Source organism: Linepithema humile, chromosome 7 (genome assembly GCF_040581485.1).
Source record: "Linepithema humile isolate Giens D197 chromosome 7, Lhum_UNIL_v1.0, whole genome shotgun sequence".
Lineage (NCBI taxonomy): Eukaryota > Metazoa > Arthropoda > Insecta > Hymenoptera > Formicidae > Linepithema > Linepithema humile.
The window spans coordinates 13,459,063-13,514,651 of NC_090134.1; the positions used below are offsets into that span (position 1 = coordinate 13,459,063).

The 55,589-nt window shown below is 44.9% G+C and overlaps 4 protein-coding genes across 5 annotated transcripts; 3 read left to right on the forward strand and 1 right to left on the reverse strand.

The window, feature by feature from the left end:
• The first annotated feature begins 25,093 nt into the window (after window positions 1-25,093).
• Window positions 25,094-26,767, forward strand: LOC137001207 (serine/arginine repetitive matrix protein 1-like). Its single transcript, XM_067359589.1, has one exon. The coding sequence runs from the start codon at window positions 25,094-25,096 to the stop codon at window positions 26,765-26,767; it is 1,674 nt and encodes a 557-aa protein (XP_067215690.1).
• Window positions 26,768-30,997: 4,230 nt separating this feature from the next.
• Window positions 30,998-31,381, forward strand: LOC105670416 (uncharacterized). The gene has a single exon (XM_012363936.1). The coding sequence runs from the start codon at window positions 30,998-31,000 to the stop codon at window positions 31,379-31,381; it is 384 nt and encodes a 127-aa protein (XP_012219359.1).
• A 12,348-nt stretch (window positions 31,382-43,729) lies between these two features.
• On the forward strand, window positions 43,730-49,070 carry LOC105680098 (uncharacterized). The gene is made up of 3 exons (XM_067358539.1): window positions 43,730-47,392; window positions 47,466-47,703; window positions 47,809-49,070. The coding sequence occupies exons 1-3, from the start codon at window positions 47,028-47,030 to the stop codon at window positions 48,517-48,519; spliced, it is 1,314 nt and encodes a 437-aa protein (XP_067214640.1). The 5' UTR covers window positions 43,730-47,027; the 3' UTR covers window positions 48,520-49,070.
• Window positions 48,604-50,914, reverse strand: LOC105680105 (uncharacterized). 2 transcript variants are annotated; one of them, XR_010891092.1, is made up of 7 exons: window positions 50,607-50,914; window positions 50,276-50,402; window positions 50,065-50,139; window positions 49,714-49,956; window positions 49,482-49,653; window positions 49,301-49,407; window positions 48,604-49,064 (listed from the first exon to the last, which is right to left on the reverse strand). XR_010891092.1 is itself a non-coding variant. In XM_067358538.1 (6 exons), the coding sequence occupies exons 1-6, from the start codon at window positions 50,619-50,621 to the stop codon at window positions 48,826-48,828; spliced, it is 735 nt and encodes a 244-aa protein (XP_067214639.1). In that variant the 5' UTR covers window positions 50,622-50,914; the 3' UTR covers window positions 48,604-48,825. The 2 variants fall into 2 exon arrangements, 1 of the variants encoding a protein (XP_067214639.1); XM_067358538.1 differs by lacking the exon at window positions 49,714-49,956.
• Between the last annotated feature and the right edge of the window lie 4,675 nt (window positions 50,915-55,589).

Below are 55,589 nucleotides of genomic sequence, written 5' to 3' on the forward strand. Positions count from 1 at the left end.
GTCATCGGAGTACTGAGGTTGAGTGTCCTCTTTATTTTTATTCTCATTTTGAGAATTTAGGAGTACTTTAGGCTCTTTCCCCTTTTTAATCGTAGAGACCCTTTTGTTTTGACTCGCCCTTTTCTCTTCGGCGGTTGTTTTAGCTTTTGCACCTTAGTGTTTTCGCTCCGTCTTAAATTTTACGTCGGGTTTTTTAGAGTCGTTATCGCTGTCGCTTGCGGGAAACTTCACTTTAGGGTTCTGAGTTGTCTTCCCCCTTCTGCTCTCCTCTAGGTTGGTGTGCCAAGGTAGAGCTTTCGGTTCGACTTTTGGCTTGTTGAATTTTGCGTATCTGTCTTGATAACGCGGTTTTTGCTCACGGCTTTTTCCAGAGTCCGCTCTCTTGGTTGTCGAGTTTGTTTGCGAGGCTCTTTTTTCACCGGTTTGCATTTTGGACGTTGTCTCCTTTTCGTCTTGGATTTCCTCCAATAGGTAGACTAGATCCATCAACGTTGTTGCCGTCGTTGACCTTATTTCTCTCGCGATATCTCTATCGAAGTGTCGTTTGATGCACCTGATGAGTTCTTTATCGTTCATTGGTGGGTTAAGAGTACGAGCCTGCTTTGCCATATTTAACGCGTAGTCGCTCATGCGCATGTTTTTTGCGGCTTTGTACCTTCCGGTATAGAGCTTTTCGCGGAAATGTGCTTGTTGGTCGTCTCCCCAATAGAATTTTACAAATTCTTCTTTTGCTTCACTTATGCTCGTGAAGTCTTGTAGCTCCCACCATGTAGAAGCTTGTTCTCGCATGCATTTTCCGAAGAAATGAAGTTGTTTAGATCTTTTGATCCCTTCATATTTTGCAGTGCTTTCGAACTTTTTGAGGAATCTTATTGGGTTTATCGCATCGGATTTTCCCGTAAATTTGATGTCCTCGAATGGATTTTTGAGCCAACCGCCTCGAGGTAGGCAAATTCCCGTTACCGCCGCTTCCTCGTCGGAGCTTGAGTCGGTCGTGTTGTTTTCGCCGCTTACTCGCCTTTTAGGTTTTCGCGGTTCACGCCGTTCACGAAACTCGTCGGAAGTTTTTATCGCTTTAATAACGTTCACAAGCGCGTCCTCTATTTGTTTAAAGCGTTCGTTAAATGACTCGTTTATCGTTTCTTCACGTGCGGTACTTGTTTCTGGCGATGTTTTGGTGGTTATTTGCTGTTTTTCCTGTCTAAGATCTTGAGCTTCGCGTGGAAATACGAGTGTTTTACCGCTTTTCAGGGTTCTTGTCGGCGAATGGATCACCTTTCCTCCTTTTCCGGCAATTTCCTCTTGATCCTTATCCATTTTGGATTGTTTTTGGACCGTTTAAATATTATCCGATTTAAACTTCTTGTCAGTACGCGTTTTATGGCTTGGAATCTCGTTGGACCCAATTGTTTTGCCCGGTATGAACTTCGCGAAGTCGAATTAATATTTTGATAATTAACCGATTTACACTTATGCTTGAAATATTAATTGGCAGTCTGAAATCGTGAAAGATCCAGTTTTTATCGCCTATTCGAGACTTATTAAGTTGAAGAATTATTTTGATTTAAAAAAAAATTTTTCGGTATTATTGACCACTCGCTCTTTTAAGATTCTTAATTTTGACAGTACTTTTATTATTTATTAAAATTTATCGATTACCAGAGGCATTTATCGACAATAGCTTTCCCTACCTACTAGTTATCGACCTAAGTTACCGACGTTACTACTTTACCGACTTTCGTCGTTGGCTTTTTAGACAATGTTTCAAAGGCTGAATGGGCTTGTTCGGCATTTCTTTGATACCGAGTTCGCCGCTTATTTCAATGGTCGTATTTACGAACCAGTCGCCGGCCGTGTTTATGTGCCGGTCGCCTTTTATATTTCTTATGCTATAGCCGTTGGCTTTCGTTCTTTGTGGTACGACGCCGCTATTTTAACATAAATATCATGTTGTTTTTTCGCTTTACTAACGCGCCGCATTGTACTTTGTTTTCTACCGCGACGGATAAACGAAATTTTATAACTACGTAGCGCTGCTAAATTATTAAGAATTATTGTCGCAACGGTTTTCTCTCTTATATTAATAATAATTTTACAGTTTATATCGCTCGCCATCTTATGGTTAATTACAATATACCGTTATTTTGTCTGTCATCGCCGTTTCCGCTTTGAGACTCTTTGTCTCTTTGCGTACTGATGACTTTTGATTGCTAACGCTCATTACGGCGTTGCAATTGTGTTTTTTCGCGCCGCGCACTATTGCTTTTAATTTATATTGCGACGAGTGTCTTAATCACGATTTTCTTTCGCGCGGATGATTATCACGCCGCGAAACGTGACGTTTTAGTCTTTTTTCGCGTGCTACTTGCTTATTACACCGCGCCGCGCACTAATTTTGTTTTATTTTGCGACGGGTAACCTATCACTGTCGCTGCTTTGCGTGTGTAACAGGATTTTCGCACAATTAATGTTTTAACAGTTTACCGCGCCGCGCACTTAATTTTGTTTTGTTCAAGCGACGGGTGTTTTGTAAAAAAAAAATTTTGCACTTTCCAGTGTTTATTTGCGAAATTTCGTACTTTAATACCACGCCGCGCACCATTTTATTTTATTAATGCGACGGGCATCCTAGTCACGGTACCTTTTCGTGGTGATTGTGACCGGAATATGTCTTTTCGCGATTTTATTTCGAAAATTCATTTTTGCACCACGCCGCGCACCTTATTTTATTTTATTTTATGCGACGGGCGTCCTAGCCACAGGATCGCTGATTCGCGCCTATGTGACTGGATGATTGTCTCTGATTCGCGTTAATTTAATCGGCAAAGTTCGTTTTTTGCACCGCGCCGCGCACTGATTTTATTTTTTATATGCGACGGGCGTCGTGTCACAGCCGCCATTTTGTATGGGTGCAACAGGAACTTTTCTTCGCGTGATTTTAATTTTACAAGTCCGTTTTTGCATCGCGCCGCGTAACTAATTTTATTTTCTATATGCGACGGACGTCCTGTCACGGTCGCCATTTTGCGGGTTTATCTTTGGCTCGCCCTGCGTTTCGACCTACGGGCGGCCCCGCTACAGACTCCCGTGAAAAACTATCGATGATAGTCGCTCTCTACTGTAACCGGACAAAGCAACTTCATGACAAAATATCACTCTATCACTCACCGGTGTAGAATAACGCTTCTCATTTCAACGGTCGCCAGCTAATTTAACCTTTAATTAGCAAGGTATCCGGTGTCCTTGGTCCTGTTGCCATCTATCTCGTCGGCGCCTGTTGGCAGCAACCCGTCCTGGCAGACATCCTTCCAGCACAGCATTCAGTTCTCTGAACTGCATGTGTCGGTGTTGCAAACCGCCGGAGATGATCTCTTGAGTAATCCAATTTGTGCACTCGCGCACTGGGTCTCAAGCAGTAACTAGGTTTACCGTAATGTGTCTCTTTTTTATTTTCAGGTGCTGTACTTCCACCCGCTTCTGGATCCGCTGCTGCTTCCACCAGGTAAGTATGATTATTAATCATTTAACTTATTAATGTTTATTTTTTATTGTACAGTCCCCTTCTCTCATCCCGCTCAAGGAGATTGAGAATTGTTTATAGGAGGGATGATAAATCACATACACTTTCCACATTTTTAATTAAATAGATTAAAAATGAAATTTATTAAAAAATAAATTAGAACACTTATTTGTGTATTGATTTATAACAATCCAGTCTGCGCTGGTTATGCCGCACATGATTATACAATGTAGCGCGCACTTAATATTAATCGCGATGACCCACTTGAGTCATGATCGCGTCGGATAAAAATGCGATACTCTCATTGAGAGCTTCAGCCACTCGGACTGGCTGAACTCAACTAACTTACTGGCTTATTCCGGCTTCCTTTTTATACTCGGGAAGCGTGCGCTCCCTTCTCTTACTTCGTCGACCAATCAGAGCTGGTCGCTATCAAAGCCAGAATCCTCCAATGAGAAAACGAGTTTCTCGATTACCGACTTCGGGCATATGTCGGTAACATTATTAATGCTATTTGTATTTTTTTATTTATTTTAGATTTAACTTATGTACTACGTTTATAATTATGTATTTAATGTACCGTAAATGCTAAAATAAAATAATCGTTGTCAGATCGCATTCTGACAATTCGCTGACTAACGCGTATAACAAAATAATTTGCTTATCAATGTAATTGATTGATTTTATATGGAATACATACAGTTATGCTTCCGATTTGTAATTATTACCTTTTTATTGTATTTTATAATACTTAACTTTAACGACTTACTTGTCGAGGCTTGCCGCTACTTGTTGCGATTTTACCTATTTTATATCTTATCTTGTAATCTTATTTCTAGGGTAATAATTAGGTTACAGAGGTCGTTTGACGTGTAAAAATATAATTTATTAGGATAAATATAACATTGTACATCTATTCTATCTTATGACTACTTTTATTGGGTTTGGGTTACTTGCGCCCGTTACCCGTTTGTCTGTGCCCGTTCTTCCATCTTCCGTTTCTCGGGCAGTGGTGATGCCGGCTGCAAGGTTAGGTTGTAACCGGACGCGCCCATGGAGAGATAATACTCAGGACTCACCGGTCGCAGGCAGCAATACGTTCGCCGTAGATTGGTCGCCACTCGCTTTAACCCTTCAAGCTAGAAGGTTAAGATCCTCGTCTCGTCCTTCCATGACCCTCGGGCTCGGATGTCACTTTCTTCAGCGTGGACGAAGACGCCTGATGAGATGTTGCAGCGTATCTCGTTCTAATCCTTTTTTATTTTGTTCACAGGTTCACCTCGCGCACGGACGACGGATCACCGGAATGCAGAACGGATAAGGTAAGTGCTAACAACTTTCTTTCCACAGGTTCGGACCGAAATAAGTCTTACACATTTTATTTTGATAATTAATTGAAATAAACAATATATTTAACATTAAACAAAATAAAAGTACACTGGTAATTAGCCATAATGGCTTACAACAGTTTTACGCACACCGATAACATTTCGGTGATTCGCGTTTTATGATTGGTCGACGCGATGTCGACCACTTCGCTGAGTGGTGGTACTCTCGCTTCCATTTCTCTGAGTCCCACACTGACTAACTAATTCTCCTGGCACGGGTTTATATACCCGTCTGCTGGCTCGGTATCCCTTCCGCTTGTCCTGCGGCCAATCACCGCTTTGGAAGGTCTCCGCCAATCGTGGAGCTCGTGCTGGCGGTCGTCAGTTGCCGCCATCTTGATTTGGTCCGTGTCTCAACTGCTGTGTAGCGGTTGAGTCTTTACGCGCTCAATTTAAAATCATCTTATTACTAATCTTAAATCAAGCGATTAAATAATTATTTGTCAGTCTATATACATTGTCCTGACCTTATTCTATGTTAACCTAGGCTAAGCTATTACTATTGATTAACATGAATTTCTATCTGTACTTTATTAACATATATTTTTTATTTTACAGGCTTACGCTACTGAGGTTCCTACAACTACTTTATCTATCTTCTAAGAAATGTAATTGTACTGATTTAATGCTAATAAAGTATTTATTAAGTATAGGTTATATTCGGGTGCTTACTTGCTATTCCTAAACCTAACTTATTTTTACAGGGAGGTTATATTTACGACGCATTATTCTAATTACGTGTATTTCTAAAGTTTTATAAGTTTTAACCTATGACTTTTATATTTATTGTCACGTAGCTGATCTGGGCCTTGGTCTCTGCTCAGCTACCCCTTATTGTTTCTCGGCAGGATGTCGGATTTCCCCTTATGGGTTTAGTCCTGTTTAACGGATGGCTCGTTCCGGCTGCATCCGCCTACCGGTTGTATTCCCCCTTCGTCGATAGTAGCGATTTTGTCGTCTGCTGTCGATTCTTTTGGATCGGAATGAGTCGTCTTCTTTTTCCTTTTAGCTTCGCGTCTCCAATAGTTGCGATTTTTATCGTCCTTGAAACGCATGCGCTGTTCGTCGGAATCATCTGACGATAATTCTTTGTACGAGACACTCGAGCTGTCTCTTCTCCTTTTCAGTTGCCCCTTTGGTGTAAGTGCATCTAGGAGTGCTCTCGTCTCTTTTGAGGTGCTGGGTAACACGCTCATCATGTTGATTCGTGGTATCCGTATTTGCGGTGTTGCTTCCACGATGTTTCTATCCTTTTGTTCCTTTGGTGAATCTTCGTCACTTTCCGGATCTGTAGGATTCGTTTGTTTTGTTTCCTCACAGGTTTCTTGTTCCTGTTGTTGAGTTTGCTCTTGAAGATTAGGTTCAAAATTTTTGACCTGGTTGTCTTCGTATGGATCTTCCAATGGTTTGGCGATGATCCTTGTAGCCCATTCTGCGTGGATGCTACGTTTGATGCGTTTGTTCTCGACTTCATAGATTACCTTGAACGGCTTGTGGTTGTTAAGCTCAGGTGAATCTTTCGCTTGTATTTTTAAACTCGCGAGAAGTGAGACTTTTACATCTTCCATTTCGTCGAAGATTTTGAACTCGTCCATTATTGAATACGGGTTACTCTTTATGTTTTGCAGGTGGTGAAAGATTTTTGTGGCTTCCTCTTCTCCATCACTGCTGTCATCGATAACCGGCGCTTCCTTTAATTCACGCACGATTTCTCGGAACTTTAGGATTCTTTCCTGTTTTCTTTTCAGAGCTTGGAGAGTTTTCGTACGAGTTTTCAGCAATTCGCTTACTTCTCTTTTCAACTTACGCTCTTCGCGATTGAGGTTGTCGATTTCTTCGCGTATCGTAGCCATTGCTTTTGCTTTGATAGCTCGATTGGTACTAAGCGGTCTGCGTTTGTTGTCACGCATGTAAGCTCGGTGGTGGGGTTGGTCTTCGTTCTCATTGGTCTGCGCTTGCTGGACTGTTTTATCCTTTTCTCGCGCGTATCGGATTATCGTAGAATAGCCATTTCTTAATTGTAGCTGTTCTTCCATACGTTCCAGAGGTTGAAGCCAAATATCTGTCCAATATGATGCGTTTGATACATCTGGATCAATATTTATCTCATATTTATACAGTTTACTTAATTTTGTAAAACTGCATTTATTAGAGTTTTTCAGATTTTTAAGATCGGTGTTCGAGGATTCGTGAGTTGTTGTATCGCTGTGGATCTCCTTTTCCCCTTCCGTATTGTCTTTACTAATCTTACTTTTCTCTTTTGCAGGTGCAGTTTCCAGAAGTTTATTTTTATTAACGCCCCCTTCTACTGTGACCTTTTTGCAAATAATGGATTCTCTTTCTTTTTCAGGTGCTGTTTCCAGGGATCTTGGAGTGTTGTACGTCCTTCGCTTCTGCTTCGGAGTCTCGGTTTCCCCTTCTACGTTTTCCTTACTGAGAAATCCGTTTACGACTACTTTTCTTTCTTTTTCAGGTACTGCTTCCAGGAGTCTTCGAGTGGTAAATATCCTTTGCTGCTGCTGTGGAATCTTGTTGCCCACCTTCTACTTTTCCCTTACTGATAATTTCGTCGGTTTTAATGCCTCTTTTTTCTGTTTCAGGTACTGCTTCCAGGAGTCTTCGAGTGGTAATTATCCTTTGTTGTTGCTATGGAATCTCGTTGCCCCCTTCTACTTTTCCCTTACTGAGAATTTTAGCTCGGCAATTTGCTTTTTCTATCTTCGTGGGTCTTCGCGCGTTGATGTCCCTCCAGGCTTCCGCGTTGTGGAACACGCTTCCCATGTGAAGTGTTTTTTCGAGATTTATCGCATCTCTTGTTATTTCCACGAACGGTTTTAATCTTTGTTCGGGAATAACTCTGATCATATTGATCATTTGTGGTTCAACTTGGTTTTCTTCTTCCGCTCCTTGATCTTCCTCGGTTGATTCTTTAAGCAAAGGCTCGCGATGTGGTCGCATTTGCCTCGCGTTGAACGCTTCAATTACGTCTCCGTCCAGACTTTCGATCAGGTATGCGTTTTTTCTAATAACTTCGCGTATCTGATACGGTCCGTCGTATACCAAGTGAATTTTTCGTGTAAGTCGTCTGCTTGCATCCGATCTTCGGTGTAGCTTGACCCAAACTTTGTCCCCAGGTTCGAATTCCTTCGCTGGTTCGTGTTTGTCCGTTTGTTTCTTCCGGTTTGCAGCTTTTCTGATTAGATGTTCCGTCATTCGTCTCTTTTCTTCGTCGAGATCGTTGACTTCGTTCCGCTCGGGATAGATCCTTGGGTCTATGTTAAGGCTGATTTGAACGTCAGGATATAAGATCGCAGGTATGCTTCCGGTGCTGAAATGCGCCGTACTGTTTACTATATTTTCGAATCTCGCGATGATTCGGTCCCATTGCGATTGCTTATTGTGGAAGTAGGCTTTTATGACTCTTCCGAGTTCTCGCATAACCCTTTCCACTGGGTTGGATTGCGGATTGTAAGGCGATGTGCGCCTTACCGCGAATCCGGTTTGTCCCGCATAATCTTTCCATTTGTTCGTTATAAATTGCCCCCCATTATCGGTCAATATTGTTTCCGGTATTCCCATTTTGGGTAGGTACTCGGTATCTAGCGTATCTATCAGTGTGTCAAGCTTTTGGTTCGCAATCGGATAGAATTTAACGTATTTGGAAAATTGATCCATTAGTACCAGAATGTATGTTTTGCGCACGTGTCGCGGGTAAAGGCCCGAAAATGTCCAGCGATATTACTTTATTCTTATCGTCAGGAAGCTCATAATATTCGACACCGCGTGTTGGACGCGTATAGTATTTCGTCGCGATACATGTTTCGCACGATGCTACGACGTCTCTGACTATTCGATCGAGATTTTTTATTTTGAAAAAACGCGCTGCGAATTCTCTCACTTTGTCCGTTCCGAAATGTACTAAGAATTTGTGAATCGACTCGACGAATGTCCATGCGATTTTATTCGGTACTATTATTCTTTCGTTTGTCCCTCTATTTACGCGTATAGGTCCGTTTCTCGTGTGATACTTTTGCACTCTGTTGCGCATTGCATTTTGCAAATCGATATCCTCGGTCTGTGCGTCAGTCAGCATTTCTATCCACTTGTCGGATTCGTTCGCGTCGTCAATGTTGCGAATCGGGCAAATCTTAAGACTTCCTTCTTCTTGACTAAGCTTAACGTCCTTCTCGTGTTGTCTCGACAGAATATCTGCGACATCGTTGAGCTTTCCCGGGATGTGTACGATTTCGAGGTTGAACTCGAGCATGAAAGATAACCATCTGGCTATTCTCTCGCTCGATGATGCACAAGAACTTACGAACTGTAGAGCTCTGTGATCTGTGTGAACTCTTACTTTTCTGCCCATTAGTAACACATGCCACTTTTTAAGTGCAAATACAAGTGCTAAGCATTCGAGTTCTGTTATTGTGTAGTTCAGTTCCGCGTTTTTCAAGCTTCTGCTCGCGTACGCTACTGTATATTTCGCATCATTGTCGTCGGTATATTGGTAGAGAGTCTCGCTCCTAAACCGGTTTTTGACGCGTCTACATATAGTCCAAAATTCATGTTCGGCCTAATGAGATATAATTGCGGAGCTTCTTCGAACGCTTCTTTGATCGCGTTGAATGCTTTTTGCTCGCTTTCCTCCCATCTGAATTTTATATTTTTTTTTAAAAGTAATTCGAGGGGTTTCGTCATTTTTGACAAATTTTTTATAAATCTTCGGTCCCAATTTATCAAACCAAGAAAAGCTTGCACGCCTTTTTTATTCGTTGGCTTGGGGAAATTTTTTATCGCGCATTTCGTATCATTGTTGATATCTGCGGATATTTCGTTGAACGTGTGTCCCAGAAACTTTATGTTCTTTTGCAGGAATTCACACTTGTCTCGGTTAAGTTTGAAACCAACCGCGTTTAGTTTGTTTAATACGAAATCTATGTGTTTTAGATGTTTGCTTATCGAGTTGGAAGCTATTAATATATCATCGAGATACACGATCACGAAGTCGAGATTTTCGTCTTGCAACGCTCGGTTCATCGCTCTCGTAAATGATGCTCCAGCTGTTTTTATTCCAAATGGTAGACGCTTGAACACGTAGGACTGATTATTGAATAAAAATCCCGTGTATTTTCTACTCTCGCGTTCCAAAGGAATTTGCCAGAATGCTTGTGTAACATCCAGTGTTGAGAAAATTCTACGATTTCCTATTTTGGAGAATACTTCGTCGATCGTAGGCGGTTGTGCGTAATCGTTTTTCATTCGCTTGTTTAATTCGCGCGCGTCCAGACAGATACGTAGATCGCCTGTTTTTTTCGACACGGCTACTAGCGGGTTTATGTATTGGGTGGATGCTTTCGCGATTATACCCTGTGTTTCCCAATTAGCGATTAATTCCTTAACCTTTTCCTTGTGTATTTCGGGAATCGGATAAGTTTTACGTTTGAATCCCGTTTCGGATATCATTTCGATTTTATGTTTGTAATGATTTACGCGACCTATGCCGTTGTTGAACATTTCCCCGTATTTGTTTAAAATTTCTTCGAGAATTACCCCCCCTTCATGTTTGGATATTATCGCGCTTACTAATCCGGGTTTATCGGGAATCTCTTTAAAATCTACGCAGAATTCGCGTTTGTTGAATTCCAATTGCGCTTTGTATCTTTTGAGCATATCGCTTCCTAGAATCATAGGATAAGCTAATTTTTCGACAACGAAAAATTCTTGTGTCAGCTCCTTGTCAGCTGCTCGTACAGCTAGCTGTATTTTGCACGCGATTGTGAGACTTTTTTCTCCGAACGCTCCCTTCAAGGTGTTTTTGCGGATCGGGATTTTGCTCATTTTTTCATTTGCTTTTGTAAGCTTGTTCAGCGTGTCTTTTGATATCACGGATATCTGTGCTCCTGTATCGACCAGGGCTATAAGCTTCGTCTTACCGATTTTAACCGTTATAATAGGTTCGGATTTATCGACTAACTTTTTGTTTTTACCGACCGAATTATCAGCTGTTGCCTTTCCGGATTTATCGGTTGTATTTTCGACAGATTCGTCTATGTCTTTTAGGATTTCGCGAGTTCGAATAATCGCTAACTCTTTCGCGTTCCTTTTTTCGACTTTCGACACGGCTTCGTCCTTTTTGCCTTTTCGCTCCGGAGTGTCTACGGGTTTTTTTCCCTCTTCACCTTTGCGTATTGCCGAGATAGCCTTTTTACGATCAGCTGTTTTACCGGTCCCCGTTTTTTTACTCGCGTCGTTCGATTTGAGTGCGGTTCGCGATTTGTTTGTTGCTTTTTTACGATCGTCTTCGCTTTCGCTCGATGGCATCTGAACAATCGGTTTTGGACTTTTGCCTTCCTGCCTGCTTCTCTCGAGATTGTCACGCCACGGAAGAGCTTTTAGTTGCGTTTTTCTCTCGTTCGGATTGTATTCCGCGTATCTATTCGCTTGCGTGGAATTTTTTACGGGTTCGACTCGTTTCTGAGACGAATTGTTTTGCGCCAAGGCTTTCCCTTCCGTACGCGTTTTCGCGAAGATTTCTTTCTCGTCCTGAATTTCTTCTAGGAGAGTCACGAGTTCCGTTATTGAGGATGCGGTTGTTGCTCGTATTTCACGTGCGATCTCTCGTTCGAAGTGTCTTTTTATGCATCGAATTAATTCGCGATCTTTCATCGGCGGTTCGAGCATTCTCGCTTGCTTCGCAAGATCTAGCGCGTAATCTGACATACGCGTATTTTTCACCGGTTTGTATTTTCCAGTGTATAGCTTTTCGCGGAATTTCGCTTGTTGATCCTCGCCCCAAAAATAGTTTATAAATTCTTTTTTCGCGTCTGCTATGTGTTCAAAGTCCTGTAATTCGTACTAGGTTGAAGCATTTTTGCGTAGGCATTTACCGAAGAAAAACAGCTGTTCCGGATTGCTTATTTGCTCGTATCTAGCTACATTTTCGAATTTCTTCAAAAATCGCATAGGGTTTAACGAGTCTTGCTTTCCCGTGAATTTAATTTCTTCAAACGGGTTTTTTAACCATCCGCCTCTCGGTAATCGTATCCCTTCCGTACCTCGCACTTTGCTCGGTCTCGGCTCGTTCGCATTTTTATCGTCGCTTGAGCTGGTGCTCGTCGGACTGCGTCGTCTGCGCGAAATCGGCAATTTTTTAAGCGTGTTTAGTATTTTGGTCAACGACTTCTCCAGCTTCAGGATTCTTTCGTCTTGTGACAGTACTTCCATTCTCGCGCTTGTTTCGGTATCTTCGGATTCTTTACCCGCGGTAGGATTGGTTACTATTTTGCCTGATCGCAACGTCCGGTGTGGAGTGTACGATGTATTTGGTACCTTAAATTCGATTCTTCCCTCGTCTTTATCCATTTTGGAATTATTAAAAGTTTACGAGAACATTCGCAACACGAAGAATTTAACTCGCGAGCAATTTTGTCGTTTTATGAGCTTCCCATGTAAGGATTTTATTAATTATTATTAAACGCACGCTTTATTACGGTTTTCACGTTACTTGTCTCGTCCGATTTGTTTATCCAGTCCGCGAGACGTTATTTCACCTTTTGAGCTACTTGACCCGCTGTGTCGGAATTTCGGCTTGTTAGAAGACGTTTCGCGTTACTAGACGTTCACGTATATCGCGATAATAATAAAAAAAAATTTTAAAATTTTTCGGCTTCTTTTCACCTATTGAAATCCTATTTCACCGCTTTGTGGATATATCCGTCTTTGTCGGAGTGTTTTTCTATCTCACTCGACTTGTTTACGACGCTCGGCTCGAGAACCAAGGTGTTCGCCGCTTTCAATAGATTATTCTCTATATTTTTCCCGTTGGACAAAACTTTCTCGCTTGAAAAGAATTGACCGGGACAAAACATTCACGTTTGAATAGAATTGACCGTACTTCACTTTTGACTTTGATATCGTCTACCGCGCCGCTATTACGCATTTTATTTTATTACGCGACGAGTATGTGATATTATTATTAACATTTATCACGGTCATTTTTACTTATTGACGCTACTGTGATTCTATGTTGTAAAATTGTATCGCGTCGCGTTTTTCGTTCTGCAACGGATATTTATTCGCTATTGCCGATTTAACGGTGATTAGCGATATTTCCTTGACTCGTGTTTGCTATTTCTTTCGCAACCTGCTGATTACGAATTTTCTCGCACCTCGCCGCGTTTTGATTTTAATCTTTAATACGACGGGTTTCCTGCTCGCTCTCGCCCTATCGTCGGTGATAAGCGACAGTCGATTTATTCTCATATTCGCAAAGTTTCTTTACACCGCGCCGCGCCTAACTTTATTTTCTAAAGCGACGGGTGTCCTGTCACGGTCGCCAGAGTTTTCACACTTTTTGGCATTTACGTACGTCAAGCTTGACACACGCGCGTACCATGGCTTCGTGAGACATACTAGTTATCGCCTTTGATACTGTAACCGAACGCGCCCCATGGAGAGATAATACTCAGGACTCACCGGTCGCAGGCAGCAATACGTTCGCCGTAGATTGGTCGCCACTCGCTTTAACCCTTCAAGCGAGAAGGTTAAGATCCTCGTCTCGTCCTTCCATGACCCTCGGGCTCGGATGTCACTTCCTTCAGCGTGGACGAAGACGCCTGATGAGATGTTGCAGCGTATCTCGTTCTAATCCTTTTTTATTTTGTTCACAGGTTCACCTCGCGCACGGACGACGGATCACCGAGATGCAGAACGGATAAGATAAGTGCTAACAACTTTCTTTCCACAGGTTCGGACCGAAATAAGTCTTACACATTTTATTTTGATAATTAATTGAAATAAACAATATATTTAACATTAAACAAAATAAAAGTACACTGGTAATTAGCCATAATGGCTTACAACAGTTTTACGCACGCCGATAACATTTCGGTGATTCGCGTTTTATGATTGGTCGACGCGATGCCGACCACTCCGCTGAGTGGTGGTACTCTCGCTTTCATTTCTCTGAGTCCCACACTGACTAACTAATTCTCCTGGCACGGGTTTATATACCCGTCTGCTGGCTCGGTATCCCTTCCGCTTGTCCTGCGGCCAATCACCGCTTTGAAAGGTCTCCGCCAATCGTGGAGCTCGTGCTGGCGGTCGTCAGTTGCCGCCATCTTGATTTGGTCCGTGTCTCAACTGCTGTGTAGCGGTTGAGTCTTTACGCGCTCAATTTAAAATTATCTTATTACTAATCTTAAATCAAGCGATTAAATAATTATTTGTCAGTCTATATACATTGTCCTGACCTTATTCTATGTTAACCTAGGCTAAGCTATTACTATTGATTAACATGAATTTCTATCTGTACTTTATTAACATATATTTTTTATTTTACAGGCTTACGCTACTGAGGTTCCTACAACTACTTTATCTATCTTCTAAGAAATGTAATTGTACTGATTTAATGCTAATAAAGTATTTATTAAGTATAGGTTATATTCGGGTGCTTACTTGCTATTCCTAAACCTAACTTATTTTTACAGGGAGGTTATATTTACGACGCATTATTCTAATTACGTGTATTTCTAAAGTTTTATAAGTTTTAACCTATGACTTTTATATTTATTGTCACGTAGCTGATCTGGGCCTTGGTCTCTGCTCAGCTACCCCTTATTGTTTCTCGGCAGGATGTCGGATTTCCCCTTATGGGTTTAGTCCTGTTTAACGGATGGCTCGTTCCGGCTGCATCCGCCTACCGGTTGCAAGGTTAGGTTGTAACCGGACGCGCCCTATGGAGAGATAATACTCAGGACTCACCGGTCGCAGGCAGCAATACGTTCGCCGTTGTTTTGGTCGCCACTCGCTTTAACCTTACAAGCGAGAAGGTTGCGATCCTCGTCTCGTCCTTCCTTGACCCTCGGGCTCGGATGTCGCTTCCTTCAGCGTGGACGAAGACGCCTGATGAGATGTTGCAGCGTATCTCGTTCTAATCCTTTTATTTTGTTCACAGGTTCACCTCGCGCACGGACGACGGATCACCAGGATGCAGAACGGATAAGGTAAGTGCTACCAACTATCTTTACACAGGTTCGGACCGAAATAAATTTTGCACATTTTATTTTAATGGTTAATTAAAATAAACAGTATATATTTAACACCAAATAAAATAAAAGTACACTTGTAATTAGCCATGATGGCTTACAAAGTTTTCACACGCACCGATAACATTTCGGTAACTCGCGCGTTACTATTGGTCGTCGCGTTACCGACCACTACGCTGAGTGGTGGACTCTCGCTTCGAGTCGCTTTTACTTAATTCACTCCTACTACTCCTCGATTCCTCCTGGCACGGGTTTATATACCCGTCCGCTGGCATGGTATCCCTTCCGCTTGTTCTGCGGCCAATCACCGCTCTGGAAGGTCTCCGCCAATCGTGGAGCTCGTGCTGGCGGTCGTCAGTTGCCGCCATCTTGGTTTGGTCCGTGTCTCAACTGTTGTGTAGCGGTTGAGACTTTACGCGCTTAATTTAAAATTATCTTATTGCTAATTCTAAACTAAACGATTAAATAATTGTTCGTCAGTATATGTACATTGTTCTGACTATGTTCTATGTTAACCTATGCTGAAAACCTTACATCGATTAACATGGGTTTCTATCTCTACTTTATTAACATGTCTTTTTATTTACAGGCTTATGCTACTGAGGTTCCTACAACTACTTTATTTATCAACTAGGAAATGTAATTGTAATATTAAAATGTTAATAAAGTCTTTAATAAGTATCGGTTATTTACAAGGTGCTAGTCGCTATTCCTAAACCTAACTTATCTTTATCGGGAGGTTATGTTTACCACGTTTTTATTTAATTACGCGTATTTCTAATATATTTAGAAATTTTAACCTATAACTTTATAATTGTCGTTATGTAGCTGTTCTGGGCCTTGGTCTCTGCTCAGCTACCCCTTATGGTTTCTCGGCAGGATGTAGGATTTCCTGTTACGGATTCAACCCTGATCTACGGATGGCTCGTTCCGGCTGCATCCGCCTACCGGTTGCAAGGTTAGGTTATTTCTACGTCCCTCTCGTTGTGTGCCACCTTGTCGTGGTGAGAGGGCTCACCGGGGGATGGCCCGCTGGGGTCGTTTCACGCTGCTAAGAGCGCACAGTTCCTCCTTAGGGGGGAACGGGGGTCCGGCTACCCCTCAAGGGACTTGTCCCGATTAGCCGGTAGGAGTTGGCGGCCCTGACTTCAATCGCCCGGATGCCTGGATCCGTTAGGAGTGTTATTCACTCCACCGGGATAGAGGAGTAAACCTCGAGAAAAAATCCGGGGCCTGACCAGCCTCGTTAGCACGCCAATGTTTCGGCATAACGGTCGAGCCCCCCATGGCACGTGGGGGGGCGTGGCGACGCATACCGTAACCCCAGTTAATGGGGCCGGGGGCCGGTGCTAGCTTAGCTAGGACGGGCTGCGAGGGTGGTAAAACCTCTATAAAAAGACCCGGGCAGGCCGAGCTCGTTAGCCCTGTTGGGCAGTCGGCTTAGGAGAAGGAAAACTCCGATATCAAACCATAGGTAGATGGGGAGGTGCGCAAGCTCTCTTCCCCAGTCGTTCCCGGACTCTACGTGCTCGGCCGGGGGTCGTCCCTCCCCGTGTTTCACGCTCATACACACACACACACATACATTACACATACACACTTGGCCCCCGTACTGTCTGGGCGCCTTCGCTGATGCGAAGCTGCTCGGAAGTCGGGGGCCACGCATGCATTCGGCGGGGGGCGTCCACACATTGTAGCATCAGCGATGCGTAGGATGCCGTTTCCCGTCCTGCATACACAAACACATTCATTCATCAATCACGCACACGCATACATCATTCACGCACACATACACATTCATTCATTCTCATCCGCGCCCGCCTGGGTGGGGACCTTTGGTCCGTTTGCGGGCTGGCATGTGGTGGTGAGAGTGTCGGCGGCCGGGTCGGGACGCGTTCCTCGGGGGAATCCGCATTCCATTGCGGGATCGAAGCTCCTTCCGGGGACGCGCTTTCGGTGCGTATCGCCGCGCGTGAGCCGCCGCATGTCGGGCTCCATGCGGGCGGGTGGGCGGGGGGAGTTCTCCCTCCGGCTGGTCGGCTGCGTGCGCCGAGCGGGCCAGTCGCTTTTCGGGGGTCCGTGAGACGTGCGCGCCGATTCGTGTGCATGGGTCCGGGACGACGAGGATGGTGTCTCAAGCCAAGGTGGAAGGTATCGTGCCGAAGGCTGAATGACCACAGAGACGTTAAAAATGTGTGGTCTGAACCATGGTGGAAAGAAACAAGGTGAGTTATTCTCGTGGTTGCGCAGTAGTCTAAAGGTAGTGGGGAGCGGACAGCCAATCATAGGGGGCCCATTTCATGAAAATTCAGTATGGCTGATGGCTGATGACATGCTTTATTAACGTATATAAAGTGTATACAGTGTTCCTCTTAAAAAAATATATAGTGTTCGTGCAGAGAGTTTTCTTAAATTTGGAAAAGACCGATGTGACCGTCGTGTAAGTAATAAATGAATATATAATATGAAGATTTGTTTAGAGTTTGGTGTAATATGTAATATTATGTGACTTTATCTTTGTAGACAGTATGCCGACCTGTTGCATTAAAAATTGTAATAGTCGCAGTATTTATTTATTTACAATACTGTTTTTATTTTTTAATCAGCTGTGAACGTTTGAATTTTGCGCGCATAAAATGGGTCCCCTGTGATTGGTTGACAAGCAAGTCCCCCAACTCTTTGCCGCCATTATGCGCAATAACTCACCTTGTTTCTTTCCACCATGGTCTGAACGATCCCTGTGGGTGAGTTGCGCAACCCCACAGTACATAAGTCGCAGTATACCGTAACCCCAAGCTTGGGGACGGGGGCCGGTGTATGCATTGTTGCATACACGGGCTACGAGGGTGGAACAACCTCTATAAAAAGACCCGGGCAGAACGGGCTCGATAGTTCTGGTCGACAACCGTCCTAGTGGAAGGAAAACCACGATAAAAAACCCGGAGATGACAACTCTGTTAACAAAATACAATTATGGATAAAAATTATGACGACAGGAGGAATACGTCTACCGCCCCAGGGGATTCGGACCCCCAGGGGCCGGCGAGGGGGGTATACCGGCTCGGTGCCCCCCCTGTCGTCATCGTGCGACGAGCTATCCAGGGCGTGCCACGCGGGCGCCCTGGATCTTATGGCTACCGCGGAGGGCGACCTGTGGGTGGAAGCCCACAGGCTTCTAAGGGATCTCCTCGTCGTTATCGAGGAGATTCGACGAGGTCGCACTAAGGTGCATAGTGGAGGGGGGAGATTCCTCGGAGGGGGGGCGTTAAGCCTTCTTCCTCCAAAACGGAGAATGTGTTTGCGCCAGGCAAATCCGAGGCCTGGACGCAGACACGGAGGAATGGGGGGCTACAGCCCGCCCGTCAGGAGGAAAAAGGGGGGAAAGGTGACTCCACCCTCTCCCCTCGATGTTTTAGATGCCTGCGGAGGGGGCACGAGAGGTGGCGGTGCCCCTCGACAGTGGATCGCAGCAACTGCTGCCTCCACTGCGGGGGCGCCGGCCACAAGGCGCAGGGTTGCTCGCAGCGAAAGGCGAGCTGCCCAGCCTGCGCGGAGGAGGGCATGAGGGCGGCCCACCGGATTGGTGGCCGCACATGCCCTGTCGCCCCACCAAAAAGGGGGCGCAAGAAAAGGGGAAGAAAAAGGGCAAGGGGAGGACCAGCCCCCTCATCTAGGCTCTTGGCTGGAGGAAGCCGAGGAGGGGAAAAGATCGTACCCCCCGCGGCGCTTCCAAGTGGGGAGAGAAAGGAGGAGGAAGCCCTGGGGGGAGGGGGAGAGGGGGGGAATGTTTGTACCCCCGTTATCACCCTCTCTCCCGTTCCACCCCAGGCAATGGAGGTGGTGGATGGGTGGGAGAAAGTCCCCTGGAATGCCCCGGCGAAGGAGGCCGGGGAGAGGCCGATTCCCCCACCCGTAAGGAAGGAGGAAGGTGATGGGGGGAGGGGGGTCACTGGGAGCCCCCCACTCTGCCCCACCCCTGTGAGAAAGGTGGAAACCGGTGTTGGGGGTGGGAGGGTCAATCAGGACCCGGGTCCTATCCCCGCCCCGGGGAAAGAAGGAGGAAATCCGCCTGAGGGGGGGAGCATGGAACCCCCCCAAGTACGGACGGTGATGTCGAGGAACGAGGGGGAGGAGGTGGCTACAGTGAAGGTGGTTCACGAGGCCACTCCTCCCACTCCTCCTCTTACCAAAAGGGGAAGAAAGGAGGGGAACACCAGCCCGTCCCCGCCTCTTCAGGAAGAGAGAGGCGGAGTGGTGGTGAAGGAAGGAGAGGGTGGGAGAGGGGACGACTGCTCCCCTCTACCTCCAGAAGAGAGGAAAGTGGGGGATCCGGATGCCCCCACGGTGGGTGGGGTCCCTTGGCAGGGGGAGGGCCGCATTTGGGAGAGTCTCCCTTCCGGGGTCAGCCTTCGGTGGAGGGCCACATAACAGAGGAGGAGGGGTTCCCCCCACGCTATGGGGAGATTATGAGACGGATGCGGCGGGGCTGGGAAGCTCATGGTGGCTCACCGAGCCGCATCCGCTTCGGGGATGTCTCTTGGTCCCGAGATGGGACCGAGAGGAATATGGATGTGGAGTACTCCGGCCCCAACTTAGCGGTGGGGGCCGGAGTGCTGAGGATGGTGGCCGAGGAGGCTGCGCTTGAGTTTCCACGCTGGGGGCTCACTGTGAGGGGGCAGTTTGTCCCGAGGAGTCCCCCGATGGGGGAGGGGGGTTTGGCCGCTTTCCTGCAGCTCAGGAAAGCGGCCAAACCTCCCCCACCTCTGGGGGAGGCAGCGAGGTCTCAGCTGGATGGCCTGGGGGAGGGCACGGATGGAATCCGTGAGTCACGTCCTCCCCCTGAAGAGGCCAGACAGGAGAAAAGAGAGAAAAGGAGAAAGGGGGTTGGAGGAGACAATAACAACAGTCTCCTCCCCAAGCTTCCCCAATCCCCTCCCTAAAAAAAAGGGAGTGGAGGTTTTGCCTAGGGGGGGAGTGTCAGACGGAACTCCGCCGGCTCCCCCCAACAGGCATACGATTCGGGGGGCATTATGCCCCCACAGTGAGGAGGCGAGCGGGGGAGAGGGGTAGGGGCAAGCCCCTGCCCCGAACTTCTGCTCCATTAAAGAAAAAGAGCTCCCTCCTCCGGTGGCGGGGATCCGCGCAATTGCGCCTCCCCCCCCCCCGCCGGTAACGCCGGAGGATGAGGAGCTACATAATGTTTTTTGGTCCCCCCAAACCCGGCCCGAGTCTTCGGGACATTGTGGGTTTGGAGGGGGCCCTCGGGCCAGTTTAAAACTGGTCCGACGACCACCCCCCTCAAGTGTAGGGGGGAGTAGTATGGGGAGTACCCTAGGGTCTCCCAATTAGCGGAAGTGGGGGTGGGGGGGCGGGGGCTAGCCCCTGTCCCCCAAACCCATTAATGAGTTCGGTCCCCCCAGGCCCGGCACGACTTGGATCGAGCAATACTCGGACCTGGGCGGGACCCGCGGGTCAACTAGCTGGCCCGCATGCGGTGAGGCCTCGGGGGTGCGTGGGGGAGCGGGTGTAGTCCCCCCCCATGCAAAATTCCCCCCGAGAGCCGACCCTCACCGCCCCCCAGATTTCCTGGGACGAATCAAGAATGGGGGGCGGCAAGAGGGAGTATTGATCCTCTGCGGTGCGGGGTGGCACGCGGCACCCGCATCATCTGATGCGGGTGTGACTTGCTGCCACTTACGCCCGTAGGTGGGATCCCCGGGCCTTCGGGCCCGGCGCGGAGTAGCGAGACGAGGAGTGGGGGGGGAAGACTGGTTCCCCCCAAATTAAGAGGCTTGGCCGGGCAACCGGCCTGCCAGGGGGGATGGCTGGATGAATGCTGTTGGGCGATGCCCAGCCTCCCCCCCATATGGCTGCTGATGACACAGCAATGGGGGTGGGGTTTAGTTGGTAGGCGTCCGGGGGAGAGATGGTGTCGCAGACCACTTCCCCCGGTCGAATCCAACACTACCCTCTGGCAGGGATTTTTTCCCATTGCACGCCAGAGGGTGTCTTTGGAAAATTCCCCACCCCAAGGGAAGGGCTTTGCCACAAAAAAAAAAAAAAAAAAAAAAAAAAGAAGGTTATTTCTACGTCCCTGGCGATGGCGTGCCACCTTGTCATGGTGCCAGGACTCCCCTGGGTCGATGATCTCCCTTTCCGGATCGGAGCTTCGGCCCCAGGATGGATTGGGGTAGACCACGCTGATGATCTCCCTTTCCGGATCGGGACGCTGGTCCCAGGATGGATTGGGGTAAAGCAACAGGGGCTAAGAGCGTGCCTTAAGAGAAGGAAGAACTCCGATTAAAAAACCCGGGCAGGACGGGCTCGTCAACCTTGGTAGGCAACCGTCCTAGTGGAAGGAAAACCATGACGAAAAACCCAGAGAAGACAACTCTGTAAAAAATTACACTTGATGAAAACTACATGACGACAAGGAGAACACTGTTACCGCCTCAGGGGCCTCGGAACCCCAGAGGCCGGCGAGGGGGGTATCCGGTCCCGTGCCCCCCCTGTCGTCATCTAGCGACGGGCCATCCAGGGCGTGCCACGCGGGCGCCCTGGACGAATGTGTTACCGCGGACGGAGATCTGTGGGCCGTGGCCCTCAGAACATTAAGGGTTCTCCTCACTCTCCTCGAGGAGATCCGAGGACGTAGCGCGCAAGCGCCCAATAGAGGGGGCAAAGGCCCCGGAGGAAAGGGGGGTTTACCCTCCTATTCCTCTATAACGAGGAAAGGGTCTGCGCCTGACGTATGTCACGTTGGGACGCAGACCCAGAGGAAGGAAGGGCTAGCGCCCGATAAAACGACGGGAAAGGGAGGGGAGGTCACCCCCCCCTCCCAGGTGTTTTAAGTGCCTCCTTCGAGGGCACGAAAAATGGCGGTGCCTCTTAGCGGTGGATCGCAGCAAATGCTGCCTCCACTGCGGGGGTGCCGGCCATCAGGCCCGGGTATGCTCGCAGAGGAGGGCGAGCTGCCCGGCCTATAAGGAGGCGGGGAAGGATGCGGCCCATCGGATCGGTGGCCGCACCTGCCCGCTCGTCCCCCCTAGGGGGAGACAAAGAAGAAAGAAGAGGGGAAAGGGGAGGACAGTTCCCCCCCTGGAACCTGTTCTAGACAGTTTGGTTGAGGGGGGAACTAACCCCCTCCCCCCCACCATCCCCAGTGATGGAGGTGGTGGTTGAGGAGAAGATGGAGGGGACTGGTCCCCCCCTACCACCCCCAGTAATGGGGGTGATGATTGACGATAAAGGAGGGGCTAGTCCTTCCCCCCCACCATCTCCGATGATGGAGGTGGTGGTTGAGGAGGTGGTGGGGGTTAACTCCCCACCCCTGGAGATACAGGCGGAGGAGGAAGAGGGAACTCCCCCGAATCCTCCACCTGCGGAGAAGGAGGTGAGGGCAAAGTCCCCCCCTCCAAAGAAGAGGAAGGAGGAGGGTGCTGGACTTACGCTGCCGGATGACGGCTTGTGGGATCCCCGGCAGGCCGAATCCTTCAGGGAGTTCGAAGTGGAGGTAGTCTGCCTCCACGGAGACTCCCTAGAGACGGTGGATGCCTGCGAAGACATCCTAAAGAAGATGAGCCTTTCCGAGGCTCATAGGCCGGACCTATGGGGCGTCAGTGCGGACGGAGGGGTGATTTTTCAATTCCTCTTCCGAGGTCCGTCAACTGGCGCCACTGAGCTCCGCAAAAGGGCGGTGGGCTTCCTGAGGAAACTCAGGGAACTTATCGCCCTGAAGATGGAAATCACCGAGGTCGTCCCCCAAGCTACAAATTGGGGGCAGGTTGACCTGCAGACCTCGGTGAAAAATAGGGCAGAAGGGAGTCGGATGCTTTGCACCCAATTCCCCCGCCCAGAATGGCCCCCACCCGTCCGGGAAAGGGACCTAAAGGCCCTTATGGCCACGAAGGACAACCCCCCCTCCCATGGCCGGTTGTGCACCCTGACAGAAGTCGGGGACGCAGCGGCTTCCGGGAGGAGGGGGATTGGCAGCAGACTGCTGCGCAGAAGGAGATGTCCGAAGGCCTGACCCCGTTAGGGCTAGGCCGGGTGGACCCCTGGGAGAAGAGGGATTATATCCCTCTCCTGCCCAAAGAAGTTAGGCCCCCCGCGGGACGGCAGCCTATTAACTAGATTGTCGTCTCGCGGTAAGGGTCAGGGGGGAGAGGGGGATGGGAAGATTGGGCCCCTTTGGGCACCTGTCCCTTTCCCCCTCAGCCCCCCAAGAGGTTGACAAACAGAGGGCGGAGGAGGGCAATCTCCCACCCCCCCAAGAGGGGAGAATTGACGAGCCATATAACAAGGCAGGCCAGGGCGAAGGTTTGGACGAAATGCCGCTGGCGATACCCAGCCCTCTCCCACTTAATGGCAGGAGAGGACAATGTTCATCAAATGGGGGTGGGGTTTTAGTGGGTAGGCGCCACTTCAGCAAAGTTCCGCTGGGTGGCGAATCCCACACTCCCCTTCCGCAGTGCGGTCATTAGGACGGTACATTGCACGCAGAGGGGGGTCTTTAGAAGATTTCCCCACCTCCAGGGGCTCCGGCTACTGTCGGGCCCCACAACAACAAAAAAAAAAAAGGTTATTTCTACGTATGTGAAGGGCCAACCGTTGCGTGCACCGCGGGCGCAACGGCGGAATATACTACCGCGAAGGAAAGGATTGAGAGAATCCTTGCAATGGTGAGTAGTGCCTTCGCCCACATAGTGGCAAACCTGGGGTACTTCGAGGATGAAGTGAAGGGGAGGAAACTCCATGAGAGCTACACTGCTCTCTTGGCCTTCCTGGCATACCACGCGAACAACCCGGGCTATTGTTTAGTAGCCAGGAGAACCTTGGGTTATTGCAAGGTTTGGGACGACTCGCTCCCGTACGGAGTGCCAGTCGAGAGGCTCCCAGAGGACTTCTCGAGGGTGTTCCGCTTTACCTCTGGGTAGAATACTCTTCAGGAGCCTCTGAAGGGTATAAAGGAGATGGCCGCCAAAGATTTAGAAGCGTCAGGTATAGAACCCGACGACGCTCACTGGGCCTTCGCGGCCGAGACTTTTGTCTTGGTCGTGGAACTGTTGGGGAACGACTTCCCCCCCACCATGAGGAAGGACGATCGAGCCCTCAAAAAGCTCGATCAGTTCAACATCCCATGGGTGCCGGGCACCTCCAACATTTGGAGGAGGGAGGACGAGCTAACCTCCACCCCTATAAGGGGACTTAAAGGAGGGATGCCTATCCGGAAAACCCGGAATATGACGAGAAAAGGGGAGAAGGAGGGAGGAGAGAAGAGAAGGCGGATTTTCTCACTCATACCATCCACTTCTGAAGACGAGAAGATGGCTGAGGAGGGGAGAATGCTCCCATCCCCCTATCTCCGGATGAGACAGAGGAGGGAGAGCCCAGTAGGGTCCCCACACTTCCGCTCATACCTAGGACGGAAGACCCCCAACCGGGTCCATCCACACGGGTGAAGGGTTTACCCCCACCCGTAGTGAATTTTGTGGACCAGCTCCTCTCTTCAAGAGGAGGGAATGGAGGAGAGGATGATCCCTCCATCAGTCTCCACCGGGATTCCCACCTGGATTCCAGGGGGGGAGAGGACGGACCGTGCGAAACGAATTGCACGGGCAAAAAGGGCGCGGGGTAGGCCGCGTCTGGATGGGACGGGCCCTTTCGTCGACTCCGATGTGGCGGAGATGGAGGAGGAGCATAGCTCCGACCTTCACACTAAAAGTGAGGAGGAAAGGGCGGTTTCCCCGTCCTTTACCGGCCCACAAAGGCGGAAGGCACTGCGGAGGATTAATAAGATGGAGAGGGGCTCTACGGAGGAGCTAACCAAAAGCTTCGACCGGGGCCTTGCCTCCATAGAGAGAATCCGCCAATGCTCAAAAAACATGAGAGGTCAACAAAGTGGACGCCTAAAAATGTAGGTCCATATTTTGAGGGAGGTCCTGAAGACCCTATCTAGTAGGGCTACTCACGGTGGCGATCCTGGATTTTGGAAATCCAGGTTCGCCACTGAGGAGAGGAACAAGGCCCTGGCGGCCCAGGTTAAGGAGCTCACAAGGCAGATGAAACTGTAGAGAGTTGAGCTGGCGGCACTGAGAGAAGGAGAGAGGGGAGGATCTACCCTTCCCCCTCCTTTGAACATGGACGTCACCATGGAGGAAGGGGCACCACCACCAGTCCCCGAGATTGAAGAGGAAAGGCCGGTCCTCCCGACCCCCACTCCCGCATCCATCGAGATGACCTTAATGGCCATCCATGAGTCCCTCCAGGGCCTCAACAAGCGAATGGATGTGTTGGAGGCGGGGATGGAGGTACGTATCTCCACACCTGCCCCCCGCGTCCCCCCTGCCAAGCGCAGGGGAGCGGGGGAACCAGGCAAAAAGAAGAAAAAGGCCAAAAAGGTCAATTCCAAGAAGGCTCCCCCCGAAAGGAGTTTCCTTCCATGCCGGGGCAACGGGTGCATCCCGAGAAGAAGGAAATCTCCCCTCTGTCCCGGTTACCAACGAAATGAGTGGGACTGCCGCGGGTCCGGCCCCAGAGGTGGTGGAGGGGGGGAGAGGGCGAGTTCAGGCCCGCGTAATTCCCCTCAAGAACCATCCTGGGCCACAGTGGTGAGGAAAGGCAAGGGACGTGGAGGCCAAACCAACTCCTCCCAGACCGCCCCCACACCTCCTCCCTTCGCAAAGAGGGCAGAGGTGACGAAGCAGGATCGTATTGCAACAATCAAGAAGGCGAAGAGAAGGCTTCCACGTGCGGCTGCGGTCCTCATCTCCGTGAAGAAACAAGGTTCCCTAGCGGAGACAATGAGGACCATGAGGGACAAAATCTCCCTACCGGAGCTGGGGATCGACCAGATCAGGTCGATAAACAGCTTCGAGGGAGGTCTTCTCCTGGAGATTCCGGGAGAGAGGGAGGCAGCGAAAGTGAAGGCGTCTCGCCTCGCCTCCGCGATGATAATCGCCCTCGGACAATCCGAGGACGTTAAAATTTCGCGGCCAACGCGTCGGCTTGATCTCCGGCTTCACGGGATTGGGCCGGAAGCCAACTCGGAAGACATCCGGGAGGCCGTTGCGATGGCTGGGGAATGTTCCCCCAACGAAGTCAGAGTGGGGGCAATACCCTCCTCCACCACACGGGGGGTCAACACTGTCTGGGTGCAATGCCCAGACAGAGCCGCGGTTAAGGCGGCGGAATTGGGCCAGGTAACGGGGGGTTGGTCCACCATTAAGGTGGAACTACTAAAAAGTAGACCGGCCCGCTGTTACCGATGCCACGCCCGCGGACACATGCAGCAGCGCTGCCCATCTGGAATAGACAGGACAGCCTGCTGCATAAATTGCGGGGAAGAAGGGCACAGACTGGCACAGTGCAGGAAACCTGCTCATTGTCCAGTCTGTGCACAAAAAGGAGAAAAGGCGAACCATAGGGCGGGGTCGGAGAGCTGTCCTCCGATTGAACCCCGCAAGAGAACGCCCGCCCCACCGAGGAAGGAGAGGAGAACCGCGCCTGGAGAGGGAGGGGAGCCCCAAAGGGGGATAACCCCCTCCGTTGAAAGGACGGCCCTCCCAGCAAAGGAGGAGTCGGAGCCTCCACGGTCTGCCCCAGTTAGGGGCAGCGTGGAGGAGGACGAACTCCCTCCGGTCCAGATGGAGATCGAGCCACAGGGCCCGACCACTAGACTGAAGAGAGCAAGAGAAGAGGGTGGGGAGGAGGAGGAGAGTAACCCTTCTTTTCCTACTTCCACCCCCTCCCGCCGATCCAAAGTAAAAGTAGTGGAGAGGCCGGAGGAAGAAGAGAGGCCCCCCACGGAGTAACCAGCCTAAGGACTGCACCTCGTGGGAAGGGTCAGGGGAGGGAGGGCGGGAAGACTTGGCCTCTTATGAGGTACCTATCCCGTCCCCAGCTCCCCCCAAAGTAGGGACTAAAAGGAGAAGACAAGAGACAAAAGCCTCCCTCCCTATTAACAGAGGGGAGAAGAGTAATCCTCAAGGGGACGGTCAGGGGGAGGTCTGGATGACATGCCGCTGGCGATTCCCAGACCTCTCCCTCCAATAACCAGGCAAAGACATTGAAAAAGGGGTGGGGTTTTAGTGGGTAGGCGCCACTCCAGCAAAGCTCCGCTGGGGTGGTGAATCCCACACTCCCCTTCCGCAGTACGGTCACTAGGACTGCACATTGCACGCGGAAGGGGGTCTTTTAGAAGATTTTCCCATCCCTGGGGTCACCCTTGGGTGGCCCCAGCACCAAAAAAAAAAAAAAAGGTTATTTCTACGTCCCTCTCGTTGTGCGCCACCTTGTCGTGGTGAGAGGGCTTACCGTGGGAATACCTAAAAAGGTGTTTCTGCGGTGCTAAGAGCGCACAGTTCCTTCTTAGGAGGGAACGGGGGTCCGGCTACCCCTCAAGGGACTTGTCCCGATTAGCCGGTAGGGGTTGGCGGCCCTGACTTCAATCGCCCGGATGCCTGGATCCGTTAGGAGTGTTATTTACTCCACCGGGATAGAGAAGTAAACCTCGAGAAAAAATCCGGGGCCTGACCAGCCTCGTTAGCACGCCGATGTTTCGGCATAACGGTCGAGCCCCCCATGGCACGTGGGGGGGGGGGCGTGGCGATTCATACCGTAATCCCAGTTTGTGGGGCCGGGGGCCGGTACTAGCGTAGCTAAGATGGACTACGAGGGTGGACAAACCTCTATAAAAAGACCCGGGTTGGCGAGCTCGTTAGCCCTGGGTGGGCAGTCGGCCTAAGAGAAGGAAACTCCGAGAATAAATCACAGGATTGGTGGAGAGGAGGTGCGCTGCTCTCCTCCCCGGTTGTACCCGGGCTCGTCGCATTCGGCCGGGGGTCGTCCTTCCCCGTGCTCGCGCGACCATACACACACACGATCATACACACACATTCTTGGCCCCGTACTCTCTGGGCGCCTTCGCTGTAGTGAAGCAGCTCGGAAGTCGGGGGCCATGCATGCATTTGGCGGGGGGCTCCCGCGCATCGTGGTGATGCGTAGGGTGCTATTTTCCGTACTGCATACACACACACATTCACACATTATCCATACACACACGCCTCATTTACACACTCACACACAACTCACCTCATTTACGCCCGCCCGGGTGGGGACCTGTGATCCGTTTCCGCGGGCTGGCATGTGGGTGGTGAGGGGGCGGCGGCTGCGTCGGGACGTGTTCCCCGGGGGAATCCGCATTCATTCCCGGGAGCACGCTTTCGGGGTATGCCGTTGCTCGTGATCCGCCGCATGTCGGGCCTCATGCGGGCGGGTGGCGAGGCGGGTCTCCCCGCTGGCCGGTCGGTGGCGTGCGCCGAGTGGGCCAGTTTCTTTTTGGGGGCCCGTAAGGCGTGCGCGCCGATTGGTGTGTCGGGTTCGGGACAATAGCGCGGAAGTCTCAAGCCAAGGTGGAAGGCATCGTGCCGAGGGCTGAATGGCCGCAGAAACTCTAAAAATGTGCGGTCGCAAACGATCCCTGTGGGGTACCTGGCGCAACCCCACAGTATTTTAGTCGCCTTATCCCGGTAAGGAGGCTCTGCCGGGAAGGACCTGTATTTCCTACCAATTTCGTGGGACAAATATGGGAATAAATACAAATACAAAAAACAAAAACACAAAAGACGGACAAAACGATGATGACAACATGGCAATACAGGAGGTCGCCGCAAGGACACGGATGGAGATGAGTGAGAGAAGGGATGAAGTAGCCGGCCGAGACACAGTGGTCAACAAAACCACAGTTGGTCGGCTGCAGAAAGACGCCAGGGCGGATAGGGTCGGCGGAGATGCCTCCCCCGCCAGAGTGAAAAGGAAGGCGAAAGGGGTGATCTCCTCCTTGAGTGAATTCAAGGATGGGGAGCCCCTTTTCAGTACACCAAAGGGACAGGTGATGGGATTACCCAAAGGGACAACGTCTACAAGTGAAAGAAGGGGGGCCGTCGAAGACGACGACGTAAGGCCCAAAAAACTCAGGAGGAAGGATGTTATTACCCACGAGAGGGACCTCCTCCTGAGAAGCAGAGGGAAATGCAGGACAAAATAGAGAAACTCCGAACGAAGAATCGGAGGCTAAGGGAAGAGATGGAGGAACTGAAAAAGAGGAGAGCAGCAGTCCCTCCTCCATCCATCCCTGCCTCGACGATTGATCAGCTCCCTATCAGCCCAGCGTTGGGTTTGATGGGGAAGATGGATGAGACGGGAGGGAAAAAAGGGTCCCTCCGACAGACCGAGCGGCATCAAACGGCGGGACAACGTAAGAGGGAGAGAGAAAATGTCCCTCCCCCTCCTTTTTCTCCCTCTATTGGGAGGGAGGAGATCCGGAGAATAATGACGGCATTGGAAGAGGTGTTACCGGCAGTGCTAGCTGAACTGGGATATGTCCCACCCCCGGCCACAACAGCGGGGAAAGAGTTCCCCGAAGGAGGGGTGGGGGAGGGGCAAGAGAAGGAAAAAGGCCGAGGCCGTTCTCCCTCCCTCCACCGCCCCTTCTGAAGGAACCCCACGTCCGCGTCGGGATGGGGGAGGACTGGCCGCGACCCTGGCGGAGCCACCGGCTGCACAGGAGGGGAGAACCCCCCCCCCCCATACAGCGGCAACGGCAGGGACAACAGCAGCAGCAGCAGCGGCAGCAGCAAGAACAGAAGAGGGTACCAGTTCCTCTACCTGCCGACCAAAACTACGCTGTGGTGGTGGGGAGGGGAAAAAAGGCGAGGATGGCCCAGGCGGCCCAAATGAAACTCAGTGGAGGACAACAGGAGAGGAAGGGCCCGGCTCAAACCGCCCCCACGAAGACTCAAAAGATCCGGAGGCCCCCCAGCATGGCGGTGATCATCGTCACGTGCTCGCTGGGGGACTACACCCGGATCATGAGGGAGGCGAGGGGCAGAATCAGCCTCAACGATTTTGGGATCGAGCATCTGAAGTCCAAGACAGCCAGGACGGGAGCCACCCGCCTGGAAATACCGGGCCTAGATAGCGAGAAGAAGGCTGATGCCCTGGCTGAGGCCCTAAGGAAAGCATTTCAGAAAAGGGAAGGTGTGAGGGTGGTCAGACCCTCCAAGACGGGGGAGTTGCGGATCAGCGGCCTCATGGAATCAATCGAGCCAAGCGAGGTCGCTGATGCCGTGGTCAAGGTGGGGGGATGTCCCCCAACACTGGTTAAAGTTGGACCTGTCCGGCCTTCCCCAATGAGAAATGGAAAGGGGGTGACTTAGGTGCGGTGCCCCCTCAACGCTGCAATCAAGGTCGCGGAGGGGGGCAGCATCAAGGTGGGGTGGAGCAATGCAAGGGTATCCCTGTTAGATGAGAGACCTTTGCAGTTCTACAAATGTATGGAGACGGGCCACGTGCGGATCAACTGCAAGAACCCGTCAGACAGGAGCAATGCCTGCTACAGGTGCGGCTCTACGGGACACGACGCTAGGGACTGCAAGGACCCCGTGAGCTGCCCTGTATGCAGGGATAAGGGGTTCCCACACGCATAGAGTGGGGGGCCCTGCCTGTAAGGCCCCTAAGAACTGGGGAAGAGTGGGAAGAAGTGCCACTGTGGGCGTGGCACCGGTCCCAGTGACCGCACCCGGGCCGCCTGGGTCCAAAGGGAAAAAGACGAGGAAGAAGGAGGAGAGGACGGGCGCGGCCTTGGCCCCCGCGACCGTTCCTGTCACTCCCACCAGGATGGAGGTGAAAAAAGCAGGACAATTGGATGTGGCCTTGGCACCCACACCCACTCCTGTCCCAGAAAAGGGAAGAGGAAGAGACGGGGTCATTGGGCGCGGCACGGGCCCTCGTGCCCAACCCTGCAGGGGTGGCGGAGGAGAAGGCGAAACTGAAGAGCGCGGCCTCGGAACCCGCGCCCGTTCCCGCTGAAGCGGTCAAAGAGGAGGGGGAAACATTGGGCGTGGCTTTGACCAGCACGCCTGCCCGAGAGACAGCGGTGATTAGGCCGATGGAGGAAGCCCCTTTACGGGGCACCATTTTGGGCAGAGGACCTGATGGCCAATAGACGCGCCATGTCCCTTGTTAAAAGGGCAAACAGGCGCATGGCCATCAGAGTCGCCCGGTGTTACCGGACGGTGTGGTACGTGGCGGCCACGACCCTGGCGAGGGTGCTCCCGTTCGACCTGGTCGCTGAATCACGTGCCGAGTCGTATCGGTGCGCGATAGAGGTCGAACGGAGCGGCATCTCCCCCGAGAACATCCCCAGAGAAGTGGCGAAAGAGAAGGCCAGGGTCCGGATGTGGGCGCTCAGGAAGTGGGAACACAGACTGGGCGAACACAACGCTCCGGGTTTACCTGGATTATGGACCGTCGGGGCCATCCAGCCCTGTCTACTGGAGTGGGTAGACAGGAGGGGAGGAGGCATTTCCTTCCGAATGGCGCAGGTTTTTACCGGGCATGGTTGCTTTGTTGACTACCTGTGCTGAATCGGTAAGGAGCACACCACGCGGTGCCACCACTGTGCGGTCAGCCGGGACTCGGCGCAGCACACGCTCGAAGTCTGCTCGGCGTGGGCTGGGAGCGTCGAGTCCTGGTTGAAGTGGTTGGCGAAGACCTCTCCCTCCCTTCCCTGGTTAAGGGAATGTTGGAGGGGGAGGGGGCTTGGGAGACGGTCTCCTCCTTCTGTGAGACGGTCATGTCTCGAAAGAAGGAGGCCAAGAGGAGGAGGCGGAGCGAGAGGGGATCAACCTCTGCCCTGGCGAGGAGAAGAAGGGGCCGAGGGGGATGGGGTGGCCGAGCCGGGCCACGCCCCCCGCGCCCGGACGCTATTGGAGCGCCAAAGTAGGGTTGGGGGGGGTTGGAGAGATAGCGGCCTCTCTCACTCCCCCACCCCCGGTAGGTTCACGGTTCCCTCGTTTGGGAGGGGCCGTGCGGAGTCCAGCGACTTCGTGAGGGTACTATCCAATCGCTGGTAGGAGACTCTGATTCCAAACCCCCGGGTGCCCGGACTCGATAGGTGTGTTTTTGGAAAACACACCTCCGGGATAGAGGAGTAAACCTCGAGAAAAAATCCGGGACCTGGCCAGTCTCGTTAGTACGCCGGTGTTCCGGCTTAACGGCTGGGCCTCCCATTGCATGAGGGGGGGCGTGGAGACTCACACAGTAACCCCAAGTCTGGGGCCGGGAGCCGGTGCAAGCATTGCGCTTGCACGGGCTGCAAGAGTGATACAACCTCTATAAAAAGATCCGGGCAGGGCGGGCTCGTTAATCTTGGTCGACAACCGCCCTAGTGGAAGGAAAATCACGATAAAAAATTCGGAGAAGAAAACTCTGTCAACAAATTACAAAAAATGAACCGAAATGTCGGAAAATATGGAGAAGTTACCGCAGCAGAGATTCGGGTGCTCAGCTGCCGGCGCGGATGAGGGTATCGTCCCTGCCTCCGCCGCGTCGTCATCCGATGTAGGGCTAGCCGCGAGGTTGACGTCGAGCCTCGCGGTGGAATTGGTCATCGATGGTGAATTAGTCGACTCCGTGGAGAGGTGCGGGGAGTTATTCCTTCCTCTTACCCTTAGGGGGATGGAGGCGAGTCACCGGAGCCCCACCCTGTTTCCTCGGAGAAGGAGGGGGAGAGGAGAGCTTCTCCCGCGGTGGAAGGCCTCCCTATGCAAGAGTTGATGGAGGGGGAACCTGGGGAATCCCCCAATAGAAGGACCCACAGACCTTCGCCGGGGACGGATGCCGTCCGGCCACGCACTACAGCGAGGATTGCTGGCGGACGGCTCCTCTCACTGAGAAGAGGCCAGGGGAGGCCGCGAAAGGACGGATTTGGTCCGTTTAAACCCGCCCCTCCTTTGGCGGCGTTGGAGTCTGACTCCGACGATGGGGAAAGAGAGATGCGCACCTCTGCGACAGGAAGTGCGTCGGAGGGTGCGGCCGCGAATTCGGGTGGGGGAACCTCCGCGGGGGGCAACCCTTTTGCGGAGGTGGTGCCGCCCAGCTTCACCGGCCCGCAGAAAAAGAGGGCGGAAGAAGAGATTAGGAGGATGGAGAGGGGCACGACTGACGAAATGCTGAGAAGCATCGATCAGGGGCTCCTCTCCATCGAGGAGGTGCGGCAGAGAGCCGCAAATTTGAAAGGGGAGCTGAGCGGCAAGCTCAAGCTCGGTGTCTACGTCCTCAGAGAGGTCGTTCGGACCCTGGCCGCTAGGGCCTCTGAGGGCGGAGACCCGGGCTACTGGAGGGAGAGGGTCCTGGCGTTGGAAAGGGATATGGGGTCCCTCAAGGCTGAGAATGGCCGTCTCCAACGCAGGACCCGGAAGCAACAGGCGGAGCTTGTCAACATCAGGGCCGGCAAGAGACCCGCCTCGCCTACGGAAGAGGGTACCTCCCCTAGCACGGACGGTTCTGGGGGGACTGCTGTGGAAGTGGAGAGGAGTGAAGGGGGTCCCCTCCTTCCCCACCTGCCAGGTGACCCAAGTCTAGCGGCAAGCCTAGCGGGAATCGCCAAAACCCTTGAAAGGTTTGGCGAAAGGCTGAGGGGCCTCGAGGAGAGAGCGGCTGGGCCTACTCCTCCCCCGGCCCCTGCCTCTCCCCGCTCTCGGGCACCTCCCACTAGAAAGGTTGCTCAAGGCGGGGGGGGGGGGGGAGGGAGAAAAAGAAAAAGAAAGGAGGAAGACCGGGAGGGAGGCGGTCCTTCGTGGGATTGGAGGCGCTTTTCCCCAACCCTCGACGGGGTCTCCCGCCAATTCCCCCGGTCCTCCCCTGGACGGGGATGATGCGCCGGCAACAAAAAATCCCAGTGAGTGGACCACCGTTGTTCGGCGCAACAATAGGAAGGGGAGGGCTGCGAAGAAGGGGACGGGGCCTAGCCTCCCCACTCCTGCAATTCGAGCCCGGCCGAGTCCATCAAGGAGGCCCCTGGTAAGGCACGACCCAAGGGGAACCCGGTCAAGGCGGCGAGGAGGAGGCTCCCGCGCTCGGCGGCAGTGCTAATTACCGGACAGGGTAACCTGTCCGAGGCACTGGTCGTAGCGAGGCGGGAGATTGTGTTGGATGAGCTTGGGGTTGACAAGGTCGACGCCAAGAGATCTTTCAATGAAGGGATACTGATCGAGATACCAGGCGGAGGGCAGGATGCGGAGGCTAAGGCATGTCGCCTGACCTCCGCTATCCAAATTGCTTTCCAAAAGCATAATCTCGAGGGGGTTAGGGTCACGACCCACGAAACGTCTCGACCTTCGTTTGAGAGGCGTGGAGGAGACGGTCTCCGAGGAGGAGATCCGCCGGGCAATTGCTGCCAAGGGCGGATGCTCCGAATCGGAGATCCGAGTGGGACCGTTGCGCTTGCCTATTAGGGGTAAGCGCACGGTATGGGCACAGGGCCCTGCTAGGGCCGTAGTCAAGGTAGCGGAAGCGGGGAGGATCGCCATTGGGTGGTCCTTTTCCGTACGGGTCGAGCTGATGACGAACAGGCCGGCCCGCTGCTTCCGCTGCCTGGCGCGCGGACATACACAGCAGAGGTATCCATTTAAAGTAGATAGGGCCCTCTGCTGTTTCCAGTGTGGCGAAGAGGGACACAAAGGGGCAACGTGTGAGCGTCCTACTCGCTGCCCCCTGTGTACCATCGCCGGAAAGAAGGCGGATCACAGGGCGGGATCGGAGAAATGTCCTCCGATCCCCCCTGCGTCTCGCGCCCCTCCAAAGAAGGGAGGTTTGGTTCCCCCCTCTGGGAGCGGTGGGGTCGCCGCAGCAGTCGGTGTGGGCCCTGTCGTTTCTGGAGGATAGGAAAGGAGGCGGAGGAAGAAGTCCCCGGAGGCTGGTCCCAGTAGGGCCAGCTCAAGAAGAGACCTAAGTTTGGAGGGGTCAATTAAGGCCTCCCGAACCCCAGCTGAAAAGCGACCAAAGGGGGTGGGGGGGGAGGAAATAAGTCCTCTACAAAAGCCCCCCAAGGTGCGGGTCCTCGCTGCTCCGAGGCTGCCACCGGGCAAACCGGAGCCGAGGAGCAGAAAGAGGGAGAGAGGATCCTCTGCGGGCGAGTCGTCCAGCGGCACCCACACTGATTGATGTGGGTGTTTGCTGCCGTCTCGTCCGCGGTTTGGTGGATCGCGGGGCCTAGGCCCTGATCGGGGAAGCGTACTCAAGGATGGGGGGAGAACATAGTTCTCCTCACCTTTAGTGAGGCACCGGGCAACCGGCAGCCGGAGGGGTAGCTGGAAGTAATGCGTAAGCGATTCCCGGCCATCTCCCCAAAACGGCAGAGGGCTGCAACGTTACGGAGGTGGGGTTTAGTTGGTAGGCGTCTGGGGGTGTATGTGGTGTCGCAAACCACGCCCCCAGACGAATCCAACACTACCCTTTGGCAGTGGGTTTCTAGAAATCCACATTGCACACCAGAGGGTGTCTTTTGGAAGATTCCCCACCCCCGGGGAGGGGCTTGCCCCTCCCGAACCAAAAAAAAAAAAAAAAAAAAAAGGAGTCTCGTGTGACCACCGAGCAAGACGGACGTGTCTCTGTGCAGCTCCACTGTGAGTTACTTATTCTGGACTGTCTGGGGCTCCTATGGATGAAAATAAGGACATAATCGTGTTCAGCGTACTGCCTTATGCTCAAATTGGTGAAGTTTTTATTACATCTGATTATTTTTTGATCAATTTCTTTGATAATAAGTCACTCACTTGATAAAGTAAGGTTATGTTGCCTGGTGTCTTTTGGGCACAAGTTATACAGTGCTTATAAATTTTTGAGTTGATCTACATTGAAAATACTCTTCGTTGAGCTTAATTATTTCTAGTTGCATGGCTTGATACCTGCATATATGTAGGATTTTCTTTGGTTGGTTATTGACCAATTTATTTTATGTAAAACCAGTAAATTTATTAAAGTAAAAAGAATATAAGATACGGAAGATCAGAGTTGTTCTCTCGTCAACGGTCGCGGACGTTCTCTCTTAAAACGAGATCGTCATCGTGGTCAGAAGCATCGCTCTTCAAAATATTACTGACCTCATCGAATAATAATAATACACACATAAATTAACAATACACACATAGTCGGACTAACACAAATCGTCGACTCGCCTCTAACGCGACTCAGATCGACGTACGTCCGATGCGTGAAATATTATTCTCCCACATATATGCTTATCTGTCAGCATATAATGCAATAAAGCATTGGGCAGGATCGTCTCCAGCGCATGCGCACGCGAATTTGTGTGTGGGCAAGTAATATGCAATTTAGATGTAATTATTATTATTATCATCAAGATCAATGATTTTCGACGTTAGTGGAGATCTATGGGACACCATAGTGTCCTATCTATAACACAGATTGATCGAAGGCGGTCTGTGAGAAGTATAGCTTTTGCATATCATACTATGCTTAACCCTTTCTCTACAGCTGTCCGTTACATACTATTATATTATTAAATTCTGGAATAAACTAATTAAATAATGTTAAGAAAATTATTAATATTATTGATTTCTGATATTGTGTGACAAACTGATTAAATTACTTAGTTTTTTGTGATAAATTATTGTGCAACATATCTGGTGGTTGATTATAATTATTAATAACGAATTCTATAACAATTATTAATAAAACGTATTGAAATTTTACTGATTTATTATAGTAAATTGATTTTAGGGAGACACTAATCCGTTATTATCTTAAATTTGCTATAATATATGCTTTTGATTTGGAGGTTATGTTTTATCGTGCAGTCAGTTACAAATCTGATTATTAATAATAATCTAGTAACTTTTGTGCAACGTTTTTAGACTTGCCTATCTATGCAGTTGCATTTTTATGACTCAAAAGAGTGCAATGTGTTGACACTTGAAGTATGCATTTGTGAAGGAATTTCTGTATTTTCATTTGAATTGTTATTAGGATTTGTGCTTTGGGTAGAGTAGTCGTTGATATGCCTCAGACGATTATATGCATTGCTGTTGTTGTTCATTATTGTTCGTCACATATGGCATAGGTTAATATCGAAACAAACATTATTTAGCGATTTATTCTGCCCTTTGCATAAGATTAATTGAATTGTGACGTGAATATTATATGTGTGCTGATAATATGTTTAATACTTATTGATACTTGAGATATTAATTAAGATAATTTTTACAGACTAAATATACACACCTTATATCTTGGTCATGGAATTGTATTTGAAGAAACTCTGTTAATGGACTCGTTAAAAGGAAATTGGAAAACATTTGGATAATTGTACAAGGATTATGGACTTAAGCAGTGGATGTTTTTGCTGATTCGCGCCAAGTTCTTGACGCGTCCATGCAGCAAGACCTGTTTTCCTGTCAGTGTATTGTAATTCTTACATAATGAAGCAAAGAACCAAAAGAACTGTACTTATGAAATTTATATGATCTCGCTGGTGATTTAGTCGCTTTAGTTTAATTACGGCATAAATTATCATTATAGTGATTTGCATATTATCGCTAATTTTAAATGTCAGAGTGTACATATAGACTTTTTAGAAAGAACGAGAAAATTCATGTGAGTGTTTGAGCTGGAAAACTGAGAAAAATATTTAACTGCCTAAATATTAAAAAATTATAGTAATATAGATAAATTAGAAGATATAAGAATTATAGTAAGACTGAATATTCTCATGTGTAGTGTTTATAGTTAATACTACTATAGTGTGAGATTGTGAGTGAAGGAACAATTAATACTGTTTACTCATTAACTAAATTGGAATTGTTGGATATAAAGTATTGATGTAAGATTAAGGCTAAATTATCATTATTATTACTGATTATAGTCACTAGAGTGTATATACTTCTAAGTTTATCTTATCGAGAGGATTAAGTTAAATTAGAAAAAGTAGGATAAGTAAACTCCATAGGTTCCATAGGTTCCTATGCGTACATTACTTGTTATATGTGTGGGTTGATTTCTAAATGTCTGTCTAGAAGGATTATATTAATAATTTGGAGAAATGGAAGACGAGTCTATCTCGTTTCCTTATCTACTTTAATATTGAGTGGATTTAAGATTGAAGCAAGAATTTTACTTTATTATTAATTTCTCAATTATCCTTGAATTGAATTTTGTTATAACAGCTTACTTAAGTAATTCTAATTAATGAGTTCGAAAAGACAAATTTAGTGAAATAAACTAGCTATAAAATAGATATATATTACCTGTAAATTTATGTTTATGTTCTTGGCTTGAGAACACTCTTTCCATTTGTTGGATGGTATCAAAGTGGTTAATTTGTTGTATGTTAAACTTACTCCTGTATGTTTGATGAGTGTGGTTTAATGTGTGTTTCTGTGGATCTGTACTATATGGAAGTTATTAAATATGATAAGATTTAACTTGAGTGAATCAATCTGTTTATTAATGGTTAAATAAAATGGATATCAGAAGTTTATATACATAATGAACGATTACTACGGGTGTTTTGAGGCTTCCTCCCCTTCCTGCAGTCCTGCTGTGGACGGACCTGAAACAAAAAGTACAATTAATAAAATATCAATGATTAAAGAATATAAATATAAATAATTGGATTATACTGTTACATTTCAGTACTTTGCTGAAAGTCTGCACCTGAAACAAGTAAGTCATTATTAGTTAAGGATTATTAGTAAATAATTGATTATTTGATTGATCAATTAATTATAAGATAGACAAATGAAGATAACAAAGTGTTAAATATCGCTATAAAATATAGTTATGTATGAATTAACGTAGTTTTACGGACTGAGAAACTGATTATAAGTGCATAGAACTGCTATATTTAATTGAGTATATTATTACTACACCAGAATATTACTAGCACTGCTCTCGTTTCTATTACCATAAATAGAGTGGGACATAACGAGTGCGGTGTGTATACTATTATCGAGTCTCACCAAGAGAAGGAAACTCTTGCAAATAAAACCACGCTATTCTTTATGAAATGAACACGAATATTGATCAAAACGTCTCGGAGTCGGATTCCGAGAACCGGCACGTGGGGGATATTATCCCTGTTCCCACGGGTCGTCATCATGCCAAGGGCTGGCCTCCACGTCTACGGCGAGCGTGGGGTGCCGACCTACTATCGCCAGTATGGAGAAACTTGGTTCTTCGATTACAATTTTGCCGTTAAGGAAAAAACACAGGATTCCCTCTGGATGCGATAGCGAGGCTGGTCCCTCCGGAGCCTTGGAGTCCATCTTGATTGATTTGGATGAGGAGGGCGTAATTGACCCGGCCTCCTTATGTACGGCGGATTATTCGGACACGGAGGAAATGGTTGTCTCCGGTGGTTCCTCTGGTTCCTCCTCGAGACAAAAAAGAAAAGGTAATGTTAAAGCCAAAACAACTGCTACTTCCACTAGTAGGAAAAGGAAAAAGAGAGGTTCCCCCTCTAAGGAGGATGAAACAGAGGAGGATGAAACAGAGGAGGATAGATACGCGGTACACTTCTCTGTTGATAATAGAAAGAAAATCGATGAGGAGAAGGCCGGCTTAGTACTCGAGCACGCTCCTTAACTCAACCTAAAAATTAAAGATATGACAGAGCAAATAGATTCCATTAGAGTGAGATCTTCTGGCATCAAGGGTTCCTTAAGCGGACAGATAAAAGTTCTTTTGGAGGTGATACGAAGAACGAGTGACCTTCTGTCCAGGAGGGCCACTTCGGACAAAGATCCAGAGTATTGGAGGGCTCGTTTTTACGACATGGAGAAGTCCGCTAATGACATCAAACGTAAATTGGACTCTATAGAATTAGAACTAAAGGAACTAAAAAGAAGAGAACTCATAAAAGATGCATATGACTTTGATGTACATAATAGAGACTTACCTTTGGTGACGGATATTGGAAATAGTGATAGTAAATTGGATGCGGTTCTTCCTATCACCGATAATCTGCGCAGTGCATCTAAAATAAATACAATTAAAGACAGGGAAGTAATTTCCAATAAGAGGAAAATATTAAATAGTGACAGTGATTTACGTGAACCTGAGGGCCGAGTGGAGATTGATCTGGCAATCATCCGCTCTCTGGACAGACTGGGGGATGGCATGTCGCAGCTCATCCGGGAAACGAGGCTTCTCCGTGAGGATCTAAATTCGGGTGGAGGTAAGACGGATGAATTCCATTATCCTGGGTCCTCCACAGATGCTCCTGGAAAACGTAAAGGTAAGAGTAAGAATCTAAGACAACTCTTTACTCAAGTGGAGAAAAAAGCTATGCTAAATCTTTGGGCTCCAAAGTGCCGTCTGGTAATTCTACTAAATCTAAAAATGTTCCGAGTGCTAAAACTAGTATGAGTCGAAGTGAAGTGATTTTGGCAGACGCCGAAAACAAACCTGTAAATAAATATAAAAAAACTATGATTAATACTAAAAATGATAATATAATTAATAGAGCGGACATTGTTAGTATGAGTGACGAGGACATTTTGGAGAACTTTGTTGCTATGGATAATAAAGAAATCGAATGGTCCGTCCCTCGAAACAGAAAGTGTTCAAAAGAGGAAAAAAGCGAGCTTGAAATCCACCCCTATCAAAGATAGTACACAATCCGACACTAATTCGAAATATGAAATTATTAATGATAAATATACTGCCGGGGATCCTAAAAGATATATTAATAATGACAATATTGCTATTGATAGGCATACAAATCGTAGTAACTTGGATAATAATAATAGGAGAGAACCTACTAATAGTAGTTTCAAAGACAAGGTTATAAATCTTAAGAAAAAAGTGCCGCGTACATCCGCGATTTCTATATTAATTGATGGTGCCGATCAAGAGACACGGCAGTGTCTCGCGCCAAGTTCACGCGCAGCGCAAGACCGACCGTATCTCTTTACGCGAGACCGAAAGTTGAGACGAGCCGAGATTATTGGATCTCAGTAATGCCTGAGCCAATCGATTTAAAAATAGGCTCAATCGATAGCGCATACCCAAAATATATAATAAAAGTATGCTTGTTTTTGCTCTATATGCTGTATAAATAAAGATATTAAAGTCTAAAGTCGAAATGTCATGAAAACTATGAAAATTATTTCAGTCGTCTGGGATGTACTTTATAAATTCTTGCCGATGGATGGCTAGTATCTCAGATGTACACATATCGGCATGTATCGCCAGCAACGCATGCGCAAGCCATGTACATGCGAAGCGCGGAGCTCACTCAAATCTGGCCACACAGCGGTATACGTGTGTGAAATAAAATATGTGTAATACTCCTACATTGCTGATTGTGCTTGAGAGTTTCGAAAAATATTACGGTGCGGATAATATTTATTTCTCACTTTAGAGCAGACTCTGTGCGTTGTGCGCAAGCGTTGTACCTATACATATATCCCGTACGCAGGCTACAGACGTCGCGCACGTGCAGAACGGCCAAATCGTGGTAATATAATGTAATATCTGCTAGTTTCTATTTTTCATTGTCAGTATAAATTGTGAACATGTTAAAAATAATAATATGTAGTATATTGTTTTTAAATAACTAATCAAATGAATAATACGTACTAGCATATTTAATTAATTATCTAACTCATGTACTCAATGTATTTGAATATTGTTTTTGAATGCCACTTATAAATTGCAAATTTAATTTAACTATGTAATACGAGGTTGTAATTCTATTTAAATTAACAACTATAATTAAATTATTTATTAAACTGAAAGAGATGATAATAGGTCAGGGCCTAATAGAGACTAAATGAAATGGATAATTATAAACGTTGTAATATATACAGGGTGTCAATTAAGTCCCGGGACGGCTAAATATTTTCTCATGTAAGGTATTTTTGAAAAAGGTCAAGGTCATTTCTGAAGTAATTTTCAACGAGGAATTCAACGGTGACCTTCAATTTGACCTTGAGCTTAACCTTTAAGGTCATTTCAAGGTTAGGTTAGGTTTTTTAAATAGAAACCCCCTTTTTTGACACCGGCAATCGAAAGAGCGGGAAATTTTACGTTTAGATATGTACTAAGTCATAGGTAGTGTTTGATCTTGAGGGTCACTCTAAGGTCATTTAAACTCGAGCAAGGTCTGGATATCTTTTGGAATAGATGGTTTTCAGTTTTTTTTTTAACGACCAAAACTAATAACTTTAACAAGGCGTATTTAGTAGTGACCTAGAACATGGCATTGAAGATGACCTTCAAGGTTGTTTCAAGGTCAACTTTTTTTATTTACTTTTAGCATTACCCAGGAATAACGACGTGGACGTAGTAAAATCTATTCCCTTTGGGGTGCTTAATTAGCGTGAGTCTCCTTGCCTCTCACGTCCGGGGTGCTTGATTAGCGTGAGTCTCCTTGCCTCTCACGTCCGGGGTGCTTGATTAGCGTGTTTTCTTTCAAGATTCGAAGTTTAGCGCAGATGTTCAAACTGCAAACCTTGAGCTTCTTGACAAAAAGCTATGCGGTTGTAAAAATGAGATACAGCATTACGAATCATCACTCTATCAATTAAAGCGGCCTCTTGCATAATCCGATTCCGCAGTTCATCTAAGTTTTGTGGTTGAGTGGCGTATACTTTACTCTTTAAGTAACCCCAAAGAAAATAATCAAGAGGCGTCAGATCAGGGGATCTAGCAGGCCACACGATTTCACCTCTTCTTCCAATCCACTTATGAGGAAACTGAGTATCTAAATACGCTCGAACGTCCCTACCGTAATGAGCGGCTGCTCCGTCCTGCTGAAACCATGTATCATCATAATTATTACCTGCTATTTCTCTTATTCTTGGTATAATTTGATTTCTGAGCAGCTGTTCATACATACCGGCATTGAGATTACCATCAATAAAAAAAGGGCCTATAAGTGTATCATTCAAGATGCCAGCCCAAACATTTAGCTTTTGTGGATATTGTGTGTGACTGTCCAACATCCAAGCAGGATTTGTTTCGGACCAGTATCATCAATTGTGTCTATTTACTTCACCTTTTAAAGTGAAAGTAGCTTCATCTGAAAAAACTATATTGTACAAAAAAAGAGGATCTTCATCGATTCTGTTCATCATCGTTTCGCTAAATTCGATCCGACGATCAGGATCATCTTCATTAAGCTCCTGTATCAAATGAATCTTGTAAGGATGAAAATGTATGCTTTTCAAAATTTTACGTACTGTTTCATGAGAAGCGTCATGCTCATTACCGGCTCTACGTAGACTAAGATGCGGGTTTTCAACAAATGCTTGAGCAATTTCAATCTGTTTCTCCTCAGATGCTACAGATTTTGGCCGACCACTTCTCTCAAGGTCCTTGACAATCCCATTATCCATAAAGCGCCGTACAGTCCTTTCGACTGTAGATTTTGAGACAGGACTTAACCCGTCTCCATTACGAAAAGTGCGATTAAATAGCACCCGAACTTCATTATAAGATCGCACTCGATCTCCTCAACCACGCATCATTAATAGAGATACTCTCTCTTGTTCCGAAAGTTTAGCATACGCCATAATGTTTAATGTCGTGTGTAAATCGTAAATCGTAGTTGAGTGGTGGTAAATGACAATACATCAACAGTTATCGTACATACAAATACGTGTTATGACGAGTAAACTCGCCACTGTGCATACGGTGACAACTTCGTTTGGATGAGTTAACTCGGAATTTTGCCCAGGTTGTTTAACATAATGCTAACTCATTTTTTTATTGAATGGGAGCGCTTACGTCGTAAAATAAAAGTTATACGATTTAATTCTTATTTTTCTTTACAAATATTTCTTTTCATAGAAGTCGTTTGTCATTCTAAATGATAGGTTTTATTTTATTATTTGCGGATGAATATCTGTCGCCATTTTTTTATCTTATACGAATTTACGAATCAAAACTAAATTTACGTAAATACATACATACGATTTACGTATTACCTTAATCTCAAGAAAACATTATGGCGTATGCTAAACTTTCGGAACAAAAGAGGGTATCTATTAATGATGCGTGGTTGGGGAGATGCGTGGTTGGGTCGAGTGCGATCTTATAATGAAGTTCGGGTGCTATTTAATCGCACTTTTCGTAATGGAGACGGGTTAAATCCTGTCTCAAAATCTACAGTCGAAAGGACTGTACGGCGCTATATAGATAATGGGACTGTCAAGGACCTTGAGAGAAGTGGTCGGCCAAAATCTGTAGCATCTGAGGAGAAACAGATTGAAATTGCTCAAGCATTTGTTGAAAACCCGCATCTTAGTCTACGTAGAGCCGGTAATGAGTATGACGCTTCTCATGAAACAGTACGTAAAGTTTTGAAAAGCATACATTTTCATCCTTACAAGATTCATTTGGTACAGGAGCTTAATGAAGATGATCCTGATCGTCGGATCGAATTTAGCGAAACGATGATGAACAGAATCGATGAAGATCCTCTTTTTTTGTACAATATAATTTTTTCAGATGAAGCTACTTTTACTTTAAAAGGTGAAGTGAATAGACACAATTGCAGATACTGGTTCGAAACAAATCCTGCTTGGATGTTGGACAGTCACACACAATATCCACAAAAGCTAAATGTTTGGGCTGGCATCTTGAATGATACACTTATAGGCCCTTTTTTTATTGATGGTAATCTCAATGCCGGTATGTATGAACAGCTGCTCAGAAATCAAATTATACCAAGAATAAGAGAAATAGCAATAATAATTATGATGATACATGGTTTCAGCAGGACGGAGCAGCCGCTCATTACGGTAGGGACGTTCGAGCGTATTTAGATACTCAGTTTCCTCATAAGTGGATTGGAAAAAGAGGTGAAATCGAGTGGCCTGCTAGATCCCCTGATCTGACGCCTCTTAATTATTTTCTTTGGGGTTACTTAAAGAGTAAAGTATACGCCACTCAACCACAAAACTTAGATGAACTGCGGAATCGGATTATGCAAGAGGCCGCTTTAATTGATAGAGTGATGATTCGTAATGCTGTATCTCATTTTTACAACCGCATAGCTTTTTGTCAAGAAGCTCAAGGTTTGCAGTTTGAACATCTGCGCTAAACTTCGAATCTTGAAAGAAAACACGCTAATCAAGCACCCCGGACGTGAGAGGCAAGGAGACTCACGCTAATCAAGCACCCCGGACGTGAGAGGCGAGGGGACTCACGCTAATCAAGCACCCCGGACGTGAGAGGCAAGGGGACTCACGCTAATCAAGCACCCCAAAGGGAATAGATTTTACTACGTCCACGTCGTTATTCCTGGGTAATGCTAAAAGTAAATAAAAAAAGTTGACCTTGAAACAACCTTGAAGGTCATCTTTAATGCTATGCTCTAGGTCACTACTAAATACGCCTTATTAAAGTTATTAGTTTTGGTCGTTAAAAAAAAACTGAAAACCATTTATTTCATAAGATATCCAGACCTTGCTCGAGTTTAAATGACCTTAGAGTGACCCTCAAGATCAAACACTACCTATGACTTAGTACATATCTAAACGTAAAATTTCCCGCTCTTTCAATTGCCGGTGTCAAAAAAGGGGGTTTCTATTTAAAAAACCTAACCTAACTTTGAAATGACCTTGAAGGTCAAGCTCAAGGTCAAATTAAAGGTCACCGTTGAATTCCTCGTTGAAAATTACTTCAGAAATGACCTTGACCTTTTTCAAAAATACCTTACATGAGAAAATATTCAGCCGTCCCGGGACTTAATTGACACCCTGTATATAGATATAGTGTGCTCTTTTATTACGACAAAATATAATTTTCCACGTAGATATTTTCTATCATTTATACCTTATAGGGTCAACTGGTGTTGCTATTAAAAATACTTTTATACTTTTAATAATAACATTTTTATCCAACTAATATATATTTTAGAAGTTGTAGTCCAAATTATTCAATCTTATGTATTTTCAACTTTAGCTATTTTATACAGAAATGAAATTTAAAATCATAAATATTATATCTATATATATAAATGTATATATATGACAAACGTGTATAAACATCCATTTCATTTAGTCTCTATTAGGCCCTGACCTATAGAAATATAGTTGTTATTATAAATAGAATAACAAATTCATTATGTATTGTATATCGTTTTTAAATTCATAAAAAATAATAAAATTGATAATACGTATTATTATTCTACTAATTAATTACTTATGTATTAATGATAATCTTAATGATAACTTGCAATAAACTTATAAAGACATGTAATACTTATTGATAATTTGTTTTTTAGGTTCGATCTAGGAATATATAATACAACGAAGTGGATGCAATAAAGCAAGCGGATGATCTAATTCAGGACATTTTTATTACATAAAATAGAATTATATAATAACGTTGAATTATGTAATATTTATTGACAATACAATATACTGGAAAGGAGTCAGATGTAAAATCTGTAAATACAATTTTTTCCTGCAATGAATAAAGCGCATTGCCAATAAAGAAAAGAGAAAACACAATTAATACGAATTTTTACAAAACATTGATAAAATTAACTACACTTGTTATAACTTTTGTAATAAACTGCTGAATACATGTAATGTTGCGTAAAGATACGCACAAAAGATTGCTTTTCTTTTTGTTATTTTTTTTATTCCTCTATCGGCAATGCGTTCTATTAATTAATTATTACAAGAGATTGCATTTGCAGTTGTAAGCAATGATGTGCAGCGCCGCCGATTGAGCGTCACTGTACCCCCTTTCCCGCGGTTCTCGCGACCACGCGCGAGTTATCTAATGCGCTGCGTCTAGCGACCTAGGCCTAGGAATATCCTTAATAAGGGCCAATCAGGATTAGCTGATGCAATAGGCGATCCTTGAGCGTGTCACGGCATGTGTGCCGGGCAATTGCCGTTTGAGCAGTTCGTGTAACAACACGTCCGTCGTGTTTTTCGGTAATCAGTACCACGATGTATGTACGCGAGTGTTAATGATATTAATAAATATCGTTATTGTATTATTGTGTTTGCACCTAATATACCGTCCTGCCTTTTGATCCTGACAGATCCTCGATAAGTAACTTCGAGTGGACATTTAAGCTTCGTATTCATGGTGTCGCTCGTCGCTCATATTCAGCGACAAATGAGTCACGTGATTTCATATGTCGCTAACTTTGACTATCGCTCGTGTAAATGGGCTAAGCGATAAATTTTTTACAATTATATTGATTGTGTTGTGCGTGTTGTGTAAAATAAATACTCTAAAATGTCATATCAAGAAAGATATCACAAGTGGATCTGTCAACTTGCCGCGATTGTGTATAATAAAAATGAAGAGGAACGACGGAGAAATAAATTAATAGTAGCTGTATGCATTAATGAATGTACAAATTTGAAAAAAAAATATAAAAAAAAGAGGTTTTGGATTGATCCATTATTTGAAAGACGACGTGAACATGGATTTTATTATGTATCTGTGCCGAGATTAACACCAGAGAAGTTCCGGAATTATTATCGTATGACAGCTACGCAATTTGAGGAGTTGTTACACTTAGTGGCACCTGCAATCACTAAACAAACCGTGATTAGAGAACCATTGCCTCCCGCAGAACGATTATCTATAACATTGAGGTTTACTTATCTTTATTTATAATTGCATTACGTCATTAATTAAAAAAATTATATTTGATCTAATTATATTTAGATATTTAGCAACTGGCGATTCGATGCATTCGATGTCGTATCATTATCTCGCTGGAGTATCGACAATAAGCAATGTTATACGTGAAACATGTAATGCTATATGGAACTCTATTTGTCGGGAAGTAATTCCACCATCAAAAACTACAGAGGAGTGGCTACACCTTGCTACAGAATTTGAAGAAAAATGGGATTTTAATCATTGCATAGGAGCAATTGACGGCAAACATGTTATTATTGAGGCAATGTCACTGATCAATGCTACATTTATCATTGAAGAAATTACAAGTTTAATGCCACAATATTCTTTATTCTTTATTTAAATATTCTTTTTATTTCTTTTTTAGTGTCCACCTAACGCAGGATCATCTTATTATAACTATAAGAATAGCCATAGTATTGTTCTCCTTGCAATCTGTGATGCACAATATATGTTCACGTTCGTCGATATAGGAGCCTATGGTCGCCGCAGTGACGGTGGTATTTTTAAAGATTCAAAAATGGGTCTGAAATTCAATTCAAAGGAAATGAATGTACCTGCACCAAAACCTCTCAGCCCAGGTGGACCGCCTTTACCATATGTTCTGGTGGGTGATGAAGCTTTTCAGTTGACAGATTATTTGCTCCGGCCTTATCCAGGAAAAGGTAGTTTAAATAATGAGCGAAATATTTATAATTATCGATTGAGTCGAGCTAGAAGAACAATTGAGAATACGTTTGGTATTCTAGTCAGCCAATGGAGAATTTTGAAGCGACCGATCAATTGTAGTATAGAAAAAACAATTTTAATTGTTAAAGCCATCGTATGCCTCCATAATTGGATTCGTCGGAGGGATATTGGAGAAAATGAATACGTTACTCCAACACTAATTGATCAGGAAGATGATGACGGCTTTGTTCCAGGTTCTTGGAGAGGTTGTATAAATAATAGTGCATTTGCAGATATAACTCAGTGCGGTTCTAATAATAGTTCTCGTCGAGCAATGCAAATTCGAGAAGAATTTTGCAAATATTTTAATAGCGAAGGTGCCATACCGTGGCAATTCCATCATTGTTAGTTTTTATGATCATTTACTAATTGCATATATGCAATTTAAATGAAAATATGTAATATGACATTAAAAATTATAAAATGTCAGTGGTTAATTTAAAATTTATTATAAACTTTATTATAATAACATACAATCTTTTTTATAAACTTTAATATGCTTTTATAAACTTTTTTATAAACTTTTATAAACTTTGTTATATTGTATTTTACCAAAACAATAATAAAATGAAGCGAACAAATAAAACTTATACATACATATTTTGCAAAAATAGAATAATCAATAAGAAAATAAGAGAACTAAAATAATTAATAATCAATCTTCTTTTTGAAGTACATTATAAGTTAAGTTCATAATTCGTTGAATAACATCTAACTGATTCTTTCGATTCATCAATCTTAATCTGCATCCAATAACTGCTAAAGTCGAATCAATTTCATCGGGTTTGGGTGCTGATGGTATTACAAATGGAGTTGGTGGTTGACAGAGCGAATCGGCAATCCTTTCCAGTGCACTGGGCTGCTGTCCCATATTTTTTTTTTTTTTAGGCGCACCTATAATTTATTGGTTGTTTATTATTATTATTAAAATATCTTTTTACGCTGACGCTCGACGTTCAATTTCAGCATTACAAGACATCATGTGACTAAAAATAACAAATCTTTGCAGTATTTTCGACTACATGATGTCTTCTAATGTTGAAATTGAGCATCGAGCGTCAGCATATTATTTTTTGAAGATCACATTTTACTTTTAAACATTCAAACAGATATAAATATAAATCAAGTACCTAATACTTCTAACTCTTCATCATTATTGCCATCGCCAGTTGCATTATTTATTGATTCGCCAATACTTGAAGTGTCATCATCAGTGTCAATATTTGAAGCTTTTCCCCTAGAAATATAAAAATTACAAGTTAAAAATGAAACAGTTTGAAAACGTACCTAATAAAAATATTTAATTTTTACTTCTTGACAAGGCACAGATCGCGCAGAAACTCCATGGAGTCGTAATGGTGCCATTTTTGTGTAGGAGAAGGTCTAGCCGATCCACTGGGGTGATTTTCGGAATGAATTATTCGTCGGTAAACGTCATGTAAATTTTTAAATTTTTTTTTTGCTTCTTCTCCGCTAAGCTTACCTGTAAGAAAAATTTTTCTTTGAATTATTCAGCCACAAATATTTTTAATGTTTTTTTTACCTCCCAATGTTTCAGACACTTCATCCCACAATTTTTTTGTCAATCGTAGGCATCGCTACTCTAGTGGAATAGTAAAATCCCAGAGAGATCTTCTTTCTTGAACGGATAAAATTAAAAGTTCCTCGTCGTCATAATTAAACGTAGATTTCGTAGCTTTTCGATTATTTCTTTTATTGAGAGATCTAGTTTTATTTTCCCTTTGTGATGCTTCCTTATTTATTGTTGAAAGTATTTTAATAGTTCCTAAATTTTATTAGAAAATGCAGACTTAAGCCAGTAAGCAAAAACGCACTGTGTGTCATTGGATTAAGTTCTGTAATTTTCAGGATTTCAATCAAAATCACTATTTACCTGTAATGTGTTCACGAACTGGCAGAATGACATCTTCGTTGTCAACAAGGCTTCGTCGAACAATGCCATCATCATCTATATAAATAATAATATAAATTTTAATAAAATACTATTCTTATCAATGATAAAATGTAATAAAAATTAAATATATATATATATATATATATATATATATATATATATATATATATATATACTATATACATAATACCTGTTACTGGATAGAAGTAAAAATTTTCATCAATTAACAACCGATTATATCCTTCTATACAACTATGAGTTGGAATGTTTTTTTCCTCAATAATTATTTCACATATTCCACAAGTATGTACAGCTATCTGAAAATTTCATGAAATTATTACAATTTTACAATTTTTTTTGAAATTTAACAATTTATAATGTTTATTTTACTGTGATGTGATCACAGTTAACCTCAAAATTAACAAATTGGATTCTTTTGAACATAACGCTGTATTTATTTATTTACCTATTATAAAAGATTCTGAGTATGAATCTTGTATTAATTTATTTATTATACTTACATCTTGCAGTTCCATGTTTAAATTTCACATTTATGCGCGAGACCGATGTCGCTGAAAGTTGAATTTAATCCAACTTTTTAGCAGTGTCGCTGGCGACAAGAATTCGGTCACGTGACCACTCATCGCAGCGACAAGCGACACCATGAAATTGTACCTTTATGTAATTACCGGTATCGCCATTGCTATTGTGAGAATAGTGTCGGTCGTAGATGTACGTGCCGTACCCATCGGTGGTGCATCGTACGTATCGCGTAATTACCTAACGTAACGCTTACAGCGGGTACGTTAATATCTCAGAAGTGGGATAAGATTGATAATTGTTATTATTAAACCTCCCGTCTTTTTAGTTCGTTTATCGGAATATCCTGTCATTCCTATCCAGGATTATTTTCCGTTTGTCCTGCAAACACAATATTTGTGCGCGTTACACGTGGTCGTGTGAACATCGCCATTTCGTGATACGTCGCGTTCGTAGCGCCGAGTCGCCATTTCGTGTGAGTGACTTATTCGCCTCTGTAGTGAACGCTTCCGTAGTAAACGCTTGTGATTAGTAATTGACGATGGATCGTCATTACTTGGACAGACTCTCGTTCGAAGAGCTTTGTGCTGAGGCTTTTCGCCTTCAGATATTACCGCGTGATAATTCGCGTTCGGGTCTCATTGACCAGATCATGTCCTATTACGAACAGTGTTGGGAGATTTGTACACTTTGGCTTCCACGATTCCCACCAACACAACCAAGAACTGCTTACGTCACGTGTCCGTGTGCGCTCGGCTTGTAGAGCGAGTGGACATAAGTCTTGCGTTTTCTTTCAAGTCTAGCAAACTGGTTTTGAGATAACGTCGCGACTTTTTTCTCCTGCTAAGATTTGGCAGCGTTGGCAGCATACGAATATGATTTTCATATTAATGTATAAAATAAAAATAAACTAATAAAAATTATATATTGTTAATAAATTTTATTATTATAATAAAAAATTATATGTATCACAATATATTAACAAAATAAGTAACATTATTACAATTTTAGTAAAAAAACATTTTTCCTGTTAAAACATTAACATGAGTTAATTGCGACAAAAATAAGCTTAGGAATATTTAATATTTTATATATGTTATTAATTTATTTATATATTCTAATTTTAAGTATGAGTATGAGGTTTACAACTACAATTACATATAATTAATATAAATACAATTAATATAAATGTTTGCTTGAGCATTTGTTAACATTAATAAAATGAAGAAATAAATCAAGTAATAAATTAATTAATCAATTAATAGAATATAGAAACGGATTATAATTACAATTAAATATACAAATTTATTAATAGTTAAAGTTAAAATAATAATAGTTTAAAGTTAAAATAATAAAATAAGATCGCCGTATCAATTTCAGTTGTGTTTCGTTCGTGATCGCCGCAAAATTTAACATTTATTATTCATGTCTATTGTTTGTCAAATTTTTTTAATTCTTGGCCGTCTGCCGAAAAACTTTGTTAACACATTTCTTCCTTCTTTGTCTATCTCACGGGTAACGTTTACTTACTCGCACTCTCTCGCACTCTGCGGTCAACATATCAATAATAATCCATATATTATCACAGCACAATGCTCTGAGTTCTTATTGACAATTCAGTCACTGTTACTGTCATTATCTCTAGTCGCTGTATTGAAAATATCCAAGTAAGTGTTTCGATTTCTATAAATTTTCTATTTGCATCTCTTTTATTCTTCATCTTCTTTCTCTTCTTTAATTCTTCGTTTTTGTCTATTTTTCATTGCGCAGGAAATGTGTGAACCATTAAGAAAGAAACAAAAACAAAGTTTCTCAGAAGCTTGGCTTAACGATGAGCGATTTAAATATTGGATAAGCAAAGTAGATAATGACGAAAGTCTTTTTCATTGTCGTGTGTGCAATAAAAATTTTACATGTTATTTGTCGCATGTTATAAGACATGCACAATCTAAATATCATAAAGAGAAAGAAGATCCATTGTTGTTGAAACCAAATAAATCGGAAAAAAGAAAATTTCGACAACAATGGTTAGACATCGATTTTTGTAAGCCATGGCTACGCGAAGTGCCACACGATGTATATTCATTTTCATGTTTCTTTTGTAAAAAAACTATTGTTGGTGGTTTATCGCAAATTTATCGTCACGCAATATGCGATTCGCACAAAAAATTAGCTAAAAATAACAATTCAGAAAGAAACGAATCGAATATCACAGAAGATAAAGTTTTGTCGTTTGATGAACGAAAGAAAGCAGCAGAAATACGATATGCTGCGTTTATCGCCAAAAGAAACATTTTGCATGAAACGGCAAAAGAACTTCTCACATTTTTTTAACAAGTAGGAAAAGATGCTAACGTATTACAAAACATGAATATGAGTCGGAAGAAATGTACAAATATTATTACGAATGTATTATGTCCTATCAAAACACAGCGTGTGGTCAACAGCATACAAAATACGAAATTTTCAATTTTTATTGACGAAACATCTGATATTTCCAACAAGAAGTGGATGACATTTTTTGTTAGATTTGTTGATCCTGACTCTTTAGAAATTCGGTCGCAATTGGTAAAATTGATAAATATTAATGCATAAAGCAGCAATGCAGAGGAATTATTTCAAGCATTTCAAAGAGAAATGTATAGGTTTCAAATTCCATTTTTAAATATTGTAGCTTTGTCATGTGACAATGCGTCCGTCATGACAGGCAAGCATGAATCTTTTAAAACAAAATTAGAAAAAAAATGCAAGAATTTATTAACATTTGTATGCCCATGCCATGCTGCAGCACTAATTTCGCATGCTGCGTGCGCCAAAATTCCGAGTTATTGCGAAGAATTTTTAAAGAAAACCACTAATTACATCAATAATAGTCCAAAACGGATTGCTATATATGATGATTTTAGTGAAAGTATGAAGGAAACAAATCGCAAAATTTTAAAGTTGTGTAATACACGATGGCTTTTTTATCACATTTGTGTTGAAAGAGTTGTTGAGTCTTGGGATACCATCAAGCTTTTTTTTACAGAAATGGCTTTAAACGAGAAGTCGAAATCTGGAAAAGATTTATTATATATGATGCAAAATCATGATCTTAAAGCATATTTTTTATTTTTAAATCATATTTTATATTTTTTTAATTCTTTTAATGCATATTCCAAGGAATGGAAACGAGGATACATTTATTGCAACCAAAATCAGTAGAGTTTTTAACTACAGTCTGTAAACATTTTTTAAAACCGGAATTATTAAAAAAAGTATGTGACAACATACAATTTTCTCAAAAAGAAAATCAAAAATCTCTAGCTGAAATTAATTTGGGATATGAATGCGAAGAATATCTCAACAAATTGGTAAAGGAAGGACATACAGACGTAGTTAAAAATATTCGCGAAAATTGTTTGCAATTTTATGTAATTACTGCTGAAGAGATTTGTAAAAGATTACCAATCAATGACAAATTTTTATTAAAATTGAAAGTTTTCGAAGCAAACACAGCTTTATTTGACTCGGACAGAGAAACATCATTCAACGATGTTTCTTTTATTGCTCAAACTCTCGGCGGTTTTGACACAAATGCATTAAGAAAAGAATGGTTCATATTACATTTAGATTTCACAATACAAGAAAAGAACAATCTTTCATATTTAAGTTTTGATGATATGTGGAAACAAATTTTACAACGTCAGTATCCTATTAATATTAATAAATATAAAAATCTTAAATCTCTTTTGAATGCTGTTAGATCACTTCCTAATTCTAATGCGGATTCAGAAAGAACTTTTTCTCTCCTATCGGACATAAAAACAAAAAAACGAAATAAACTGTCTTTGGAAAGCGTAAATGCCTTTTGCGTATTGAAAACCGCATTAAAAGCAAGAAAAGAAAAAATTTTTAACATGAAGATAAATGCTCAGCATTTATCTTTGATGAAATCCGACATTTTATACAGAAATAGTATTAAAAAGGTGACAAGTACTTTTACAGTACACGAAAACGAAAATGTTGACATTGTTGAGCCATCAACATTAATATAATATATTATGTTTTTTTTTTTAATTATTAATATTTAATTTATTGTTTTTAATCTTTTATTTTTTGATAATTTACATATACTTTTTTATTTCTTTTTTTTTTAATTTTTATTTAATTAATTAATTAATTTTTTTATTTTTTTATAATTTACATTTATTTACTTATTTCTTTTTTTTTTAATTTTTAATTAATTTATTTTTTTTAATTTTTTATTTCTTGATTACATTTACTTATTTCTTTTTTTTTAATTTTTAATTAATTTATTTTTTTAAATTTTTTATTTCTTGATTACATTTACTTATTTATTTTTTTTTAATTTTTAATTTATTTTTTTATTTTTTTATAATAATTTGCATTTATTTATTTCTTCATTTTATTAATGTTGACAAATGCTCAAGAAAACATTTATATTAATTGTATTTATATTAATTATATGTAATTGTAGTTGTAAACCTCATACTCATACTTAAAATTAGAATATATAAATAAATTAATAACATATATAAAATATTAAATATTTCTAAGCTTATTTTTGTCGCAATTAACTCATGTTAATGTTTTAACAGGAAAAATGTTTTTTTACTAAAATTGTAATAATGTTACTTATTTTGTTAATATATTGTGATACATATAATTTTTTATTATAATAATAAAATTTATTAACAATATATAATTTTTATTAGTTTATTTTTATTTTATACATTAATATGAAAATCATATTCGTATGCTGCCAACGCTGCCAAATCTTAGCAGGAGAAAAAAGTCGCGACGTTATCTCAAAACCAGTTTGCTAGACTTGAAAGAAAACGCAAGACTTATGTCCACTCGCTCTACAAGCCGAGCGCACACGGACACGTGACGTAAGCAGTTCTTGGTTGTGTTGGTGGGAACCGTGGAAGCCAAAGTGTACAAATCTCCCAACACTGATT

Excerpts from the sequence above, each read along its gene's own strand:
- LOC137001207 (XM_067359589.1), top strand. The coding sequence starts at position 25,094 with ATGGACGTCACCATGGAGGAAGGGGCACCACCACCAGTCCCCGAGATT.
- LOC105680105 (XM_067358538.1), bottom strand. Across the intron at positions 50,140-50,275 it reads TTACTTCTATCCAGTAACAG|ATGATGATGGCATTGTTCGA; the intron begins GTATTATGTATA and ends TTATTTATATAG. Across the intron at positions 49,654-50,064 it reads AGTTCGTGAACACATTACAG|GTAAGCTTAGCGGAGAAGAA; the intron begins GTAAATAGTGAT and ends TTTTTCTTACAG.
- LOC105680098 (XM_067358539.1), top strand. The coding sequence starts at position 47,028 with ATGTCATATCAAGAAAGATATCACAAGTGGATCTGTCAACTTGCCGCG. Across the intron at positions 47,393-47,465 it reads CGATTATCTATAACATTGAG|ATATTTAGCAACTGGCGATT; the intron begins GTTTACTTATCT and ends AATTATATTTAG. Across the intron at positions 47,704-47,808 it reads GCAAACATGTTATTATTGAG|TGTCCACCTAACGCAGGATC; the intron begins GCAATGTCACTG and ends TTTCTTTTTTAG.
- LOC105670416 (XM_012363936.1), top strand. The coding sequence starts at position 30,998 with ATGGCCATCAGAGTCGCCCGGTGTTACCGGACGGTGTGGTACGTGGCG.